Source organism: Salmo salar, chromosome 12, assembly GCF_965601325.2.
Source record: "Salmo salar chromosome 12, fSalSal1, whole genome shotgun sequence".
Classification (NCBI taxonomy): domain Eukaryota; kingdom Metazoa; phylum Chordata; class Actinopteri; order Salmoniformes; family Salmonidae; genus Salmo; species Salmo salar.
In genome coordinates this window covers 67,671,739-67,743,219 of record NC_138302.1, presented here as the reverse complement: position 1 = coordinate 67,743,219, position 71,481 = coordinate 67,671,739, and the positions used below count along the sequence as shown (strand labels likewise).

The 71,481-nt window shown below is 43.2% G+C and overlaps 1 protein-coding gene and 1 long non-coding RNA gene across 2 annotated transcripts; both read right to left on the bottom strand.

Moving 5' to 3' along the window:
• Positions 1–11,727: 11,727 nt before the first annotated feature.
• On the bottom strand, positions 11,728–15,223 carry LOC106565562 (uncharacterized). Its single transcript, XR_014379789.1, has 5 exons — positions 15,076–15,223; positions 13,199–13,320; positions 13,024–13,113; positions 12,319–12,430; positions 11,728–12,207 (listed from the first exon to the last, which is right to left on the bottom strand). It is a non-coding gene; the product is annotated as an uncharacterized LOC106565562 (long non-coding RNA).
• A 25,715-nt stretch (positions 15,224–40,938) lies between these two features.
• On the bottom strand, positions 40,939–47,536 carry LOC106565564 (inositol hexakisphosphate kinase 2). The gene is made up of 3 exons (XM_014132826.3): positions 46,864–47,536; positions 43,081–43,312; positions 40,939–42,932 (listed from the first exon to the last, which is right to left on the bottom strand). Exons 1-3 carry the CDS (start codon positions 47,078–47,080, stop codon positions 41,984–41,986), a joined length of 1,398 nt encoding a protein of 465 aa, XP_013988301.3. The 5' UTR covers positions 47,081–47,536; the 3' UTR covers positions 40,939–41,983.
• Positions 47,537–71,481: the final 23,945 nt, after the last annotated feature.

The window sequence follows — 71,481 nt, the reverse complement described above, 5'->3', positions numbered from 1 at the left end:
ATCACGGCTGGTATGGCAACTGCTCGGCAACCGACCTCAAGGCGCTACAGGGGGTAGTGCGTACAGCCCAGTACATCACTGGGGCCAAGCTTCCTGCCATCCAGGACCTCTATACCAGGCGGTGTCAGAGGAAGGCCCTAAAAATTGTCAGACTTCAGCCACCCTAGTCATAGACTGTTCTCTTTAATACCACATTGCAAGCGGTACCGGAGCGCCAAGTCTAGGTCCATAAGGCTCCCTTAACAGCTTTTAACCCCAAGCCATAGATAATAAACAACAGTTAATCAAATGGCAACCCAGACTATTTGCTTTGACCCCTGCTTTTGTTTTTACACTGCTGCTACTCGCTGTTTATTATCTATGCATAGTCACTTTACCCCTACCTACATGTACATATAACCTCAATTACCACTACTATCTTGTACCCCCGCACATTGACCCGGTACCAGTACCCTCTGTATATAGCCTCATTATTGTTATTTTATTTTGTTAATTTTTTTACTTTAGTTTATTGTGTAAATATTTTCTTAACTCTTATTTTTCTTGAAACTGCATTGTTGGTTAAGGGCTTGTAAGTAAGCATTTCACGGTAAGGTCTACACCTGTTGTATTCAGCGCATGTGACAAGTCAATGTTGATTTGATGTTGCACCGAGCCTAACTGTTGGAAAACCACATCAGTGTCTGACTTTCGGCTGTCGCAGATATATCTCCTCCGGCTTCACTCCTCGACTTTCATCTATAGTCGGTTGTTTCGCCTTACCAGTCAAACGAGACCAATGGCCTGTGTGCAAGAGTATCAAAACCTTAATGTATCATGGGTAAATTGTGACTGACTGACTGACAGATCAACAAATCATAATGAGTAGTTATTTATGATGCAAAGTTCTTTGTAGATCAGTCAGTCAATCGGCAGTCTCCTGCACTGTCCTCTGCAATGTCGAAGAAGCCCAATCACTAGCCGTGTTCGAGAGGATCAAAAACATAATGTATCATGGGTAAATTGTGACTGACTGATCTACAAATAATAATGAATAGTTATTTATGCTGCAAGATCAGTCAGTCGGCAGTTGCCTGCACTATCGGCTGCAATGCCGAACAAGCTCACTGTATTTCAATGAAGCACTCAGTTATGGGGAATTAAACGGTTTTGTTGATTCTAGTGTACTTCAGAAAATGTGTTTTGTCTGGCAACAATCAGCTGGGGGGGTTGCTTTTCTGAGAGCCTCAGAGTAGTCACCAACAGGCAACAGCACCACACTTCCATCTTCATTATTACAGCAGTACATCTTTTTTTTTTCACCTTTATTTAACCAGGTAGGCTAGTTGAGTTCTCATTTACAACTGCGACCTGGCCAAGATAAAGCAAAGCAGTGCTACAAAAACAACAACACAGAGTTACACATGGGATAAACAAACTTACAGTCAATAACACAATAGAAAAATCTGTGAAAATGTAGAAGAGTAGGGAGGTAAGGCAATAAATAGGCCATGGAGGCAAAATAATTACAATTTAGCATTAACACTGTAGTGATAGATGTGCAGATGATGTGCAAGTAGAGATACTGGGGTGCAAAAGGGCAAGAGGATAAGTAACAATATGGGGATGAGGTAGTTGGGTGTACTATTTACAGATTGGCTGTGTACAGGTACAGTGATCGGTAAGCTGCTCTGACAGCTGATGCTTAAAGTTAGTGAGGGAGACATAAGACTTCAGCTTCAGTGATTTTTTGCAATTCGTTCCAGTCATTGGCAGCAGAGAACTGGAAGGAAAGGCGGCCAAAGGAAGTGTTGGCTTTGGGGGTGACCAGTGAAATATACCTGCTGGAGCGCGTGCTATGGGTGGGTGTTGCTATGGTGACCAGTGAGCTGAGATAAGGCGGGGCTTTACCTAGCAAAGACTTATAGATAACCTGGAGCCAGTGGGTTTGGCGACAAATATGTAGTGAGGGGCAGCCAACGAGAGCATACAGGTCGCAGTGGTGGGTAGTATATGGGGCTTTGGTGACAAAACGGATGGCACTGTGATAGACTACATCCAATTTAGTAGAGTGTTGGAGGCTATTTTGTAAATGACATCGCCAAAGTCAAGGATCGGTAGGATAGTCAGTTCTACGAGGGTATGTTTGGTAGCATGAGTGAAGGAGGCTTTGTTGCGAAATAGGAAGCCGATTCTAGATTTAATTTTGGATTGGAGATGCTTAATGTGAGTCTGAAAGGAGAGTTTACAGTCTAACCAGACACCTAGGTATTTGTAGTTGTCCACATATTCTAAGTCAGAACCGTCCAGAGTAGTGATGCTGGACAGTCGGGCAGGCGGGTGCGGGCAGCAATCGGTTGTTAAGCAGTTGGAGGCCTCGGAAGGAGTGTTGTATGGCATTGAAGCTCGTCTGGAGGTTTGTTAGCACAGTGTCCAAAGAATAATCTAACAGATTCTAACCAAGCCATCTTTCAGTGGATAGACCTGGCAGATTCAGGGTCAGTGACAGTGTGTAAATACAGTGGCCTGCTCCCCCCCCAAAAATTACCAAGAAAACACATACAAAATTATTTTTCTTTCATCTCTGTGTTTCATACATTTCCTTCAATTCGCAATAGGCTGAATGTATTTCACCGGAGAAAGCATTCGAACGAAACAGCGCCCCTCTGTCTCAGTATGTGTAGCGTATCAACATTATCTGATGCTGTTTGGTCAGAAAGAGTATGACATTGCTGCCGCCCATAGCATTGAATGCAAGGGAAGCCAGCAAGCATTTGGCTTCCCTTGATAAATAATAATAAAATCATAGCCAATCAGCATTGAGCTACACTGAGTGAGCTCATCTGTGAATGGTCCTGGTGCACCAAAAAAAAGTGTTAAGGGAAGCCAGTTTGGATTTTGCTTCAGACCAATCACATCACAAGCCAAATGTCATTATTGACAGGAGAAATCTCATCTCTTTGTGTTGTTGTCCTCCGGTGGCTAGCTAGTGAGCTAAAATCGTCCATCTCCTAAATTAACCATGGATGGATATAAGGATTTGGACAAGTGATTTTACTTAATTCACCATACTGTCTAATGATTATAACAGTGATTCTGATCCAACCATAAATACATTATATCGTGCCCCTGGACTGAGAGGGTTGAAGTTCAACATGTAGCTAGACATAGTATGCGAATGCTAACTAGCCGGCCTGGCGCATCGTTGCCCATGAAAGGAAGTTAAGCTAGCAAGCAATTTTTTTTTAACCAGGTAGCCTAGGAAAACAAAAACGAAAACCATGTACTGTATGACATAGTCATAGACCGTTTAGGCAACATGAAAGAGGAGAATGGCATTGTCATTTCTCTACAAGTAGGGTGAGTCAACATGTTTTTTCTTCTTGCACGCACGCACGCACGCACACACATCGTGCACACACACACTCAGAAATCAGAACCATCGACAGCCACATCACATTTACCTTACGTTGATTGGACTAAATCGTTTTTGATATTTTTTAGTTGTGGATGTATTAGACTAAGCATAGGTGATAAGATTATGTTAAAATGTTGAAGTTGAAATTGTGCTGGAATTGTGAAGGTGTCACGTCCTGACCATAGAGTGCTCATATTTTCTATGGTAGAGTAGGTCAGGGCGTGACTGTTTTTTAAAATCTAGTTTCTTTTTTCTATTTTGGGTTCTAGTTTCTTTTTTCTATGTTGGGTTTTTTGTATGATTCCCAATTAGAGGCAGCTGGTCATCGTTGTCACTAATTGGGGATCATATTTAAATAGTTGTTTTTCCCACTTGTGTTAGTGCATGTCACGGTTTGTGTTTTGTTTATAGTTTATTGTTTGTCTTGCAAAGTTTCAAATTCAAATAAAATATGTGAAACGAAACTCACGCTGCGCTTTGGTCCGTTCCTACACACAAGCGAGACAGAATCTCCCACCACCAGAGGACCAAGCAGCGTGGCCAGGAGGAATGGACATGGGAGGACATCCTGGATGGCAAAGGATCCTAGACGTGGGAGGAGATCCAGGCCGGATGGGATCGTCTCCCATGGGAACAGTCAGAAGCAGCGAGGGAGGAACGGCGACGAGATCGGGAGTCACGGCAATGACGGAAGCCCGAGAGGCAGCTCCAAAACATTTTTGGAGTGGGGCACACGGGGAGATTGGCGGAGTCAGGGTTTAGACCTGAGTTAACTCCCCGTGCTTACCGTGGGGAGCGTGTGACCAGTCAGGCACCGGGTTATGCTGTGATGCGCACTGTATCTCCAGTGCACATTCATAGCCCGGTGTGCTCTGTGCCTGCGGCCCGCATTTGCCGTGCTAGAGTGGGCATTCAGCCAGGACGGATTGTGCCGGCTCAGGGCTCCTGGTCTCCGGTGTGTCTCTTCGGCCCAGGATATCCTGCGCCAGCTCTACGCAAGGTATCCCCAGTTCGCCAGCACAACCCAGTGCGGCCTGTGCCAGCTCCCCACACTTGCCATGCGACAGGGGGTATTCAGCCAGGACGCGTTGTGCCAGCTTTACACTCCAGACCTCCAGTCCGCCTCCACGGCCCAGGGTATCATGCACCGGCTCTATGCACTATGCCTCCAGTGCGCCTTCACAACCCAGTGCGTCCTGTGCCAGCTCTCCACACTTACCGAGCTAAAGTGGGTATCCAACCAGGACGTGTTGTGCCTGCTCCACGCACCCAGCCTCCAGTGATGATCCATGGTCCGAAGCCTCCAGTGATGATCAATGGCACGAAGCCTCCAGTGATGATCCATGGCCCGGAGCCTGTAGTGATGATCCATGGCACGAAGCCTCCGGTGATGATCCATGGCCCGGAGCCTGTAGTGATGATTCATGGCACGAGGCCTCCAGTGATAATCTATGGCCCAGAGCCTCCAGTGATAATACAACTCTTCTTCCATGGCCTCCAACTGCTCCTAAATACAAGTAAAACTAAATGCATGCTCTTCAACCGATCGCTGCCTGCACCTGCCCGCCTGTCCAGCATCAATACTCTGGACCTTTCTGACTTAGAATATGTGGACAACTACAAATACATAGGTGTCTGGTTAGACTGTAAACTCTCCTTCCAGACTCACATCAAACATCTCCAATCCAAAATTACATCTAGAATTGGCTTCCTATTTCGCAACAAAGCATCCTTCACTCATGCTGCCAAACATACCCTCGTAAAACTGACCATCCTGGCACTCCAGCTCCAGCAGGTATATCTCTCTGGTCATCCCCAAAGCCAATTCCTCCTTTGGCCGTCTCTCCTTCCAGTTCTCTGCTGCCAATGACTAGAACGAACTACAAAAATCTGTGAAACTAGAAACACTTATCTCCCTCACTAGCTTTAAGCACCAGCTGTCAGAGCAGCTCACAGATCACTGCACCTGTACATATCCCATCTATAATTTAGCCCAAACAACTACCTCTTCCCCTATTGTATTTATTTATTTATTTATTTTGCTCCTTTGCACCCCATTATTTCTATTTCTACTTTTCTTCACGGTTTCTTCTACTACAAATCTACCATTCCAGTGTTTTACTTGCTATATTGTATTTACTTTGCCACCATGGCCTTTTTTTTGCCTTTACCTCCCTATCTCACCTCATTTGCTCACATTGTATATAGACTTATTTTTCTACTGTATTATTGACTATGTTTGTTTTACTCCATGTGTAACTCTGTGTTGTTGTATGTAGTCGAACTGCTTTGCTTTATCTTGGCCAGGTCGCAGTTGTAAATGAGAACTTGTTCTCAACTTGCCTACCTGGTTAAATAAAGGTGAAATAAAAAAATAAAAAATAAAATAAAATAATCCATGGCACGAAGCCTCCAGTGATGATCCATGGCCCGGAGCCTGTAGTGATGATCCATGGCACGGAGCCTGCAGCGACGGTCCCCAATCTGGAGCCTGCAGCAATGGTCCGCAGTCTGGAGCCTGCAGCGGCGGTCCGCAGTCCGGAGCCTGCAGCGGCGGTCCCCAGTCCGGAGCCTGCAGCGGCGGTCCGCAGTCCGGAGCCTGCAGCGGCGGTCCGCAGTCCGGAGCCTCTAGTGGTGGTCGGCAGTCCGGAGCCTCTAGTGGTGTTCGGCAGTCCGGAGCCTCCAGTGGCGGGTCGGCAGTCCGGAGCCTGCAGCGGCGGTCCCCAGTCCGGAGCCTGCAGCGGCGGTCCGCAGTCCGGAGCCTGCAGCGGCGGTCTGCAGTCCGGAGCCTCTAGTGGTGGTCGGCAGTCCGGAGCCTCTAGTGGTGTTCGGCAGTCCGGAGCCTCCAGTGGCGGGTCGGCAGTCCGGAGCCACGGTCCAGAGCTTTTGGCGACGACCCCCGAAAGAGAGACGCCTCCAATGTTGGCGGATCCGCAGGATGAGAGGGTTCTTCGTCCTGCACTAGAGCCGCCTCCAATGCTGGTGGATCCGCAGGATGAGAACGTTCTTCGTCCTGCACCAGAGCCGCCACCAACACTAGACACCCCCCCAACCCTCCCTTTTGGTTTCAGGTTTTGCGGCCGGAGTCCGCACCTTTGGGGGGGGGGGGGGTACTGTCACGTCCTGACCATAGAGTGCTCTTATTTTCTATGGTAGAGTAGGTCAGGGCGTGACTGGGAGTTTTTATCTAGTTTATTTTTTCTATGTTGGGTTTTTTGTATGATTCCCAATTAAAGGCAGCTGGCCATCGTTGTCTCTAATTGGGGATCATATTTAAGTAGTTGTTTTTCCCACTTGTGTTTGTGGGAGATTATTTTTGAGTTAGTGCATGTTGCACCTCTGTCGTCACGGTTTGTGTTTTGTTTATAGTTTATTGTTTGTCTTGCAAAGTTTCACATTCAAATAAAAGACGTGGAACGAAACTCACGCTGCGCTTTGGTCCGTTCCTACACACAAGCGTGACAGGAGGCAGCTCCTGTTTTCTTTGCGACTTTCGGTAACTTTCTGTGGTTCTAAATCAATAGTCATTTAGTAGTCCGAAAATGTTGGAAACACTACCTTGCTTGACCATGTTGTAGGTCATGTAACTGTTTGTTACATGCAATATGTTTTGTGGACTTCACCTAACAGATGTTGCTCTCCGGTTTTGTAATGAAACAAATGTCTGGTTGAATTTATTCTGCCACTGTGTCTTCTTATTGTCTTGGCCTGAGGCCTACAGTATATATCACAGTGTCAAGGCATATGAACTAACAGGTTACACATAGGTTGTAATATGGCTTTTTTTGCTGGATTGGCTTCCCCGGTGATTTTACCCACGCACCGCTGCTGTTAAAATGCTTGATGTGTATATTATTATGGGTTATACAGGAGGCAGCTCTGTGATGCCCGGCATTTGGTGCGCCGCAGACCAGGTGGAGATTGTGATGAAACAGAGAAGGCACTGTCTGTCCTGCTGAGTTTTGATGCAATCTTTACAAAGTCAAGTTAGGATCTGTCAGTTATCCCGTGAGAGCTATTGTCCAGAACCCATTATGGTGTTTTAGGTGCCAAGCTTATGGTCATGTTGCAGCAGTGTGTAGGAGGGCACGTTCCTGGATGTGAGAAGTGTGCAGGAGGGCATGAGCAAAAAGGAATGTGTAGTATCTGTGGGAAAAGTTGTGTGTGTTAACTGTACGGTGCTGGAGAGCAGAAGTGTCCGGTGAGAGAAAGGCAGGTCGAGGTTTCCAGGATCAGAGGTGTCTTATGCTGAGGCAGTGAAGAGAGTAGTAGAGGAAGATGAGTCCAGGGCGAGGGATCTTAAGAGGTTCCTTGTCAGTAGACCGAAGTCAATAGAGTGATAGGAATAACATGTGCTTCGATAAGATTGGCTTCTTAGTGTTCATCTCCATGGTTATTAACTGTAATGCAGAAATGGAACAAATCTCAGAAAATAGATGTTGTGGTGGCAGCTGCAGAGGAGTACTTGGGTGTACGAGATTTTCCTGCAGAGGAGTTACAAGATGTGTTGAACGATAGAGTCCTGTCCTCCCAGGCTGCCGGTCTGGTGTAAGATCAGGGCCATGTAGTGGAATACTGGTGAGGTTTTAATGGGTGTAGGGTTAGTTGGTAGGGCAATTTTTCTTCCCTTTTCCCATTTCTTTTTTGTGTCTCAAAGTGTGATGAATTCACACTCCAGAACAGTTGGTGGAAACACAGGGCTAGATAAGATATATAGATTAATAACAAGCCTCACTTTCCAGTACAGTAGGTGGCGCTGTGTGCACCTTTCAGTTGATTGCGATCCACCATTACAAATGTAAAGAATAACAAGAACACTGGGAACAAATGAGTCATAGTGGACGGCACCAGCAAGAAGGTGGCAGGGCCAAGCATGAGCTAGCGAGATCCTTTTGGTGCATTCTAGCATACATCTGCATATTTCCGTTAGAGAACGCCTCCTCTTTAAAATGCATGTGTGCAATAACTCATTTTGCCTTGACACTCCTTTTAAACAATGTGAATTTTTGCTAAACTTTACAAAACTTAGTCCACTCTGTTCATAACAGATTCTTGTTTTGGAACAAAAAACTATTGAGAAAATGTGCAGAATGTCGGCCAAAATCCATCTTGTTCCATCTTCTCCCACAGCCGGCCAGTGGGCTTCCTCTCTCTACCATATTTGGTAGTGAGTGGAAATGCTAAGAGGATGCTTCACATTTATACATCCGGTGAAATATCTGTCTCATTGTTCTATCTGTGACTAATCCATTGTTAGTTAGCTCAATGTTCTTGTTCTATCTGTGACCACAAGCTAGTGAGCTCAGTGCAACAAACACTTAATTGAAGAATCCCAACTGTTGACCAATCACCAACGAAGGAGTGTAGACTTCGGCTACTGAACTTCGGCTTGCCTCAGGGAAAAATGTGTGCAGGAACATCTGAAGAAATCGTATTATTTTTTAAATAAAAAATACAGAAACACCAGTATACATACAAGAAGTATACAAACAGACAATGATAACATATGCTAGGGGGTACAACAAACTACAGATTATACAAAGACCTTAAAAGATACACACATATTGATTGTTTTAACAGCTTTCTTAACAGAAGAATGTAGAATGTACTGTTCGAATTCCTTATAGAAAACACGGAAGAGTTTTTTTTATTCATTCGTGAATTTACATTTCTGAATATTACATTTTCCCATTAGCACAATTAGATTGATGAGGTAAAATTGTTTTTCTTTATCCTTATTATAGTTAAGGAAACTGAGCAGCACATTCTCCCATAAAAAACAAAAGTCATCAAGAATATTAACAATTATAAAACTATGAATATCTTTCCGTCATTTCTTTACATGCCGACAGTGGGGAAAATAAATGCAAAACTGTTTCTGGATTCTCAACACAAAAAGTACAGTTAATGTTAAAGTCTTTTTTGAGTTTCTTCAGGTAATGATTCGCAGGGTAATACTTATGGATCATTCTGAAAGAGACATCTTTAACCTTGGTAACAAGCAGGTATTTGTGTTGTAATAACCAGACTTTTTTCCAGCAGATATTATTGACAAATGTATTCCAGTAAGTTGTGTCATAAGGAATGGACACAATATCCCTTTGAAATAAAGCACGTATAGATCTGTTGTTCTGAGGGAGCACATCCAAAGAAACCTTTGCCGAAGACCAAAACGAGCAACACCGTCACAAAATGTCATCATAATACACTACCGGTCAAAGGTTTTAGAACACCTACTCATTGAAGGGGTTCTCTTTGCTTATTTGAGCTGTTTTGGGTCATTGTCTGTGTTTCTTGGCCCAAGCAAGTCTCTTCTTATTGGTGTCCTTTAGTAGTGGTTTCTTTGCAGCAATTCAACCATGAAGGCCTGATTCACACAGTCTCCTCTGAACAGTTGATGTTGAGATGTGTCTGTTACTTGAACTCTGTGAAGCATTTATCTGGGCTGCAATCTGAGGCTGGTAACTCTAATGAACTTATCCTCTGCAGCAGATGTAACTCTGGGTCTTCCATTCCTGTGGCGGTCCTCATGAGAGCCAGTTTCATCGTAGCGCTTGATGGTTTTTGCGATTGCACTTGAAGCAACTTTCAAAGTTCTTGAAATGTTCCATATTGACTGACCTTCATGTCTTAAAGTAATGATGGACTGTTGTTTCTCTTTGCTTATTTGAGCTGTTCTTGCCATAATATGGACTTGGTCTTTTACCAAATAGGGCTTCTATAGGACGCCTTTACAGGAATCAAATCAATCAAGGACATCAGCAGTCCACATGTTTTCTGTCACCAGCAGGTGTCCCCATCACTCTACAATGCAAAGGGATTGTGCTGTCAAATAGTACTAAATATATCCAGCAGGAGGCAGACTGGGTCTGTAATGTAATATTGTGGATCAAACAGTTGTGAAATAGGAATATGTGAAATGTGGAAATGCGTATGTAGTTGTGAAATGTGGAGTAGGTACAAACACCAAATGACACAAACAGTTGTGTGATGATTTCTTGGAATTACTTATGTTCAAATGTGACAGGATATTTTAGTCATTTATTTTAACGGATTGTAGTTTCCCAATATTAAGATGTATCTGGGTGAGTATGTAGTATTGTGCAATATATTGATATCATGCTACGACTAATTGAACTGAACATTGTATTGACACGCATATTTATTGACCATTGTATTACCATGTATATGTTGGGACATGCCTCACAAGATAAGAAAGGGGCAACACTTTAACTTCTGCAGGCATTTGAACGTAAATGCAAAAATATGCACAAATACATGGCACACCTAGCACTGTCTACTTTAAACAAAAACATTGTTTGTTCAGAGTGGTGACATAATCAGCCAGGTTAGACGTGCATCCATGTTTGAGGACGTCGGGAGATGACCTGGAAACCGGTCACTAGTATGTTTCGGTTTTGCTAGGGCATTGTGGATCGGGATGGGGTAAGCACCTGCCCCTGATTCGCGGGAGCCAGATTTGTAACAGAAATTTTGGTGACCTTATTTGACCTTTTATACTGCTTTTGAGACACAGTTGGATCCCATCTTGGGGCACTACTTGTTGACTAATTAAAACACTAAATAATCACAATACAGTAACTATTGGTCACTCTATTATGTATTATTATTTTAATATGAATTCATTATAGAATTGTGTCAGTTATTAATGATAAACCTTTAAACTGCAGTCTTCCTCCCCTCTCTCCCCATCTCTCCATGTTTCAGCTCCAGATGACAAAACCTGCACACTCCCAGAGGGTTGCAGGGCTGCCGACTTCCTTTTGGTCACACATTTTATTTGGAGAAATATCCAATAAACCAAAGACATTGCTTTATGTGAATGTACTTTATTGCAGACATTTTCCTCAAATAAAATGGAGCGTACATAAAATAAACAAGTTATTACAATGTGTTTACGTGTGTGTGTGTCATTTTTTGTTGTTGTTAGCCAACCATCTGTGGTTCTCTGCTTCATAAAAAGCTGAGGTCTGGAACTCCCTCCAGGTCATCTCTTTCGCCATTCCTTGGCCTTGGTTGCCTGATGACTCATCCTGAATTTTACATACATTCATTGTGGAGAACAAAAGTCAGTTTAGCCTGAGCGATGTGGGTGGGTAGCCAGGGAATGGCCTTGGTATATATAACAATTATTTTGTAAAACAATAAACATATCTGCCTGCCACTCATGGGAACCCTATACATATGTGAGGGCTGTTTCAGCTCGATGACAAAACCTGCACACACTCCCAGAGGGTTGGTTGCAGGTCTGCCAACTTCCTTTAGGTCATTTATTTACTTTAATCAGAGAAATATCCAATAAACCAAACTGTTGCTTTAACTGTGAATGTACTTTATTGCACACAATCCTCAAATAAAATGGAGCATACATTAAAAATAAACAATGTATTTACATTGGGTGTGTGAGTGAGAGTGAGGCATGTTTTTCCACTCAGAAAAAAGCACACAGAATTTCCTCAAACGACAAATTAAGCAATACTCTTACAATATTATCAATCACACTTTGATTATTATCAATCACACTTTGATTGGATAGAGTAAATACATAGCTATTGATAATGGATATGTAGGCGTAGATATCTCCAATCCTAAAATAAAATTATTTATTTATTTACATTGGGGATAATGTGTGTGTGTGTGTGTGTGTGACAGAGAGGGAGAGTGTGTGTGCATGTTGTGTTTTATTTTTCTTTGTCAGCCTCCCATCTCTGCTTCGTCAGTTGTGATAGGCCCGGTGCATGCACTTCTGGGTGAGGCTGTCTGGGGCAGTGGTGGAGTGCATGGCAGATCTGAAAGAGAGATGCACAACGTGACAGTAAGTATACAGTTCAACAACATGTTTGTGTGCACATCTGTTGGTGTGAGTGAGCGCATGTGTATGTAATATAATTCTAAATGACCTATATCCATCTGGGAATCCTCAAAAGATTCTCCCTTCACGGCGAGTGTAGTAGGAACCGGTGCAGCCGGTAAATGAAATACCACAGCAGAGGACTGCTGGGGCTGGCAGATCTAAAAGAGAGGCATCATTTTCTTAACTGACAATAATAATACAACTAAACAGACTGAATGAGTGAAAGGCCTAGATTCAATCAGATCAAGCGTTAACCGGCGATAGCCGACACTCGCATAGCTGATGTTTTGGCGGTGTCTGAGGTGTAACTGAGTAGGATCTGTCAAATCAGTAAGCAGCTGCTGTTGATCACTGGCACGAACCTACACCCGTCCTACTCACGTTACAAGTTCAGAAAGAGAAAGTGCAGGTTAAATAGAAATAATGATGCTCAAATTCTAAATCATTAAACTAAATAATGAGGATTTCTATCAGCCTAAATGAGGTGTAGATTACATCTCAAATTCCAGTGTTCTAACTTGTAAACAGGGCTGCATGACATTTCTGTTAATACGACTCTGTGCTGCCAACGGCAATGTCCACTTTAGGTATAATGCCAGGAGCCGCTTGTGAATTTGACAGCTCTAACACAGTTTACCTCAGACAATGCCAAAACAACTGCTATGAGGATGTCGGCTAAAGAGGATGTGATTGAATAGAGCCCCAAGTGAGGAAGAGTATGCGTGTGTATATACAAGCATGTGATAATTACCTGAATCACCTGTCGTGGCCGGTGTAGCAGGTGCAGGGGCAGACGACTGCAGCTGTGAGAACTGTGGTTGAGCTAGTAGGGGTGTCAGATCTAAAAGAGAGGAACAATTTTCATAAGTGAAAATAATTATACAACAAAACAGAGTGAGTGTGTATAACGTGTGTGTGATAATTACCTGGACCACATCACACTGCTTCAGGCCTACAAGCCTCTGGAAGTTCCAGCGTGCCACCCCAGGCCTGGAACAGCTTTGTGGAAACACGGTTACCTGTCACCCACCGAGCCTGGTTGACAGATCTGAAAGATAGACACTATATTATTTTAACGATAAATCCTTGACTACACACTAACCTAAATTAAGTGTGTGTGTGTATGTGGGGCAACCACGCAGCAGACTTCAATTTCCCAACTGACCATTGTACCTGCCCTCACAATCTGTGGTGTGTGTGTGTGTGATCTGTGTTATTGTGGCTCATAAGTGTGTCAACCTGACCACATCCTTGTAGTAGGACATTCAGTGATTAGCTTAGGAGAAAAAAAACAGTGTACAGTAAAAAGGATATCAAATATTCAGATCTGGATTGACAAGTACGCTAAATCATGTGAAGTTACAAAACCTCTAGGGCTTAGTCTACAACAATTAAATAAAGGCTGCAGGACCTGAGGCCTAGGACCAGGACTTACTGGCCTGATGACTCCTGGCTATCCCTGTCCCTAGTTCACCTGGTCGTGCTGCTGATCCAGTCTGTTTCTATCTGCAGCTATGGAACCCTGACCTGCTCAGGACTCACCGGAAGTGCTACCTTGTCCCAGACCTGCGGTTTGATCCTGTCTCTCTCTACCGGACCTGCTGCCTCCACCTCAAAATGCTCAGCTATGAAGAGCCAACTGGCATTTACTCCTGAGGTACTGAACTAGTTCACCCTCTATAACCACTGTGAATATGAACGTTTAAACGTCTTGAAGAACGATCTGGCCCAAATGGCTGTACTGTTTTATAATCTCCACCAGCACAGCCAGAAGAGGACTGGCCACCCCCCAGAACCTGGTTTCTCTCTAGGTTCTTGCCTTTCTAGGGAGTTTTTCCTATCCACTGTGCTTCTATGTCTGCATTGCTTGCTCTTTGGGGTTTTAGGCTGGGTATCTGTAGAAAGACTTTGTGACTGCTGATGTAAAAGGGGCTTTATAAAATAAATTTGATCTATTGCTTGTATATGCTTCTGTTCATTTCAGTAACTCTAAATCTAAATATGACATTGAGTTAGTTATCTCATTTCCTCAATAGGAAGTTTTTCCTGGTCTTTCCTGCTGGGGACAGGGGGCTTCAGGTTTGGGAATGGAGGGCCTAGAGAATTGGAATTTTAACAATAATTAGTGTCCACATTTATGAATGAAATGAAATGTGGGTTAGCTGTGTATCTTATCTGGTTGAAAATTGTTGATGATATACTGTATATGTCTATTTTCTTTTGAAAATCTGCCACCGAACCACACAATTATATCTAGTGAGAGTGGACACAAGCTTATTTTACCAGGTCAAAAATAACATCATTTTGTCAAGGGAGACCTGGCAAAGACAGAGCTCAAGTAAAAGGCATATCCGTAGCTGCAGCTATGGTATGGATAAAGACAATGTGACACCACCACAGCTGCAGAAATGTGTGATCTCTCTATAATATTATCTAATTTAACCATTTCCAGACCCAACGAATAACAGAACAGTAGGAAGGCTATTGTTGCTGTAGTGTAGCCTACTTTACCCCACCCCATCAACCAACTACTTGCTAGTGACAAGGCTACGTTATCATTTAATACTGTTGTACTGTAGCCTACTGCACCCCATATCAACCAACTTGCCAACTACAAGGCTATATTGTTGTCATTCAGTAACACTGTAAAGGTACTGTTGCCTACACCACATTAACCACCTAGCTAGCTAGTGATACCTTAGTAAGCTAGCTCCAAAGAAACAACCAATTACATCAACAGGCTTTTTAACGAAATATAGCTAGCTAGTGTGATTTCATGTAAAATAACTTTATAGATGATTACAAAGTTCCCGGTCTGCTGTTCTAGGGAACTAGATGGAGGCATCCACAGGATATTAGCTAGCATGTTTACAGTTCCCTATGGGAAATCCGACTCTGTGTTGACAACTAATTTTCAGGGGAAGTTGCTAGAGGCAGGTCGATTTGTTGCTGAAAGTTGCTAAATTACGTTGTGATTTCATTGCGTAATAACGTAAATCTACGACATTACGTAGAATACGCAATAACGTTACTCAAATTGACTAGCCATCTCGGCGAAAAATATGATTTGACGTTTGTTAGTTTAGATCTGTTTGTTTATCACATTTTTTTTTTCTAAAAGTAATATAAACACAACACATTGTATATGATCAGATATTTTTAAACACAACACATTTAATTATTGAACAATTACATGTTATTTATTTTATTTTTTATCTAGTAAATCTACACATTCTGAACAATTATAGTTCTAAGCAGTGTATTATTGGTAGTTAACATGCCTGGCCGCAAAAAGTGCATTGCGAGTAACATCAGCAGCAGACGCTCAGCTCGTGCACAGGCAGCTGCAGTCAGCCAACAATGATTTGCAATTTGCGGAAATTGCTGCTTGCCGGCTGCTGCCTGTGCACGAGCTGAGCGCCTGCTGCTGACGTCACTCACAATGCACTTTTGCAGCCAGGCACGTGGTGTGACTGAGAGTGTGACAGAGAAAATCGTTTTGTGTCATTTAGAGGGAAAATGCGTTCATTTTAGCATTTGAGTCACTTTTCAAAACTTGATAAAAGTTCCAAATACATTTTTAAAAGTAGCCCAATTTGTTGCTAGGTGTGTTTGATTAAAAGGTTGCCAGGGTAGTCTGAAAAGTTGCTAAATCTAGCAACAAATTGCTAAATTGGCATCACTGATCAGACTAGCGTCACAAAACCAACCAGTGGCAAGAAATATATATCATCCGGTTTGGATTCTGAAGTGAGACTGATGCCTGAAGGAATGATTTAATAGATCAATAAATCATCTGTTATATCTGAGCAAATGGCATTGTTCTCCCGAGTGGCGCAGCGGTCTAAAGCACTGCATCTCAGTGCTAGAGGTGTCACCACAGACACCCTGGTTTGAATCCAGGCTGTATCATAACCGGCCGTGATTGGGAGTCCCATAGGGTGGTGCACAATTGGCCCAGCATCGTCCGGGTTTGGCCGATGTAGACTGTCACTGTAAATAAGAATTTGTTCTTAACTGACTTGCCTAGTTATATAAAGGTTAAAAATAATAATATCACTCTTCCTGATAGTGGTGATTAAATAAAATGTTCAATACCAGAATAAAATGTTGGACTACAATAAATATGATTTTTTTACATATACATTTTATCTGTACTGATGGTTTAAAAAAAAATCTCCCTTCATGTCTTCCTGGCAGGGCTGGTTTCTTTGGCTTGTTCTTGTTTGTTGTAAGACAGCCACTGCTTAAACCAGGAAGTGAAAGTGGGGGTTAATATGAGACAGTTGTCAGAGAAACTGAGAGAGGAAGTCAAGGCAAGGCGTTGAGGGGTTGTGGTAGGGACAGGTGCAGTGAAGGTTGGATAGTGTGAGCATGGGGCACTTCACTTCATACACAGATACAAACACAGTCACACAGACATGCTCATATGAAAGCACACATGCTATCACGTTTCAGGAGAAGTCCCAGATGCAGACTGTGTCAAAGTAACAAAAGTTTATTACTAGAACAGGGGGCAGGCAAAACGACAGGTCAAGGGAGGGCAGAGGTCAGTTATCCAGATCAGAGTCCGGAAGGTACAGAACGACAGGCAGTCTCGGGGTCAGGGCAGGCAGAGGTCAATAATCCAGGGTGGTGTGACAAGGTACAGAATGGCAGGCAGGCTCAGGGCAAGCAGAATGGTCAAAACCGGGAAAGCTAGAAAACAGGAACTAGAAAAAGACAGGAGCAAGGAGTAAACCGCTGGTAGGTTTGATGAACAAAACAAACTGGCAACAGACAAACAGAGAACACAGGTATAAATACACTGGGGATAATGGGTGACACCTGGAGGGGGGTGGAGACAAGCACAAACACACACCACAGCACACCATACTGTGTCTTCACTAGAAGAAAGAATCTGTAGAGATATATATATATACTGCTCAAAAAAATAAAGGGAACACTTAAACAACACATCCTAGATCTGAATGAAAGAAATAATCTTATAAAATACTTTTTTCTTTACATAGTTGAATGTGCTGATAACAAAATCACACAAAAATAATCAATGGAAATCCAATTTATCAACCCATGGAGGTCTGGATTTGGAGTCACACTTAGAATTAAAGTGGAAAACCACACTACAGGCTTATCCAACTTTGATGTAATGTCCTTAAAACAAGTCAAAATGAGGCTCAGTAGTGTGTGTCGCCTCCACGTGCCTGTATGACCTCCCTACAACGCCTGGGAATGCTCCTGATGAGGTGGCGGATGGTCTCCTGAGAGATGTCCTCCCAGACCTGTACTAAAGCATCCGCCAACTCCTGGACAGTCTGTGGTGCAACGTGGCGTTGGTGGATGGAGCGAGACATGATGTCCCAGATGTGCTCAATTGGATTCAGGTCTGGGGAACGGGCAGGCCAGTCCATAGCATCAATGCCTTCCTCTTGCAGGAACTGCTGACACACTCCAGCCACATGAGGTCTAGCATTGTCTTGCATTAGGAGGAACCCAGGGCCAACCGCACCAGCATATGGTCTCACAAGGGGTCTGAGGATCTCATCTCGGTACCTAATGGCAGTCAGGCTACCTCTGGCGAGCACATGGAGGGCTGTGCGGCCCCCCAAAGAAATGCCACCCCACACCATGACTGACCCACCGCCAAACCGGTCATGCTGGAGGATGTTGCAGGCAGCAGAACGTTCTCCACGGCGTCTCCAGACTCTGTCACGTCTGTCATGTGCTCAGTGTGAACCTGCTTTCATCTGTGAAGAGCACAGGGCGCCAGTGGCGAATTTGCCAATCTTGGTGTTCTCTGGCAAATGCCAAACGTCCTGCACGGTGTTGGGCTGTAAGCACAACCCCCACCTGTGGACGTCGGGCCCTCATACCACCCTCATGGAGTCTGTTTCTGACCGTTTGAGCAGACACATGCACATTTGTGGCCTGCTGGAGGTCATTTTGCAGGGCACTGGCAGTGCTTCTCCTGCTCCTTGCACAAAGGCGAAGGTAGCGGTCCTGCTGCTGGGTTGTTGCCCTCCTACGGCCTCCTCCACGTCTCCTGATGTACTGGCCTGTCTCCTGGTAGCGCCTCCATGCTCTGGACACTACACTGACAGACACAGCAAACCTTCTTGCCACAGCTCGCATTGATGTGCCATCATGGATGAGCTGCACTACCTGAGCCACTTGTGTGGGTTGTAGACTCCGTCTCATGCTACCACTAGAGTGAAAGCACCGCCAGCATTCAAAAGTGACCAAAACATCAGCCAGGAAGCATAGGAACTGAGAAGTGGTCTGTGGTCCCCACCTGCAGAACCACTCCTTTATTGGGGGTGTCTTGCTAATTGCCTATAATTTCCACCTGTTTTCTATTCCATTTGCACAACAGCATGTGAAATGTATTGTCAATCAGTGTTGCTTCCTAAGTGGACAGTTTGATTTCACAGAAGTGTGATTGACTTGGCGTTACATTGTGTTGTTTAAGTTTTCCCTTTATTTTTTTGAGCAGTGTATATATAATCACAAGACCACCACAACCACAGGACTGAGCAGAGTGAGTCACTCCTCTCTTCTCTACTCTGCTGTCTTATCCTCTTCCTCTTGTTTCCTGTCTGTCTGCTGGCTGGAACACACCAGGAACAATCAAACAGCCCAGGACATGACTCTACTCAGATTACTCTCTCTTTCTTCTTCCCGTCTTTCTATATTTTCCTTTTCTTTCTTTCACCCCCTCCCCCTCACTCTCTGATGGTATCTCTGCCGCTATTCTCCATCTTTCTCTCTTTTCTATTTTTTTCTCTTTCTTTCTCTCCCTGTAATGTAATATCCTCTAATTTTGGGTCAAACATCTTTCTCTCTTATGTATACCAATATCTGTCGACTCATATCCGATGAAATCACGGACACTCTTACTGACAGTTATGGTTGCTTTGCGTGATGTGTTGTTGTCTCTACCTTCTTGCCCTGTGCTGTTGTCTGTGCCCAATAATGTTTGTACCACGATGTTCTGCTGCTGCCATGTTGTGTTGCTACCATGCTGTGTTTTCATGTGTTGCTGCATTCTATGATGTTGTCTTAGATCTCTCTTTATGTAGTGTTGTGGTGTCTCTCTTGTCATGATGTGTTTGTCCTATATACAGTTGAAGTCGCAAGTTTACATACACCTTAGCCAAAAACATTTAAACTCTGTTTTTCACAATTCCTGACATTTAATCCTAGTAAAGAATCCCTGTCTTAGGTCAGTTAGGAGCACCACTTTATTTTAAGAATGTGAAATGTCAGAATAATAGTAGAGAGAATTATTTATTTCAGCTTTTATTTCTTTCATCACATTCCCAGCGGGTCAGAAGTTTACATAAACCCAATAAGTATTTGGTAGAATTGCCTTTAAATTGTTTAACTTGGGTCAACCATTTCGGGTAGCCTTCCACAAGCTTCCCACGATAAGTTGGGTGAATTTTGGACCATTCCTCCTGACAGAGCTGGTGTAACTGAGTCAGGTTTGTAGGCCTCCTTGCTCACACACACCTTTTCAGTTCTGCCCACACATTTTCTATGGGATTGAGGTCAAAGCCTTGTGATGGCCACTCCAATACCTTGACTTTGTTGTCCTTAAGCCATTTTGCCACAACTTTGGAAGTATGCTTGGGGTCATTGTCCATTTGGAAGACCCCTTTGCGACCAAGCTTTAACTTCCTGACTGATGTCTTGAGATTTTGCTTCAATGTATCCACATAATTTCCCCTCCTCATGATGCCATCTATTTTGTGAAGTGTACCAGTCGCTCCTGCAGCAAAGCACCCCTACAAGATGATGCTGCCACCCCTGTGCTTCACGGTTGGGATGGTGTTCTTCGGCTTGCAAGCCTCCCCCTTTTTCCTCCAAACATAACAATGGTCATTATGGCCAAACAGTTCTATTTTTTGTTTCATCAGACCAGTGGACATTTCTCCAAAAAATACCATCTTTGTCCCCATGTGCAGTTGCAAAGCGTGGCCTGGCTTTTTATGGCGGTTTTGGAGCAGTGGCTTCTTCCTTGCTGAACGGCCTTTCAGGTTATGTCGATATAGGACTCGTTTTTCTTGTGGATATAGATACTTTTGTATCTGTTTCTTCCAGCATCTTCACAAGGTCCTCTGCTGTTGTTCTGGGATTGATGTGCACATTTCGCACCAAAGTACGTTCATCTCTAGGAGACAGAACACGTTCCCTTCCTGAGCAGTATGACGGCTGCATGGTCCCATGGTGTTTATACTTGCGTACTATTGTTTGTACAGATGAACGTGGTACCTTCAGGCATTTGGAAATTGCTCTCAAGGATGAACCAGACTTGTGGAGGTCTACAATGTTTTTTCTGAGGTCTTCGCTGATTTATTTTGATTTTCCCATGATGTCAAGCAAAGAGGCACTGAGTTTGAAGGTAGGCCTTGAAATACATCCACAGGAACACCTCCAATTGACTCAAATTATGTCAGTTAGCCTATCAGAAGCTTCTAAAGCCATTATATAATTTTCTGGAATTTTCCAAGCTCTTTAAAGGCACAGTCAACTTAGTGTATGTAAACGTCTGACCCACTGGAATTGTGATACAGTGAATTATAAGTGAAATAGTCTGTCTGTAAACAATTGTTTGAAAAATTACTTGTGTCATGCACAAAGTAGATGTCCTAACCGACTTGCCAAAACTATAGTTTGTTAACAAGAAATTTGCGGAGTGGTTGAAAAACGAGTTTTAATGACTCCAACCTAAGTGTATGTAAACTTATGACTTCAACTTTATATATATTCTTTTTTTTAATCCCAGCCCCCGTCCCCGCAGGAGGCCTTTTGCCTTCTGGTAGGCTGTCATTGTAAATAATAATTTTTGTTCTTAACTGACTTGCCTAGTTAAATATTTTTTTTTACAAAAATGGTGTCTGTTCTTTTCTTGACTTGGGTTATTGCTTTTGCATTCAGACTGACAGAGACTTCTCTGATTGACTGTGTACTGTACAGTATAGGAGGAATGATAGGCCGCTGTAGTTTATTGTGTGTACTGACATCTTCACAAGATTTGCTGCTCTATGATTGGTTGGCCCTGCTTGTAGCCTGCCTGTAGTATTTGGACCCTGCTGTCTGTATCTACTGTAAACAGTATCATACTGTTGATTAATACAGTACGTTACTGATAAAATTACAAAAATGGTTAACAGTGTAGTGAGCATGACTATCTGATAATAGTAGTTATCACAACAAAGACGTGGTCTAACACAACAAAACATTTAAAAGATGTCTTACAACACAGCGCACCTGACAGAAAACAGAAAACCAGAACACAATTTGACAAAACATAACAGAAAATAGCTGCACATTTTACTGGGTGTAAATGACATCACTCAGTGGGATTTTGTCATTGTGTGTCTCATTGACAATTACTCTCACAAATCAATGACATCACCATAGTGTGCGTTGCCACTCACAACCTCAGGCGTTGTGTAATTTGCAAGAAACTACACTTAAATACCTACACCACCCCCCTCTCAAACATTCTCTTACTTACACACACGTAGCTGAGCTGCTAAGGTGTGGGAAAGGAAGCTGGTCTCTGACCTGTAGTGGGCCATGACGCAGACAAGAGGTTCACTTTAGCACTGACTGGAGATACTGTGGGTGTGCCTTTTAAAGACATATTGTCCAGTCGGACAGAGTAGAGAACCACAATATGACTCACTCACAGAGCAGAAAGTCCCTCTCTCCACCATGCAGTTACTGTATGCAGTACAGCAATGGAGAACTCACTCTACTACCTCCAATATCCTCTCTTTGCCTCCACTCATCCGCTCACTCACAAACATGAAACGGTTCATTATTCTCTGAGCACATTGTACCAAATCTATACACAGCATATATAGCTATGCAAAACTCTCTAAACTTTTTGAATTACCCCTTAGCTCAATTGTCCAGAACAGTAGCCCATAACACCACATCGTAACACAATTACTGTAGAGACATTTCTTCTTCATTCCTCAGAAAGGCTCAGGACCTGTGTTCTGACCTGTACTATTGTGGCTCAGGTTAAACTTCATGAGTATCACACCCACTTAACCTGGGAACGTCAGCAGTATCTCTATACCATTTACTGTCTGTGGTGTTATACTGTAGATGCAGCAACAACATAACCCAGCTGCGTTAAACACAGTGCTTCAGTGGTGCTGTCCAGTCCACAGGCTTAATCCAGATTATTCCAGATTACGCACACAGCTCCCCCAACCCCTCCAGTTCTGTCTGTGTTATTTATATAAAGCCACAGATAGTCATACAGTTGGCTACTGCAATAAAGAGTAGTGCATGTGTAACATCACTGATTCAAACAAAACATTTGTTGTGTTATATTCATCTGAGGATTTTGAGCCCTGTCCTCTCCCTTTTTGAGCACTGTCCTATCCTTATTTTGAGCCCTGTCCTTTCCTTCTTTTGAGCCCTGTCCTTTCCTTCTTTTGAGCCATGTCCTATCCTTCTTTTGAGCCATGTCCTATCCTTCTTTTGAGCCATGTCCTATCCTTCTTTTGAGCCCTGTCCTTTCCTTCTTTTGAGCCATGTCCTATCCTTCTTTTGAGCCATGTCCTATCCTTCTTTTGAGCCATGTCCTATCCTTCTTTTGAGCCATGTCCTATCCTTCTTTTGAGCCCTGTCCTTTCCTTCTTTTGAGCCCTGTCCTTTCCTTCTTTTGAGCCATGTCCTATCCTTCTTTTGAGCCATGTCCTATCCTTCTTTTGAGCCATGTCCTATCCTTCTTTTGAGCCATGTCCTATCCTTCTTTTGAGCCCTGTCCTATTCTTCTTTTGATCAGTCTATCCTTCACTCTGTATTAAGACAATTCATACTCTTTTTGGCATTGAATAAGGTTATGAAACAACATTCAGCAAAGAGGAAAGAATGCAACATTGAAACACTACCCTTGAGCTGTGTTTATGTATTTGGTGTGCATGCAATAATATTGTTAGATTGTGGAATAGAACGGTCCATTTAGAGGTGCAGGTCAAATGAAGCCTCTGAAACACACTAGAGCCATGGGTCTGGACCAATGATGAATATAAACCCTGGATTGCTGATCCTATGTAATGGCCAATGAGATGTTTTGAAACCACCAAATTGACATGTTTTAAAAATATATACAATTGTAGTGGGGACAGTAACATTTTGAAAAATTATACTTTGAGTAAAATGTATTTCTATTCTCTGAGTGTACAACACATTAGGAATACTTGCTCTTTCCATGGCATAGACTGACCAGGTGAAAGCTATGATCCCTTTTGATGTCACTTGTTAAATCCACTTCAATCAGTGTAGATGAATGGGAGGAGACAGGTTAAAAACTATTTTTAAGCCTTGAGACAATTGAGATATGGATTGTGTATGTGTGCCATTCAGAGGGTGAATGGGCAAGATAAAAGATTTAAGTACCTTTGAACGGGGTATGATAGTAGGTGCCGGGCGCACCAGTTTGAGTGTGTCAAGAACGGCAAAACTCCTGGGTTTTTAACACTCAATAGTTTCCTGTGTGTATCAAGAATGGTCCACTACCCAAAGGACATCCAGCCAACTTGACACAACTGTGGAAAGCATCAGAGTCAACATAGGTCAGAATGGGCTAAAGGGGGTGTAACTCAATATTAGGAAGGTGTTCCTAATGTTTTATACACTCAGTGTATATATATATATTTATTTTCTGTTTAGCTCACATAATATAATTTAAAGGTATGTGTTAAGGAGTCTGTAACAGAATAAACATGGAGTTTTTTGTTGTTGACATTAATAAATGCATTTCTATATAATGTATAATTCCTATCAGAATCCAGCCAGAGTGAGGATAGCCAACAATTTGAATTTTGAATCACCTGCAACCTGCTTTCAGAAGGACTGCCAGGCAGGGAAGATTGATAATTGAAAATGCCTAAATCATCTAAACTGGAACAACCATCTCAGTAACGGGCGCAATAAGTCCAACTACTAACAGAGTGGATTAGTTTAGAAAAAAATGATGTTATTCAACTTTGTGTAGCATAGAAATTAATGTAGAGGCAAAACAGATATTGAAACAAACAATTCTGAAAATCAATCTGCAATAGAGCATGCTGGGAAATATAATAATGATGGGCGTGGTTTTGAGTGTTTTACTCTACACAGCGTCAAAATTACACAATCACACTCAATTCTGGTTATTAACACCAACACTTGGGATATTTCACACAACTGAGCGTTTATTGGACTATTTATAGCTGAGATAGTGATTTATCTGAGTCAACACTAGAAATGTTACACTTAAAAATGTACACTGGGTAACACTGGCCAATTTGCTGTGTACCATACGATACACTGCTGGTTCACTCAGACTCCCTTCTATTCTCCTACTCTCTACTCAATAAAATCACAGAAAATACTAATTTGAAAGAAATACATAATGGCAAAGATATCGACTATGTCAGTACTATTTATACAATTATTATGGGAATACCAGATACATGTACAAATATTCCCATGTAGGTACAGTTTAAAACATTCTCACACCTATCTTTTTAAACTCATCAAATTAGTGGATTTGGCTATTTCAGCCACACCCATTGCTGACAGTTATATAAAATTGAGCACACAGCCATGCAATCTCCATAGAGATCTCCACCGTCAAAGGATGCCACCTTTCCAACAAGTCAGTTTGTCAAATTTCTGCCCTACTAGAGTTGCTCTGGTCAACTGTAAGTTCTGTTATTGTGAAGTGGAAACATATGGGAGCAACAACGGCTCAGCTGCGAAGTGGTAGACCACACAAGCTCACAGAACAGGATCACCGAGTGCTGAAGCATATAGCACGTAAAAATCGTGCAACTCCATATTAATGCCCATACTTTTGGTCATGTAGTGTATGTAGTACATTTTCACAACTCTTAGTGCAAAACTCTAAACCGGTCACACTTGTAACAGAGCCAATCTTTCAGTCAAAACCTATCATTGCGCTTTCATTTGTACTGTAAAAATCTCTCACCACACAACCATTGATTCAACATATAAGTTTATTGTGAAATGTAATTAAAACTTTTGGTTTAATCACCAAAACACAACATAACGATATCTTTTAAATGTATTTGTTTTAATCACAAGTTAATCTAATAGTAAAATTACATTTCCATAATATCTGTCCGATTTGTAATTAAAGGTGTGATCAATGAAGACATCCTCTACAATCATTCGTGCAACAAAACATATTATTCAGATATAATTGCAACATTGGTGTACCATCTGTAATCATATGTAAGAAATTAAATGAAACAAATTAAATGAATGAAAATCAAACACCACATTTAGCATGCATTAATTTGCATCAAGCCTGTCTTGAGGATTTAGCCAAAAATGGTCATCTACATCACAGTGAATGTCCTCATTGTTCATGCACCGTGAGAAAAAACTTTTGGCATGGTGAATCCAAGCTTGACATGGGTCTTCAATAATGTCGACACATGCCTCATCCATGGCCAGAAAGAGGGTGGCACGCTCATGAAATGGCAATCGTACACCTTCCACCTCTAAGCTGAAAAAAAAATCCTCAATAGTGCTGAAAAAAGGAGAGTATACGGTCACGAAACAGGGATGGGCCCAAAACCATGCCTGAACCACCTCTACATGGTGGAACCTGACTTAGTACCACACAATGACATAGGTGACCTCTTCACCTTGACACCTTGCTCAATTTAATTGCGAAACACAATGAGGTGTACAACGTTGTAGGATCCAAATAATGGCCTACGTCCTATCACACCATCTTCAGAGATAGCTGCGCACATGGAGATGTTTTCCTAAGTTGTCAGGGCACTTGGACGGTCACCCGTTGGCCGATAAGGTTCCACCCACGGTGCCGAGTTTTGGCCAGGTTGAATCCCGCTTCTTCAACAAAGATATACTTGTGATGGTTCACAGCAGCATCAAGCACCAGCACCCTCTAAAAATATATTTTGATTAGTTATTTTTATAATTCCAATATGATATTGTGAATTAGCATTTGTATCAAATAGTAACAGTAATACAGTATACAGTGCTGTATCTGAACATACTCGGCCCGCAGTTGTTTCACTCGTTCATTGTTTCTCTCAAAAGGTAAATGTGTTTCAAAGATACCTGGTGCCTCTTCAAAAGGTGGGCGGTTGTTGGTAGGCTGATGGATGCCACATTGACAAAGGTGTCATTGTTCTCCTCAATGGCGTGCTTTATTTCGGATAGCCGCATGTCATTCCTGGCCCTCACCATTTCCACTCCTGCTGGTCGGTCAGCACACGGCCATGGCCACCACCAAGGGGTCTTCTGTCAATTGTAAGGGTAGAACTGAGTATACTGTCAGTAGATAATACTGTAAGAATACTGTAACATGTTTTGTGAATTTACATGCATTACAACATGTAATTTACTGTAAATATAATGGTAAAGCATAGTGCAGACTTACCAGTTTTCTTGCCGAAATGTTCTCATGATGGAATTGACAGTTGATCTTTTCAGATTGGGGTGAACTAATCTGGCAGCCTCTGCCATGGTAAGGCAGAGGTTTACCACATGGTCAATAACGATGGCCCAAACTTCATTAAACACAACAGTTCCCTGCCATCTGCCTCCCTCTCTCTGTTGTCCACCTCTTTAAACACACATCCATCAAAGCCATACGCATTGGGTAAGTGGCAGTCAAGGGCAGCTACGCTGATTGGGGCTTTAATGAGAAAGTTGTGATTAGTTAAAATGCATGATGTGTGTTGCTACCTAGCAGAGTCTAGTTATGGTACAATTCTACACCCTTAGAAAAAAAGGGTTCCAAAAACGTTCTTTACAGAGTGATAAGGTTCTACCAATAACTGTTTTTATCTGAAAAAACTTTTTTGGGAGATGAGGGTTCTTTGTAAGGCAAAGGGTTCTACCTAGAACATTTTTCATCCTTTTTTCAAAGAAAGGGTTATTTCACAGGGTTTTTTTATCGCTTTGGTACTATTTTCACAAGTATTTGGTAAAATTTTACAACTCTTAGTACAAAACTCAAAACAGATAATCAAAAAGGCAGTTTTTTCACAACTTTAATCACATTTTCAATTGACTTAGTGCAACACATCTAATCACAAAGGAACTTTTCACCAAACCTAATCAGTGTTTCATCTAGAAATTTCTTTCATATAAAGTAATTGATTTTCACAATGCAATGCTCACAATACTTTTCCTATGATTCTCTTCTCATTTGTTTAAATACATTTGACCATCACTTAATCCAACTGCGCTTAATGGTTAATCACTTAACCGTTTGGTAAACCTATAGATTTTAAACTGGTTTGTCTACTATATGTACTATATCTCTCAGCACATATCAGAGCTGCAGGCTAAGGTTAAATCTAGACTTGGTTTCCTCTATCGTAATCGCTCCTCTTTCACCCCAGCTGCCAAACTATCACTGATTCAGATGACCATCCTACCCACGCGATGTGATTCAGAGATCGGCAGGTAAGGGTGCTCTCGAGCAGCTGGATGTCCTTTACCATTCGGCCATCAGATTTTCCACCAATGCTCCTTATAGGACACGTCACTGCACTCTATACTCCTCTGTAAACTGGTCATCTTTGTATACCTGTCACAAGATGTTTGTACCATGTTTCGCGCTGCTACCATGTTGTGTAAGGACCAACACTGGGAGATGAGAAGCAAGTACAGGGAGTGAACATTTCATGGATAATAGACAAGAAACAAACAAGGACAGTGTCTGGACAGGGGAAAAAGTAACGACATTAATGCTGACAGGGGGAACAAACTGAGGAGCAGACAGATATAGAGCGGCAATCAACAAAGTAAAGGAGTCTAGGTGAGTCCAATGAGCGCTGATGCATGTAATGATGGTGACAGGTGTGCGTAATGAAGGGCAGAGAGGGGAAGTGGGAGCAGGTGTGACAGTACCCCCCCTCTAGGGGCACCACCCGGCATCCCACCTGGACGAGCCTGACGGGCCGGCTGAGGCATGGCGTTGGACTAGCCGGCTGAGGCATAGAAGCCCGACAATCCGGCTGAGGCGTGAAATCCCGACGATCCTGCTCAGGCGTGGGAGCCTGATGAGCCGGCTAAGACGTAGGAGCCTGACAAGCCGGCTGAGGTATGACGTGGGATGGGAGCCTGCCGAGCCAACCGAGGCAAGGAAACCTCTCGAGCCAGCTAAGGCGTGGAAGCCCGACGAGCCAGCTGAGACACCCCCAGTTCCATTGGCGGTGGCACCAGGACCTGACGTCACCACCAAAAACAAAAAACAAGAACTCCCTGATGCTTCAAATAGTGGTGTCAGCATTCTGTAAGGACTGACACTGGGAGATGAGAAGCAAGTACAGGGAGTGAACATTTAATGGATAATAGACAAGGAACAAATAAGGACAGCGTCTGGACAGGGCAAAACGTAACGACGTCAATGCTGACACAGGGAACAAACTGAGGAGCAGACAGATATAAAGGGGCAATCAACAAAGTAAAGGAGTCCAGGTGAGTCCAATGAGCACTGATGAGTGTATTGATGGCGACAGGTGTGTGTAAAGAAGGGCAGTCTGGTGCCCTCGAGCGCCAGAGAGGGGAAGCGGGAGCAGGTGTGACATGTTGTGATGCTGCCATGTTGTGTTGCTACCATGTTGTTGTCATGTGGTGTTGCTACCATGCTGTGTTGTCGTGTTGCTGCCATGCTATGTTGTTGTCTTAGGTCTCTCTTTATGAAGTGTTCTGGTGTCTCTCTTGTCGTGGAGGCGTTTGGTAGGCCTTCATTATAAATAAGAATTTGTTCTTAACTGAGTTGCCTAGTTAAATAAAGGTGAAATAAAAAAATTAATAAAATATGGGGGATTTGGCTAAAGCTGCTGGTGTAAGCGATGTACAGTATCCTTATTTAACGTGGTGTTTGCTTTAAATGATCAACTACAACTAACCGTGACTGTATTTATTTGTAAGGGGCTAATGAAATACACAATGGGACATGGACTGTCTGTCTGTGTGTTGAATGCCAGAGAATTGGGTAAATTGTAGGTGACAGGATCGAAGGTCCTGTAGATTCGTGTCTGGGCTGATGTCCGTTCACCTCAGGCCACCTTTTATCGTCTATCATCATTACCATTCAGACTTGTACCATCAGCATTGTGTTTTGTTTGTGTGATTGTGTTCAAGTCAGGGGAACCAGGCCCTGCCACCCACTGGGGAGCCAGCCCTGCCAGGCCCACTCAATCACAGCAAAAGCAAATAAAATACATTATTATTACAAAAATACTTTGAACTAACACGGAATAGACGTTGAATTGATGTCTGTGCCCAGTGGATGTGCTGTGCTCGTTGTAAACTATGAATGTACTTTTGAACGAGCTGTAGAAACAGGACTTTCAGAAAAGTGACCTTAAGCACTGGCAAGACGTGACACACAGAGTACAAAGGCCATACACACGTGAAAAAACAGCACATCACAGAAAAAGCACCACGTACTGCGCAGGTCTGCCTGCATCAGGATTGTTGATGTCATCAGTGCGAACCATAGAGGTACCTATAGCTGAGAGACAACCAAAGGTGTTGTGTTGGAGATTGTAAGACAGGAGCACTGTGCTGTATCTGAACAGGTGCTTACATTACTTTAGAATGGGTCCAATGGGCTCTGGAGATCAGCTGAGATCTGGCCGGCTACGATCATTCTGCGTGAATGGGAGTGTTCTTTACAGCTCAAGAACACCTGTTCTTGAGCTGTAAACACTGTCCTCTGCCCCTATTGCCCCTGGCCCAATTCAATATTAGGGCACTTTTGTCTTATGACTTTGCCTCTTTGCTGCAGTCATAGATTTAGAAGGGAATAGCTGACCTGACAGGCGTTATATATATTTTTTTAAATTATACAAAAAAGAAAAACGTGTATCATCACATACACCTGACCTTCAAAACCCCACCATGATACATAAAACAACCAAATAGACCGCTGATTGATTCATAAACAGTGTCGTGTGAAGGTTAGTAAGATTACCCTCCAATTATTGATAGACAATACCAGAGATCAGGGCTGAATTTATATTTTATTTTGAGTATATTGATGCATTTGTCATTGTGTTTTGCTAATGAGTTACTTATCAAGGACAATGCTAAAGTAATATTTCACCTGAACGAAGTAACCTGTGGCGGTTGTGAAAATATGCGATGACCCAATTTATTTCTTCAGATTGCAACATTTACTTGTTTATTTGTTTGTTCATATGAACAAAGGATTTATTGTGAAATAAGAGAGAGAGAGAGAGAGAGAGAGAGAGAGAGAGAGAGAGAGAGAGAGAGAGAGAGAGAGAGAGAGAGAGAGAGAGAGGAGAGAGAGAGAGAGAGAGAGAGAGAGATGAAAATGAATGAATGCACTTGACCCTTCTGGCAGTAGCTGTGGTTGATGCTTGCATAAGACTGAAGGTCGGACATAAGCGCTGACTGCAGTTTTCCCTGTTCTGCAGCACTCAGAGTGAAGGGTCAAAGGTTGAAGGGTGATCTGATAGGGATGTACACGATGAGTTCTGTTCTACAGGTCAGGAACACAGTATCTCATTTCGATAGGTACACAATGATCTCTGTTCTGCTGGTACGGAACACAGTATCTCCTTTAGAGAACTGAGGTAGCCCAAAAATAACTTTAGAACACCTACGGTATAACACAATATATCCACTGAAAACACACCATCACACCTTATATTATAATATTTTCATTCTTTATCTTTCTCATACACACATACACATTTTACACAATCTAACATTCACATAATTCACAATAAAAAGCCAATACATGTACTGTATTCACTTTGAACCCTTAACAGGGCCCATGCCCACCTCTCTGACCTCTCTGACAAGCCCTTTGTTCACGAGCTCTTTGATTTCTTCCTACTTCCTGAAAGAAAGTGTTCACATTTACCTGGTGCCTTTTGAAAGAAAGTGTTCACACACACACCCTTTTATATGGTGACCAATTGTGGTTACCACTATGTGGAATCAATTAGCAATCATGTATCATACATGTCATTTAGATGTTTACACTTTACAAACACACATTTCATTTCTGTATTTTTTTTGTTGTACCTTTATTTAACCAGGTAGGCTAATTGACAACAAGTTCTCATTTGCAACTGCGACCTGGCCAAGATAAAGCATAGCAGTTCAACATATACAACAACACAGAGTTACACATGGAATAAACAAAACATACAGTCATTAATACAGTAGAAAAAAAAGAAAACAAAAGCCTATATACAGTGAGTGCAAATGAGGTAAGATAAGGGAGTTAAGGCAATAAATAGGCCATGGTGGCGAAGTAATTACAAAATAGCAATTAAACACTGGAATGGTAGATATGCAGAAGATGAATGTGCAAGTAGAGATACTGGAGTGCAAAGGATTAAGATAAATAAATAAATACAGTATGGGGATGAGGTAGTTGGATGGGCTGTTTACAGATTGGCTATGTACAGGTGCAGTGATCTGTGAGCTGCTCTGACAGCTGGTGCTTAAAGCTAGTGAGGGAGATATGAGTCTCCAGCTTCACTGATTTTTGCAGCTCGTTCCAGTCATTGGCAGCAGAGAACTGGAAGGAAAGGCGGCCAAAGGATGAATTGGCTTTGGGGATGACCAGAGAGATATACCTGCTGGAGCTGGAGTGCCAGGATGGTCAGTTTTACGAGGGTATGTTTGGCAGCATGAGTGAAGGATGCTTTGTTGCGAAATAGGAAGCCGATTCTAGATTTAATTTTGGATTGGAGATGTTTGATGTGAGTCTGGAAGGAGAGTTTACAGTCTAACCAGACACCTAGGTATTTGTAGTTATCCACATATTCTAAGTCAGATGGGCGGGCAGGTGCAGGCAGTAATCGGTTGAAGAGCATGCATTTAGTTCTACTTGCATTTAAGAGCAGTTGGAGGCCACGGAAGGAGAGTTGTATGGCATTGAAGCTCGTCTGGAGGTTAGTTAACACAGTGTCCAACGAAGGGCCAGAAGTATATACAGAATGGTGTCGTCTGCGTAGAGGTGGATCAGAGAATCACCAGCAGCAAGAGCGACATCCTCGATGTATACAGAGAAAAGAGTCGGCCCGAGAATTGAACCCTGTGGCACCCCCATAGAGACTGGCAGAGGTTCGGACAACAGGCCCTCCGATTTGACACACTGAACTCTATCAGAGAAGTAGTTGGTAAACCAGGCGAGGCAATCATTTGAGAAACCAAAGCTGTTGAGTCTGCCAATAAGAATGTGGTGATTGACAGAGTCGAAAGCCTTGGCCAGGTCGATGAAAACGGCTGCACAGTAATGTCTCTTATCGATGGCGGTTATGATATCATTTAGGACCTTGACCGTGGCTGAGGTGCACCCATGACCAGCTCTGAAACCAGATTGCATAGCGGAGAAGATACGGTGGGATTCGAAATGTTCAGTAATCTGTTTGTTAATTTGGCTTTCGAAGACCTTGGAAAGGCAGGGTAGGATAGATATAGGTCTGTAGCAGTTTGGGTCTAGAGTGTCTCCCCCTTTGAAGAGGGGGATGACCGCGGCAGCTTTCCAATCTTTGGGAATCTCAGACGATACGAAAGAAAGGTTGAACAGGCTAGTGATAACGGTTGCAACAATTTTGGCAGAAAATTTTAGAAAGAGAGGGTCCAGATTGTCTAGCCCGGCTGATTTGTAGGGGTCCGGATTTTGCAGCTCTTTCAGAACATCAGCTATCTGGATTTGGGTGAAGGAGAAATCGGGGAGGCTTGGGCGAGTTGCTGTGGGGAGTGCAGGGCAGTTGACCAAGGTAGGGGTAGCCAGGTGGAAAGCATGGCAAGCTGTAGAAAAATGTTTATTGAAATTCTTAATTATAGTGGATTTATCGGTGGTGACAGTGTTTCCTAGCCTCAGTGCAGTGGGCAGCTGGGAGGAGGTGCTCTTATTCTCCATGGACTTTACAGTGTCCCAGAACATTGGTGCCAGTAGGTCTTAGTAGGCAGCATTATTAATGTTATCAGTACCCTACATTATGAAAGGCCTAATACAATGACTATCCTCATTAGAGCCTGATAAAGCTCTTAAACCCTAATGAACTGCAGGTGAGATTGTGACAAGTCAAAGTTTCTGGCCAATCAGGACAGTATAATATAGTAGTTAGACAGAGGCAGTTTAACGGGGTCAGCCCAACTGTGAGGCAAAGTGTTGCTCTTGTAGTACGATCAAGGCAAGAGCAAGACCCTCATCTGTATAGAAAAGCTTTGAGAAAATAATACCCAAGAGAAGAATGGCATGAGATTTGAACAGATTTGTGTGTACTTGTCACGTCCTGACCAATATAAGTTGTTATTTTCTATGGTAGAGTGGTCAGGGCGTGACAGGGGGTGTTTTTGTGTTTATTCTATGTTTTCTCTTTCTATGTTGTAGTTCTAGTTTGTCTATTTCTAGGTTGGGGTTTATTGGGTTGACCTTCAATTGGAGGCAGCTGGTCCTCGTTGCCTCTAATTGGAGGTGATATTTAGTAGGGGTGTTTCTGCATGATGTTTGTGGGTGATTATATTTTGTGAGTGTGTATGGTCCTCCTGTGTCACAGCCGAGGCAGTACTGGAATTGAAGTTCTGCAGCAACTGAAGTGAAATCTCAGCTCTTTTCTGTTCTTTCCTAAAAATGCTAAACTGTTTGGTTAACTGGAACACGCCAACCCCTCCATGCCTACTGGTGCTGTTGCCATGGAGACTTGTCACTGTTACAGAACTGATTCAGTTACTATGGCAACCTGAAAATCCCCCAAAATGTGGAAAGTGGAGCACATAACACACACTCGCACATACACACACACACACCGCTCTAATCCACATATCGTCAGTGTTCATTTTGGCACTCTTTTTTAAAATTTTGTCTAGTCTTAGTCATTTTTACTAAAATATCGTTAAGTCTTAGTCACATTTTTGTAATTTGAGTAATGATTTAATCTAGTCATTGTCAAAAAGATGAAAACACTAGGACATTTTAGTCAACTAAATGCCCTTCAATTTTTGTCAAATCACATTTGTATTGCCTCATTAACCTATAGTAAACATAGTCGGAAGTTTACATACTGTCACGAGCGGAATGAACAGTTTAAGGAGTGAGTCAAACGCAGGAGACTGAGGTCCGTTGGAACAATCTTAATTTAATAAATCCACGGGTAAGTTTCACATACGGCTGGGAGCATAACAGTCAGAAAAATGGACAAAAAAGAAGCTCCGTTCAAAAGGCAGACGGGGCGCAGCCCGGCAACCCTAATGCCTAGATAATAAAAGTAACACCACACGTAACAACGAACAATCCCGCACAAAATCCTAGCTAAACACAGACAGACTAAATAACCCCCCCACTAATGACAAAACACAAAACAGGTGCAAACAAAAACCAGACATAACTAATAGACACTGAAACACAGATCGGTGGCAGCTAGTAGGCCGGTGACGACGACCGCCGAGCGCCGCTCGACCGAGGAGAGGCGCCCCCTTCTGTGGATGTTGTGACACATACCCCTTAGCCAAACACATTTAAACTCAGTTTTTCACAATTCCTGACATTTAATCCTAGTAAAAAGTCCCTGTCTTAGGTCAGTTAGGATCACCACTTTATTTTAACAATGTGAAATGTCAGAATAATAGTAGAGAGAATGATTTATTTCAGCTTTTATTTCTTTCATCACATTCCCAGTGGGTCAGAAGATTACATACACTCAATTAGTATTTGGTAGCATTGCCTTTAAATTGTTTAACTTCCACAAGCTTCCCACAATAAGTTGAATAAGTTGAATTTTGGCCCATTCCTCCTGACAGAGCTGGTGTAAGTAACTGAGTCAGGTTTGTAGGCCTCCTTGTTCGCACACGCTTTTTCAATTCTGCCCACAACTTTTCTACAGGATTGAGGTCAGGGCTTTGTGATGGCCACTCCAATACTTCGACTTCGTTGTCCTTAAGCCATTTTGCTACAACTTTGGAAGTATGCTTGGGGTCATTGTCCATTTGGAAGACCCATTTGCGACCAAGCTTTAACTTCCTGACTGATATCTTGAGATGTTGCTTCAATATCTCCACATAATTTTCCCTCCTCATGATGCCAACTATTTTGTGAAGTGCACCAGTCCCTCCTGCAGCAAAGCATCACCACAACATGATGCTGCCACCCCCATGCTTCACGGTTGGGATGGTGTTCTTCGGCTTGCAAGCTTCCACCTTTTTCCTCCAAACATAATGATGGTCATTATGGGCAAACAGGTCTATTTTTGCTTCATCAGACCAGAGGACATTTCTCCAAAAAGTATGATCTTTGTCCCCATATGCAGTTGCTAACCATAGTCTGGCTTTTTTATGGCGGTTTTGGAGCAGTGGTTTCTTCCTTGCTGAGCGGCCTTTCAGGTTATGTTGATATAGGACTCGTTTTACTGTGGATATACAGTATATCACAAAAGTGAGTACACCCCTCACATTTTTGTAAATATTTGAGTATATCTTTTCATGTGACAACACTGAAGAAATGACACTTTGCTACAATGTAAAGTACTGAGTGTACAGCTTGTATAACAGTGTAAATTTGCTGTCCCCTCAAAATAACACAGCACACAGCCATTAATGTCTAAACCGCTGGCAACAAAAGTGAGTACACCCCTAAGTGAAAATATCCAAATTGGGCCCAAAGTGTCAACATTTTGTGTGGCCACCATCATTTTCCAGCACTGCCTTAACCCTCTTGGGCATGGAGTTCACCAGAGCTTCACAGGTTGCCACTGGAGTCCTCTTCCACTCCTCCATGACGACATCACGGAGCTGGTGGATGTTAGAGACCTTGCACTCCTCCACCTTCCGTTTGAGGATGCCCCACAGATGCTCAATAGGGTTTAGGTCTGGAGACATGCTTGGCCAATCCATCACCTTTACCCTCAGCTTCTTTAGCAAGGCAGTGGTCGTCATGGAGGTGTGTTTGGAGTCGTTATCATGTTGGAATACTGCCCTGCGGCCCAGTCTCCGAAGGTAGGGGATCATACTCTGCTTCAGTATGTCACAGTACATGTTGGCATTCATGGTTCCCTCAATGAACTGTAGCTCCCCAGTGCCGGCAGCACTCATGCAGCCCCAGACCATGACACTCCCACCACCATGCTTGACTGTAGGCAAGACACACTTGTCTTTGTACTTCTCACCTGGTTGCCGCCACACACGCTTGACACCATCTGAACCAAATAGGTTTATCTTGGTCTCATCAGACCCCAGGACATGGTTCCAGTAATCCATGTCCTTAGTCTGCTTGTCTTCAGCAAACTGTTGGCGGGCTTTCTTGTGCATCATCTTTAGAAGAGGCTTCCTTCTGGGACGACAGCCATGCAGACCAATTTGATGCAGTGTGTGGCTTATGGTCTGAGCACAGACAGGCTGACCCCCCCACCCCTTCAACCTCTGCAGCAATGCTGGCTGCACTCATACGTCTATTTCCCAAAGACAACCTCTGGATATGACGCTGAGCACGTGCACTCAACTTCTTTGATCGACCATGGCGAGGCCTGTTCTGAGTGGAACCTGTCCTGTTAAACCGCTGTATGGTCTTGGCCACCGTGCTGCAGCTCAGTTTCAGGGTCTTGGCAATCTTCTTATAGCCCAGGCCATCTTTATGTAGAGCAACAATTTTTTTTTTCAGATCCTCAGAGAGTTATTGTGGGAAGCCTGTGGAAGGCTCCCCAAAACGTTTGACCCAAGTTAAACAATTTAAAGGCAATGCTACCAAATACTAATTGTGTGTATGTAAACTTCTGACCCACTGGGAATGTGATGAAAGAAATAAAAGCTGAAATAAATCATTCTCTCTACTATTATTCTGACATTTCACATTGTTAAAATAAAGTGGTGATCCTAACTGACCTAAGACAGGGAATTTTTACTAGGATTAAATGTCAGGAATTGTGAAAAACTGAGTTTAAATGTGTTTGGCTAAGGGGTATGTAAAAGTTCCGACTTCAACTGTAGGCTACTGGTAATGTTACCAGGGCCACGTTCAGTTAAAAAAACGTTCTCGAACTTTGCAGATAGAAATTTCATGAATAGAGCCGATGTTATTCCTTATTCAACATGTAAGAGGCATGTTTATTCTAAATAGCATATTTCTATCTGAGCGTTCCAAAATGCTGTGTCCTGCTGAATGCGCCCCCAGGTTGTTAGCTATAGCTAGCTGATGAGGAAACATGACTGAACAAGATGTAGCCTAAACAAATGGTTAATGGCCTGGTCCGCAAGTTGCCTAGTTTTATAACAGCCCACCATATGCTTTATGAATGTAAAATGCGGCCCCCCCATGCACAAAGAAAGAAAGAAACGTAGCGCCAGTATTACGGGTCATGTCTTTTTACTATAGAATCAAGCTGATTTATCTGACAAAAAGAGGGAGACTTGGCTATGTTGGCTACAGAACATGTATATGAAATGCAGTGGGAAAAGCGTAAGGGTTGTATGAGATTACATATTCAGACAGGCTACAGAAAAGTAGGCTATTCAAGGGAGAGATAAACATAGCGAGACTGTTGTTTTATTATTAAAGTCAATGCTGCTATTGTTTTTCATTTTGTAAAGCAGCATGTGTTTTTTAACCAGGCAAATGGTAGCTAACTAGAAAGCTGGTGGTGAGATAGGTGAAGCAAGAGTCACATGTACAATGTGCATAAGCGGAGTTGGAGCCAGAGCGCAGCCTGTCTGCTGCTCTGCCCACTCTGATTGATTGCTCCACAGCAGCTTACCAGCTGATGTAGGCTGTGTTTGCCTGGTGTGACTTCCCACTGCTGAACACATTTTTTCTCTTCTCATTTTAGTCAACTGAAATAAATAATCATGTTTGTTTAGTTATAGTTTTTTTTCTGGGTCTATTTAGACAGTGATAGTCTCTACAATTGCCTTTAAGAATAGATGTTTGATTAATATTTTTTTGTTAACAAAATGAACCCTCCATCACATCAGTCATTCATCAAAGCCAGAGCTCATGTGACGAACAGGGATTGCAGATTTATTGACTATGTTTAGATTTGTGCAAAACAGATTATCATTCCTCATGCTGTTGTATATGAATATTTATCATAGTTTTTAATACCTCCCTGTCCATCTCTATTTCCTCTCTCTCCATATGTTCCCTTGATGAAGCACAGTGTCCTCAGATCACAGTTGCAGAGCTTTGGATAAAAGCGCCTGCTAAATAGCACATATTATTATTATATTATCAAATGCACCCACCCACACAGTCACTCACACAGTCACCCACACTTATACACACATACCCCTCCACCCCCAAACATAGTACAAAAGTACACACCAAATCCCAGTCAGTAAGAGAAAGAAAGCCACAGAGAGATTCTGAAGAGGCTTATGAAAGGGCCTATAATTACAGAGCACCATAATGAGTAGCTTGGAACAAGGATTTACAAAAGGACTGCATGAGGAACAGAGGCAGAGCAGTGAAGGGCTTCAAACTGCAAGCCTGGGCGACTGATAAGAGATTAACTATGGTCAAGTTCAGTTTTATTTTCGACCTTGATAACGATAACGAATTACACAATTTTCCTAGAAAAGACTAGTGGCAGGGTATATGCACAAGAGTGTGAAATTGACCACAGATGAAATAGCTGATCCCTGCCTTTCTTATGATGATAAATCAGTTCATAGCTGATGTTGGTGTTGGTCCAACTTCTGGTAGGGGGATGAGTTGTCAGTTTTCCACCTGGTAATGAAGATGAATTAATGACATTTCCAGTAATTAGAGGATTTCCTTGTTGAGGCATTGACTCGGCAGTTCTAGCTGACGTCAGTTATTGGGCCTACAGCAAGATGGATTGTTATTGAAACTGTCCTTGAACGCAATGCGACTTTACTACTCTAAGTTGTGACGTAAGAGGCAGGGCTAACAATTTGTCCTGCTGGAAATCTGCTGTACAATTATGGATGTGTTTATGATTCATTTTGTGGCTTCCCCCTTACGATCCTTGACTTTGAGTCTTACTGTAAGCAGATATGAGTGCAAGGCTTGGTACAGTACACAGTAGAGGCCCTAGCATCAGTGTATCATGGGTGAATGAATGGATGGCACACACACAGTGTCTGTGTATGTGGGTCGTCTGACTGCAGGCCCTGATTGAGTGAGTCACTCAGCTCATACCGGTTGGGACCGGATCGTGGTGGACATAGGGGTGGGCAGGAGTCTGCGTGACTTTCCCCCAGGCGCCGTGTGCCCTTCATGAGGCATAATCAAGCTGCCCTCCACAGACTAGGCCTCCATCAACCCAGTAAACATCAAGCCCACAAGTCATACTCCACAGACGTCATCGGCCTATCTAGACCTCAGCATTCTCTCTCTCAACCTCCATGTGTCACATTAATTAGATCTTCAACATGGACCTCGATCTGGTCCTTGATGATGGATCAAATCTACTGTCTCTCTCAGCCGCCATCATTCAACTTCACTACATCCACTCTCCCTCTAAAGACATCTGGATAAGAGCGTCTGCTAAATGACAAAAACGTAATGTAAAATGAGCCCATCAGTCTATAATAATCGAAGTACAAATCATATCTGGTGTCCCTAAACCGACACTCCACTTTTACAACCCGTCACTGCTCAGTTTACAGCTCCACTACTGATAAAGGCCATTAAGCCTCTTTATATATCCTGTTACTTTGCCCCTTCAACTATCTCACACATGGTTCTATAAGCAGCAGGTGAGCCATGCCTGTAGTGTGAAGCAGCATTCCTCACATACTTTCCACATTATCAAGCTGTGGTATTACCCTACCCAGTTCAGCATTTTCCAATCCTGGTAAGCCGATTTGGATGTGGAACAAAGCACCTGCTGCCACTCGGAAACAATGGCTTCCAATACGAGGGTCAGAGGGTACATGTAAACCCAAAAGGTTACTTAGGGAGATTGCCATGGCAACAACTTGCATCAGCCAACATCACACCACTCCCTGGTTCTACCAGCCTACTGCTTTCCACAATGCCAAATGTTTTCCGCTCTTGTAGTTTTCCTGGATTGCGAAGAATAATCTGAGGGAGCCCTAATGCGAGGATCATAAACGTGCAACAACAGGCGTGGCAGTCACAGACGTCTCAGCCGGACTGAAAACAAAGAAAAACACCTCAACTGCATAATAGGATAAACTCTCAAAGTGTGACGCATGTAATGAAAAGTGTCCTTATTTTTCCTTTGTGCACTCATAGACCCCAAGACTAATCCATTGATAGGCAAAGGGACATTCTCTAAATTAGATCATCAAAACTCCATTTAGTGAATTGTTTTAATTGAGTTGTGAACTGCCATTGCCCTTGGCTGTGAAAGAGCTGTAACTGGGTGGACAGGGTGAAGGGGTGACATCAGATTCAGTCCTCTTCATTCTCTCCATGAACCACACCTGTGTAGAAGAAGTGACTCATTTTCCCACAGGATGGCTTATTTAAACTGACTTCCTTCCTGCAAGTGTGGTGTGCCATGGTGACACAAGAGTATTTCAGTGGTCAATTTAACAGCCCTGTCATTTCTATTTACTGTCTTTCCTCTCACAACCCCCCCCCCCCCCCCCCCCCTTATTTTATAACACCCCGTGCCCCTCCCATCCCTTTCCTAGAAGTATTATGCGCTCAATGACAGAAAAGTGCTTTTCCACAAAGAAATGTCTTTATTTTACTTTCAACATACAACATACTGTTGACACAGGTATACAAGAGAGGTATCTTGCAAAAAACTATATTCACTAATGTCATCAGAACAGAACATTTAGAACAGTAATATGGAATGTAGTAATTATTTTCCATTTTGTTTCTCATTTTTTTGTTTTGTTTATTTCAATAAATAAAGATTCTATATACACTTTCTCTATATAGTATTTATTGTCCTAATCAATATATTCTCTTCTTCAGTCACCATTTCAGAAACAACAAACAAAGAAAGTTACAAAGTAATGATGTTATCCCCTTATTACCCCCTACTTTAAATGTCTATGATTTAGGGTCTAAACAGTACGGGGGGGGGTATGGTGGAAATGTGAAATGTCAGCCATTGGAGAGCGAGGAGAACACTCGTTACAAAGCTGCCAGCCCCGTTCAGTCTATACAGAAGCAACCCCCACTCGTGTGTGCTGTGCTGTTGGGGGAACATCAGTCCAAACTCCATCCACAAACACCTCATGTCACCTTACAGTTTAATAAGCACCAAGTCTGACTCCTAGAACTACACTTAAGCTTTACGGCTCTCTCTCAGAGAGACCATACAGTAAAGAAAACAGTCTATAACAGAGGAGCAGAGAGGTGGAAACGAGAGGAAAAGAGGACAGGACGATACAGGAGTCCCTGAGCCTGTTAATAGACCAGAGCCTCAGCCACAATCTCTCCCACCATATAGAAAAGAAAGAAAAGAAGAAAGAGAGAAAGAACAGTCACAGAGACAAGGTGCAAACGAGTGCACAAGTGGTCCTGTCCCGTGTTGGTTCAGGGGGAGGGTGGGGAGTGCAGAACCGACTCCAGCGTGGCCTCTCCCCCGGGTCAGAAGCTCCCTGGTTGTCCCCTACAGTAGTTGGGGTCAGACCCCCGGCCGTGTGGTGGCCACTAGGTCCAGGCCATTGGCGGAGGAGGGTAAAGCAGGGTTACAGCTCAGTGCTGTTATTCCCAGGTTAGGTTTGAGTTTCCCAGAGTGGAGGCTCAGTCTTTAGTCGGCGCTGTGCTCCTCCAGCTGGGAGATGATGGTGATGAGGTTTTGCAGGCCGAAGATGTAGCCGCTGTCCTGACCCTCATGCACAACACTGTCTTCCCCGTAATGGCGACACGTCGTATGAGCAAAGTCTATCATCCTCACATCCACTGCTGGGCTGCTGGCCTCCCCTGCTGCACCACGGGACGAGCGACCAACGCTACCGTTACTGCTACCGTTACTGCTACCGTTACTGCTACCGTTACTGCTACCGCCAGCACTGCTGCCAGCTGCCGAGCCACGGGTGAACCCAAACGCCCCCTCTTCCTCTTCCTCATCTGAGGGCTCGTCCTCATCACCCTCTTCTCCTCCGCGGTGGCGTCGAGTGGGGGCGCGAGGGCGGGGGGGCTCCCCATCATAGATGATGAGGAGGGAGGAGGAGTAGAAGCGGTAGGACTCGCAGGACTCCAGGGTTTCCTGCATCTCCCGGAGCTTCCGCAGCACCGGGGAGAGCAGCTCGTGCCGGAGACGCTGTCCATCGTGGAAGAACTGGAAAAGGGCTTCTTTGAAGCCCGGCAGGCTCAACTTCCTCCCGTGGTACTTGTTCATGAACATCAGCTGGCCTGAGTCTGACTGGTACACCTGCATGCCACAAAGCCGGACACCGATGGAGGCGGAAGTGCTCTGTTGACATTTGCGGATCTGGTTGGCCTTCTTCTCCTCTGATGCGTCGTCACCATGCTGCCGCGTGCCCATCTTCAGGTCCAGCACGCACGGCACCGCGTGACGCCACGTCAGGTTCTCCAACAGGATGAATTTGTATTGGTTGCGGTGTTTGGAGTTCTCCTTCATCCTCTGGAGGTGCTGCTGGTGGCATTTCAGACTCCAGGGGTTGTGTTTGATCTGCTTCCGATCTAGGCTGTAGCGGAGTACCTCAGCCTGCTGCTGCACCTCCGCACCGTTATAACTACACACACAGAGAGGAAAGAGAGGTTAGATATCTGCCAATCACCATACAGTACATATTTGCTGTATAGAATCTATGAATCTATGATGGTGTTTGGATATATTTGTATATACAGTATGTGTACCGATGTAACAGTGAATGTGCTCACATTTTGCTCTTGTTCTCTTTAGTGCTCTGTCTGGCCCGGTCTTTGCTGTAGTTGTCATTATCCAGCAGTAGGGACGATGATTTCTTGTTGCCCCACTTGATCATCTTACTCTTAGGCTCGCAGTCAGCTGAGGGGTCCTTGTTTTCCATGTTCTCTGGTTCATTGTGGAGGGGGTAAGCGATGAGACACAGGTTGCCCTCTTCATCTTCCTCAAAGCTGACTGACACCACACCTGAGAGAGGGAGAGATGGAGGGAAGCGGGAAAGAGAATGATAGGAAGGCGGTTAGTACCCGGCATTGGATTCTTTATTTTATAATGCTATGATGAAGCCAAAACCTCCCAGTAACTGGTTAGTCATAGGCAGTTCTTACCAACTGGGTCCTGCTTCCAGCCAAATACACTCTGTAAAGAGAAAGACAAACAAACAAACACAAACACAGGCTTTCCTATTGAGGGAGCAGAGAGAGAGAGCGGGTAGGGGGCAAGGTGGCAGCAGAGAGAGAGAGCAGGTAGGGGGCAAGTAGGCAGCAGAGAGAGAGAGCGGGTAGGGGGCAAGGTGGCAGCAGAGAGAGAGAGCAGGTAGGGGGGCAAGTAGGCAGCAGAGAGAGAGAGCAGGTAGGGGGCAAGTAGGCAGCAGAGAGAGAGAGTGGGTAGGGGGCAAGGTGGCAGCAGAGAGAGAGAGCAGGTAGGGGGCAAGTAGGCAGCAGAGAGAGAGAGCAGGTAGGGGGCAAGTAGGCAGCAGAGAGAGAGAGCAGGTAGGGGGGCAAGTAGGCAGCAGAGAGAGAGAGCAGGTAGGGGGCAAGTAGGCAGCAGAGAGAGAGAGCAGGTAGGGGGGCAAGTAGACAGCAGAGAGAGAGAGCAGGTAGGGGGCAAGTAGGCAGCAGAGAGAGAGAGCAGGTAGGGGGCAAGTAGGCAGCAGAGAGAGAGAGCAGGTAGGGGGCAAGTAGGCAGCAGAGAGAGAGAGCAGGTAGGGGGGCAAGTAGGCAGCAGAGAGAGAGAGTGGGTAGGGGGGCAAGTAGGCAGCAGAGAGAGAGAGCGGGTAGGGGGCAAGTAGGCAGTAGCAACAACAATGTATGTGTTTCCAAGTACTTCAAATGTGTACGTGAGAATGATCCCAAGAAGCAAAGAGATACACAAACACCACAGGAGGCTCGAATGTATGACACTCAGTCCAACCTTTATTGAGAAACTACCAAACCCACCCAGAATCACACATTAACTGATACACATAGTGTTACAATGTTTCAAGGCAACCCAAAAGAAACGACAGCAAAGATACACTGTATAAACTCAAAAACAAACACGATAACACATCTGAATTCTATTTCATAAAGATACAACAGTTGCATCAAGTCGGGCATTTTGCGTGCACCGCGTCTCTGTTTTAAGAGTCCATTCAGGTCTGACTTGCCTTTTTATACAGTCCATTTCAAGGCAATAATCCAAAACACACTAACAAGTTAAAAAGGGAAGGGATGGACAGGGTGGTGGGGAGGAGGGTGGTGGGATGGACAGGGTGGTGGGAAGGAGGGTGGTGGGATGGACAGGGTGGTGGGAAGGAGGGTGGTGGGATGGACAGGGTGGTGGGAAGGAGGGTGGTGGGATGGACAGGGTGGTGGGAAGGAGGGTGGTGGGATGGTCAGGGTGGTGGGAAGGAGGGTGGTGGGATGGACAGGGTGGTGGGAAGGAGGGTGGTGGGATGGACAGGGTGGTGGGAAGGAGGGTGGTGGGATGGACAGGGTGGTGGGAAGGAGGGTGGTGGGATGGACAGGGTGGTGGGAAGGAGGGTGGTGGGATGGACAGGGTGGTGGGGAGGAGGGTGGTGGGATGGACAGGGTGGTGGGGAGGAGGGTGGTGGGATGGACAGGGTGGTGGGTAGGAGGGGGGTGGGTCTCCTGAACACTTTCATAGAAAACTGTACACACTGTTACTTATTCCTGGGATCATTTTATGATGCGTTCCCAAACATGCACACACCCCTACCCCACTCTACCTAATAAACCCCTGTAGAAGGGCCTGTGTATTGCAACCCTCTCTGCAGGCTGGGGGAAGGGGGCAGTGGGTGTCAAGACAGGAAGAGTAAACATCACAGCTGCAGGGGCTGACCGATAAACTAGAGAGAGGGAGGGATTGGGAGATGGAGAAAGATAGGGAGGAGGATGGATATTCAGCATCCCATTGAATATAAACATGACAATAAGACTGACAACAAAAGGAAATCCCAGCCTTTCTGAAATACAAACAAAAACATCCCTGGTTTACACTGGAGGAAAGGTTCTCTGAAGCATCAAGACAGATCCTTCATTAGGGCCTGTGTGTATGAGGTGATAACGGGTGTGTTGGCCAGTGACATGGAGGACAATGGGACCCAGTGCTTATCTCTCCTCTGCAGCTCCCGCCTTGAGTGATGTCATGCACAGGGATGTCACTACCCTGCAGCAGTTAACCCTCTACTGGCCAGGCCTGTTTCAACTGTCAGAGCTGCACTGTCAGCGGGGCATGTGAGGATGAGTGTTTAAGTGCCTGCGACTCATGTGCTTTGTGAGTACGCGAGTGTGTGAACGTGACTGTATATGGGCCAACATACGTTTGTAAGAGTGTGAGAGCGTGTAAAAAGTGTTTTGAGCAGAAGTGAGTGTGTTTGTTATGGAATATTCTCAGTGTCACCAGACGTCTGTGCTCTTCTTTCTACAGCTTCATCTCCCATCCAAGTCACACTGGGGTTTTTATAGTTCCATGACGCATTGCTGCGGAGTCAGATACCACGCTAGTGCCTCAACTCTGTTACATAACCAGGGTAGGAGGGACTTGATAGAAAGTGTGTGTGATGTGCGTGTGTAGGCCTATCTGTGAGTGCAAGTGTCAGGGGGCACCGTATGTAGCATCATGGTCAATGAAAAACAACACAGAGTGAGATATTCCACCCAAGGTGTGTGAGAGTGTTTGTGTGTGTATTCGTTAACCATACATTTCTTTATTGAACCTTTATTTAACTATCCATGACAGGCTGATGTCCAGTCAGACACCGCTATATCTCCCACTAAGCATTCCGTCTCTGATGATCAGCCCCATTATTATTGAGTATGCAGGGAACTGGATCCTTCCTCCGGAAACTTTAGCCCTCTTCGGAGATGCGGGCAGGCGCAGGGCTACTGGGCTTTTATCCCTACTGTCAGGAGAGGGCCTGGGGCCGACTATGGTCTGAGCAGACAAGATAGTGATGCTGTTGGTCCTCTGTGATATTTCAAAGATGATAGAATCCAATGGAGCAGAATATAAGACACATTAAATCCTGTTTGTGTGACTGACACCCAACCAAGGACACCTTTGCGTGTTTGTGTGGGAGGGTTGTGTCTGTCTAATGCAGAATGCCTGGGTCACACCTATCCATCAGGGGAGAAAGATCCTGTCATACACACCCCCACCACCATTTCATAACCTGACACTGCAGAACCCTGATGTATCATGCAGTCCCCAACCCCCCACCATGAATCGAATCCCTTTGTGCTGCTGTGGTACTGCTGTGGTACTGCCATCACCTTCTGTAATCCTAAATGCAGCTAATGTTACAAAACACTCCAGCTGACCATATCAGTGGAGATAACCAGGGAGAGAAAGAGAGAGAGATGAAGAGGTGGAGGTAGAGAAAGATAGAGAGAGAAGATGGGAGATGGGGAGAGAAATACGGGGCAGTAGCAGTGGCGCACACAGCATAATGGATGTTATTCAGATGATAGTAGCGTTATCTTGTAGGTTTAGGTTGGATCAGGGAATAAGCTTACCTCTGTACTGGGGGGTGAACTTCCTCATTTCGGGGGGCAGGCTCTTGTAGAACTGGTGTTCTCGGGGGATGAGGGGCTTGCAGATGGTCTGGTCGCCGAAACGCAGCACACAAGAGTGGCCCCCCACCTGGTGCACAAAGGGCTCAAGCATCACCCCTTTCCCGGGATAGGGGAGCTTCCCATCTGCCTGCATAAGGGCTTCTAGAGCAGGACTCATCCTCACTCCGCATCGGACAGCTAAACTGGAGGGGCCCACGATGAGGCTGCTCGGGCTACCTATCTTCTGGCTGTACCGCTCTTTTTCGCTGGGGGGCGTTAGTGGACACCTGCTAGGACAGCAGAGACCACAGCAGGAAAAAGAAAGGGTGCAGCAGGAAGGAGAAGAGAAAAAAGGTTTCGTTCCCCGTGCTATCCTGGTCCAAAAGCAGAGTAGTATAGTCCAGGTTTGGGTTAAGGTAATCTCCCTGTGTACGTAGTGCTAGTAAATTGTTATTTTCGACAGGCTGAAGGTTGTGTGTGAGAGCGAGTGTAGGTTGTTCCTGACTCTGTCTGTCGCCGATACTGAACTGAGGTCTGTACTGAGCTCAGAGCAAGAAAAATATAAAAACAGGTCGGCCCCGCCTCATACCCGCTTCAGCCTATCAGAGCTCAGCAGCTGTTGTTGGGTGGGAACTAAGCACTGAGAACAGGAACAAGCAAACAAAGGAAGGAGAGCACTGCAGAGAGAGAGAGAGAGAGAGAGAGAGAGAGAGAGAGAGAGAGAGAGAGAGAGAGAGAGGAGAGAGAGAGAGAGAGAGAGAGGAGAGAGGGAGAGAGAGAGAGAGAGAGAGAGAGAGAGAGAGAGAGAGAGATGAAAATGAATGACCATAGAAAACAGACAGGCAGATACAAAAACACATCAAATTCTACTTAGCATTCCGATGCCACAGCAGGAGAGAATTTGAATCTGGGAGAGAGAGACCCACGTGAAAAAAATGCTTTTGCAGATTTTAATGTAGTATTTACTGTAGTGTTTTTTGTTGACTGTAGTATTTACTGAAGGGGGAGTTTCTCCTTGAGGAAACCTACTGGAGAAATACCAAAAGATTTTCTGTAGATAGCAAGGACTTGGTTCTGAACGGTGGTGTAAAGTACTTAAGTAAAAATACTTTGAAGTCTTACTTAAGTAGTTTTTTGGGGTATCTGTACTTTACTACTTATATACACTGCTCAAAAAAATAAAGGGAACACTTAAACAACAAGATGTAACTCCAAGTCAATCACACTTCTGTGAAATCAAACTGTCCACTTAGGAAGCAACACTGTTTGACAATAAATTTCACATGCTGTTGTGCAAATGGAATAGACAACAGGTGGAAATTATAGGCAATTAGCAAGACACCCCCAATAAAGGAGTGGTTCTGCAGGTGGGGACCACAGACCACTTCTCAGTTCCTATGCTTCCTGGCTGATGTTTTGGTCACTTTTGAATGCTGGCGGTGCTTTCACTCTAGTGGTAGCATGAGACGGAGTCTACAACCCACACAAATGGCTCAGGTAGTGCAGCTCATCCAGGATGGCACATCAATGCGAGCTGTGGCAAGAAGGTTTGCTGTGTCTGTCAGCGTAGTGTCCAGAGCATGGAGGCGCTACCAGGAGACAGGCCAGTACATCAGGAGACGTGGAGGAGGCCGTAGGAGGGCAACAACCCAGCAGCAGGACCGTTACCTCCGCCTTTGTGCAACGAGGAGCAGGAGAAGCACTGCCAGAGCCCTGCAAAATGACCTCCAGCAGGCCACAAATGTGCATGTGTCTGCTCAAACGGTCAGAAACAGACTCCATGAGGGTGTTATGAGGGCCCGATGTCCACAGGTGGGGGTTGTGCTTACAGCCCAACACCGTGCAGGACGTTTGGCATTTGCCAGAGAACACCAAGATTGGCAAATTCGCCACTGGTGCCCTGTGCTCTTCACAGATGAAAGCAGGTTTACACTGAGCACGTGACAGACGTGACAGAGTCTGGAGATGCCGTGGAGAACGTTCTGCTGCCTGCAACATCCTCCAGCATGACCGGTTTGGCGGTGGGTCAGTCATGGTGTGGGGTGGCATTTCTTTGGGGGGCCGCACAGCCCTCCATGTGCTCGCCAGAGGTAGCCTGACTGCCATTAGGTACCGAGATGAGATCCTCAGACCCCTTGTGAGACCATATGCTGGTGCGGTTGGCCCTGGGTTCCTCCTAATGCAAGACAATGCTAGACCTCATGTGGCTGGAGTGTGTCAGCAGTTCCTGCAAGAGGAAGGCATTGATGCTATGGACTGGCCCGCCCGTTCCCCAGACCTGAATCCAATTGAGCACATCTGGGACATCATGTCTCGCTCCATCCACCAACGCCACGTTGCACCACAGACTGTCCAGGAGTTGGCGGATGCTTTAGTCCAGGTCTGGGAGGAGATCCCTCAGGAGACCATCCGCCACCTCATCAGGAGCATGCCCAGGCGTTGTAGGGAGGTCATACAGGCACGTGGAGGCCACACACACTACTGAGCCTCATTTTTACTTGTTTTAAGGACATTACATCAAAGTTGGATCAGCCTGTAGTGTGGTTTTTCACTTTAATTTTGAGTGTGACTCCAAATCCAGACCTCCATGGGTTGATAAATTGGATTTCCATTGATTATTTTTGTGTGATTTTGTTGTCAGCACATTCAACTATGTAAAGAAAAAAGTATTTTATAAGATTATTTCTTTCATTCAGATCTAGGATGTGTTGTTTAAGTGTTCCCTTTATTTTTTTGGAGCAGTATATTTGACAACTTTTACTTGACTACATTCCTGAAGAAAAGAATGTACTTTTTACTCCATACATTTTCCCCGACACCCAAAAGTACTAGTTACAATGCAAATTAAATACTGTAGTATTTATTATAGTTTAAAAATTGTATTGTTATTGCAGACAGCAATGTTTTTGCTGACATTTCTGTAGTATTTACTAAAGTATTCTACAGTATACAAAAAATCTATACTAAGTACTACACATGATCAAGGGATAGTACAGTGTGTAGTACAGTATTGTACAGTATACTACAGTTTACCACATAACTCTATAGTAAGTTGTAGTATTCTATAGTAAACTGTAGTTTTTTTATGTGGGGAGGAACACAGAGAGGGAAAGTGAAATAGATTTTCTAAGCAGTTTGCCATCCATTTAACCTGTTTGCCTTGTTATTCTTATCAGCTGATAAAGAGCAGAGAGAGATAGTTGTAGAGGGAAAGAGAAACTGGCAGAAGGAAGGAGACAGAAACTGATAGTGAAGAGAAGGGCTCTGCATGGTTGTCTTTCCTCAAATTGGGCTTGAAGAGCGCTAGTCTGAATATGAAACAACAAGAATGGTTCCCCCTTTCACCAAAAACCATTGCAGACAGACAGTAGACAGAGCAAAAAACCCAGACAAACACACGGACAAACAAATGGTGCAGCAGCCACAAATAGCAGGTGACAATGCCCTGTTGGGTGAGGTTTATGACCCCCCCATAAATATCTTTCCACCTTTCCTCTCCACTCTACAGAATGGACTCTTGGAAAGCCCTGTGTTACCGCAGGGAAAGTATGGTAACATCAAAAGGTTGGGGAATGGAACAATATTGCCCTTTCTCAACCAGTTGAAAGTATCCGTTGGTACTTAAAGATATGATGTCAGATCAGTTGTTGTCTGGGACATTATATCTGATGATAGGACGACTTACATTGTATCTTGGAAAATCTACACATTCTAGTTATCAGATTCACATGGAATTGTTGTGCAATTTAAATGTTTAAATATGAAACTATTTGTGAGAAGATGAAATGTGATTTTAGCTTCTAAATGTGAGAATTGTCTTCATAAGTAAACTTACGCTCATTCAGTGGCCAACCCGAAGTGAACAGGTTGGAGAGGGATGAAACACACCCTTCTCTTCCCCAGTACAAAAGCCCCGGTGACCCAATTCACGCTGGACTAAGCAAACCCCGGCGTGAGCTGTGGTTGTGAATGGTTGAACGACTACACTATCTAACGAAATTTACATGAGACCAGATCACGTGGAGGTGACGATCACCACGCTGGAATGGTGAATTTTGACTAGACCAGCCAGAATACAGCACAAGCTGATTATGGCAACTTGGTATGAACTTTGAACTATTATTCACTAAAGTAGAAGTGATCCATCCTAAACTTTGCGTTATCAGTTGCAATTGTAAACATATGTGGCCTAGGAAAGGACAGACTATCTCCTAAGAATGACAGGGTACTTTAACATATCCACTACAACACTATGACCAAAAAGATTCTTTAAAGGACAATGGCGATCTCTGCTGGATAAACCAGTCTTCCATCTTCGACCCATCTATCGAAGCGCAGCTCAGAGTAAATATATATCTTGCATTTTCCTTTTCCGAAATGGGCTGTTATTAGAATGGATAAGATTCTGTATTTATGGTAGCATAGCTTCTCAAGATCCGATAGAGACCCAATCCCTTTGTCCCCTTTGTCCCTCAGTCTTCCCGCTCTTTCATTCAAACCCAACCCCCTTCCTTTGTGTAACCAGACGTCATATCGGGTTAGCCCACTAGTCACCCACGTGGGTACCGGCTTCTCTAAACCAATGAGGAGGGGAGAGGCAGGACTTGCAGCGCGATCTGCGTCAGAAATAGAACTGACTTCTATTTTAGCCCTTGGCAACGCAGACGTTCGTTGGCGCGCGTGAGCTGTGTGGGTACAATAATTTAATAATATAGATTTCTAAATTTATTTTGCAGCGCTCGTACACGCGACACGAGTGGTGTAGTCAGCCTAACTTAGACATTTTGAGACATGGAACGATGCAGAGCAGCAGTTTCAAAATTTGATGTTTGGAGAAATGGAACGATACACCACTGGGCGATTGAGGTCCATATCAGGGGATATCTTTACATGACACATTTTTGATTTTTGTGGATATGCACCATATCCTGAGAAATTCAGAATCCAGATGTATTTTACACATATATGATATTGGGATTACTCCGGATATGGACTATGAGACATCCTATTTTCTCTCTTTAGGTTGACAAATACTGACTGTATATCACATATCTGTGTTTTCTCAGCACATTCAATATATTAAGCTATATTGATACCAGATATGCTTATCTTGGCTGAGATCAATATACGGATCTTGATATGCTTTTTGATATGCTGAAAATAAGGATGATATCTGATGCATTTCTTAGTTTTCAGCACATGCTCAATAATTTGAAAATGTTTATTTTATGCACAAATCATTTATGGATTCCCTCCTGATATCATACATGGTATGGTGTGATATTGACTCATTAGATATTCTGAGATAGGCCTATGTGGACATCTTATTTTCTCTATATGATGATAAATAGTGACAGTAGGCTTACATAGTATATTTTCTCTGCACATACAATGCATATGCTCTTGACTGAGGTCCATATCAGGATCTTGATATGCGAAATAAGGACAATTTCTGATGTTTATTTGAGTTGACATGCTCAATAATTTGATAAATATTAAATCATATCATTTTTTTAGACACTAGCTCTAATGTTTTATTCCCTCTGCATAAAGGTGTGCGCAAAACGCAAGCTAAAAGCACTGTAACTGGTAGCCTAGCAACAAGAATCAGATATTTTTTTATTTGGGCACCACAAATGAGTGTGTAAACGGTGTGGTAGAACTGACAACTGGAGAAACAAAGAAGTGAGAAGCTGTTCAGAAAATACCTAAAAGAAGTTAACGCTAGAGTGAGTAGCTAACTTGAGATGTTTTATTTATCTTAATAACTAGAATCAAGAATGTTATCCAATTTGGCCAAGCAGACAGTAGGGCTAGCTAGCTAGCTAGCTATCTAGGCTTGATATGGGGTAAAAGCTTACTGGTAGCCTAGCTAGCTAACAAATAATGAAATTGCCTTCCCTTCAGGGAAAAACATTTTTACTTTTTAAGGTGACAGCTAATGTTTAAAAAAATGTGCGTGTATTTTGTATTACTGGTTAGGTAGGCTAGGCTAGGTAGGTAACTAACTTAGAAAGCTAACTAGCTACTTGGCTAGCTAACTTTCTCAAGTTTTTCTAACCTGGCCTCCTGGAAACAACTAAAGAGTTCAGGGCAGACTGGGATCTCCAACGCCAGGCTAGACCACTGATTGGCTGACCAGGTCAGCTGACTCTTTTCCGTGGCAACCTGGAACATAATACATAGGTGTGAAGTGACCTTCTGCAGCAGGACTCAGGCTGAGGTTGGTGGTTGGTAGCCTACCTCAGCTGTAAGAAGTCACAAAGTTTGTCTCTAAGTTCCAGGGCCAGAGAGAAGGTTTGAGAGAGGGTTCTGAGAAGTACTTATGGGCAACTGTAAGGTTTTTCTACAGCTGCCCCAAAATGTATGTTGTACATTTTGCCTCAGTGAAACCATCTTGCGAGGGACAGTGAAGGATAAGGTGCTCACAGTGTCTCTGAGGCTGGGCTGTCCAGCAGCAGTCGGTGTCCAGGCTGGTGGAGGAGGCCATTCCAACAAGTCAGGCCAGGCATCCTCGGCCGTAACAGGGCGAGAGTACTGGTTAGGTGGAGGCTCTCCCACGGGGGGCTGGATGTTCACCCAGGTCCGGAGCCTGAGGCAGGCTCAGACCTGATTCAGGCGGTGGACCAAGGACTGGAACTGGATCGGATGGTGTCGCAGGGGCAGGACTGGTCATCAGACCCAGTTATGGTTGTGGGTCTAGCAGTAATGTGTCCTAAGGGGCCGGTGAAGGCGATGGACCAAGGACTGATGCTGGGTCAGCTGATGAGACATTGACCCCATGGTTTCCTGGTAGGCTCTCCTCGTGCAGGTTTGTGTCCAAACAAAGGCATGGGCCTGAAAGCCGACTACTCCTATGTGCAGCGTGACCTAAAACTACTATTTTGTTGTTGTTCTCTCCCCAGGGTTTACTAACTTCACTGACCCTGAAGAAGGATCAGTTCATGTGTTTTTGTGCCTCGGATTGTACGCAGAGTCTCATGTGTGCACTTGTGTAGGATAGACTATTGCGCAACACCTAACTCTATTCCTATTAATTATTCTGCATATATTGACAACAAATTATATAGCCTAGTGGGCTTATACACAATATGATTTGGTAATGAAATAACATGACAAATACATTTTGTTTTACATGTTTCACAGGCAATTTTTAACAACACAAGGGGCTTGAAGAAGCCTACTTGAACTTGAATTTGGAGCTCTGGAATAGGCCTACCTATTTGGTGCTTGAAAAGTTATCGTAATTGTTTTAATTAAGTTCTCCTGTTCCCTTCTAATTTATCTGCGATTTCTTTTTCGATCCGTTTTTGTGAGAGATATGGACAATGTGGCCACTTTTGTTTGTTTCCTACAGCTTCAATTAAAGGGTGTTGCAATTCTGTTGCTGTAAAACCACGTGTGGTTATTATGGGGGTAAGCGGTTATCTAATGTTGGCTTCAACTTGGCTTTCCATACGAATCCTTCCATTAAAAAAGGAACCTGATTTTTGGTCACTTTCTCATTATAAAAACAGCGATGGTGAGATTCAAATGGTGATATTAATGCTACCACTGTTCATGGATTTATTATGTGTCCCTGTGTCGGCCACATAGGCTACAGAAAAATCGCCGTGCATTTATCCAATTTATTTAGTCAGGCAAGTCCACATTATTCTCACACATTTTAGAATGTAATAATAATTATATAAATTATACAATTGTATAACATTGAGGTCCTTGAAAATTACAATTAGGTACTTGAAAAAGTCCCTGAAAGTCCTTGAATTAGACTTGCCAATGTCTGTATGAACCCTGCTTAAAGGATGTATAGTCCTAGACCTATGTTGTTGTATAGCTGGAGTTATGGGCCAATTTGCATATATTCACTTTTATTCCTCTAAGTACACGTGGAACTACATGAAAATACTTTTGATTTTTGTTTCAAACCATTTAAAAAAATGTATCCCAATGTCACACATTGGCCCCATTACTTAATAAAGAAAGACCCATATTATACAGTATACTGTCCACAGCAGCACGTGTATGGGAGTGAAAGGTGAGAGCAGACATAACCCATGCCTTATTACCACTAGCGATCCTACACACACGAAAACGTCACTGCACAGCTATTTCCAGGTCTCTCCAGAGATGTTCGATCGGGTTCAAGTCCGGGCTCTAGCTGGGCCACTCAAGGACATTCAGAGACTTGTCCCGAAGCCATTCCTGCTTTGTCTTGGCTGTGTGCTTAGGATTGTTGTTCTGTTGGAAAGTGAACCTTCACTTCAGTCTGAGGTCCTGAGCGCTCTGGAGCAGGTTTTCATCAAGGATCTCTCTGTACTTTGCTCTGTTCATCTTTTCCTCAGTCCTGACTAGTCTCCCAGTCCCTGCTGCTGAAAAACATTCCCACAGCATGATGCTGCCACCACCATGCTTCACCGTAGGGATGGTGCTAGGTTTCCTCCAGATGTGAATCTTGGCATTCAGGCTAAATAGTTGGTTTCATCAGGACAGAGAACCTTGTTTCTCATGGTCTGAGAGTCTTTAGGTGCCTTTCAGCAAACTCCAAACGGGCTGTCCTGTGCCATTTACTGAGGAGTGGGTTCAGTCTGGCCACTCTACCATAAAGGCCTGATTAGTGGAGTGCTGTAGAGATAGTTGTCCTTTTGGAAAGTTCTCCCATCTCCAGGAACTCTATCGGGTTCTTGGTCACCCTCCTCACCAAGGCCCTTCTCCACCGATTGCTCAGTTTGGCCGGGCGGCCAGTTCTAGGAAGAGTCTTGGTGGTTCCAAACTTCTTACATTTAAGAATGATGGAGGCCACTGTGTTCCAGGGGACCTTCAATACTGCAGAATTTTTTTGGTACCCTTCCCCAGATCTTTGCCTCGACACAATCCTATGTCGGAGCTCTACGGACAATTCCTGGTTTCTGCTCTGACATGCACTGTTAACTGTGGGACCTTACATAGAAAGATGTGTGCCTTTCCAAATCATGTCCAATCAATTGAATTTACCACAGGTGGACTCCAATCAAGTTGTATATACATCTTAAGGATTATCAATGGAAACAGGATGCACCTGAGCTCAATTTTGAGTCTCATAGCAAAGGGTCTGAATACTTATGTAAATAATGTATTTCTGTTTTAAATGTAATACATTTAAAAACAAATCTTAAAACCTGTTTTCACTTTGTCATTATGGGGTATTGTGTGTAGATTGATGATACTTTTTAAAATGTATTTAATCGATTTTAGAATAAGGCTGTAATGTAACAAAATGTGGAATATGTGAAGGGGTCTGAATACTTTCTGAAGGCACTGTAAGTCAAGCATACAATGTAATACATTACAAAACAATACAATGCACTTCAAAAGTGTTTGCTTTTGAAATGTGTTTTATGTGTGATGCACAAACGCTTAGGTGTTTATATTTTAGTAGTGGTATTTGAACGAATTGCAAAAATCACTGAAGTTGGAGACTTATATCTCCCTCACTAATTTTAAGCGTCAGCAGTCAGAGCAACTTACCGATCGCTGCAGCTGTACACAGCCCATCTGTAAATAGCCCATCCAACTTGTTCACTTCATTTGCACACACTGTATACAGATATTTCTATTGTGTTATTGACTGTACGTTTGTTTATCCAATGTGTAACTCTGTGTTGTTGTTTTTGTCACACTGCTTTGCTTTATCTTGGCCAGGTCGCAGTTGTAAATGAGAACTTGTTCTCAACTGGCCTACCTGGTTAAATAAAATAAAATAAATAAATGTGTGTGTGGGACAGGTTTGTCCAAGTTTCTGAGCCCTTGGATCACTGTCTTCGTTCTGTCATGTTACATCTCCATGGGTGTGGACTATTTCAGTGACCAGAGCTCTGGTCAAAAGTAGTGCACTAGGCCTATATAGGGAATGGAGAGACTTTGGGACACACCCTCAGTCTATCATCCTTTTAATTCCCCATGTCTCTCTGCCTTTAATCTAATATTGTGCACGTATGCATGACCACACAAATACAAATTCAGGTCCCAATAGTTTATATATAACCCCCCCAGGGCCCCCTGTCCACTTGACACAATGTCACACACCTAGGCACTGCCAAGCCCCCGTCAACCACACACATGATGATTACGCAATACAACCTGCATCCTTATTGACGAACCCCCAAGCTGGGATGTCGGGCAGGGGGGCTCAGTGTGTTTGATTACACAAGGTCATACAATCAGGACCCCAGCTCTAGGGTGAGTGGAGGGGTTCGGACTCTGAGTTGGACCCCTTCCATACAGTACTACGCATACACACACTTCCCCCCACACACATAAACATACACACAACCCACTCTACACGTAAACATAGTTACACAAATACACACCTCGAGCTCTGTGCCCCGCCTGCCTGCTCCACATAGCAGCTGGCCATGAGGTATTCACATGCCTCTCAGTTACAGGGGGTCAGAGAGCAAAAAGAGGGGGGGGGGGGGGTCTGTCTGTCTGGGAGGGGCTGACCGTATATATCATCCTAAAAGGGGATGTTCCTTCCCTAATTCATCACTGCCCTTTATATCACCGCTTCTCCATATCACTGTATTGAGTAAATCTGCCTGGATCGCTATCCTTCTTGCATCTTCACCTGTTGCATCTCATCTACCGGTGTCTCCTTCTCATCTTCTTACATCCTCCAAATCAGCTGTATTCAATCTCAGTAGGTTCTCCTGTAGAGCCCAGAACAATGAAGAGTCTGTGTGGGGAGAGCGCTCACAGCCTACACACAGTTCAACTAGCTCCCAGCACCTCCACTACTTAGCCCTCACACAGAGATACAGAGACACAGATGCATAGGAACTCACATGCTGCCCACATGCGTCGCAAACAATGAAAAACAGACACACACATTCTCTACACAAACAGCTAAAAACAGATGGAACTATAATAAGGTACCACACTCAGAGTCCACATTCACACCACACACACGTGCACACACACACGCACGCACACACACCTTACAAAAAAACATGTCAAATTTTCATATTTTCACATTTACAGTTCACATATTAACACCACATTTTCACATGTATTACATTTACAGTTCACATGTGAGGAGAATAATATGTTTTCACCTCGTGAATTTCGGTTTGTGGTCGGATATATTGTTTCACATATGAAAATCTCAAAACATGTATATGTTAAAATCACATTTTCCATTTCACATGTTAAAAAAACTCCACGTGAAAATCTGAATTTCACATGGGAAAACTGCAATCTGTTTTACTTCATTTTTACCAGCATGTCACTTGTGCGACTAGAGGCGACAAAACTGTACTTCACACACACAAATTCATGCAAGGCTCTCCCTCGCCTTCCCTTTGGCAAATCTGACCATAATTATATCCTACCGATTCCTGCTTATACAGTGAGGGAAAAAAGTATTTGATTCCCTGCTGATTTTGTACGTTTGCCCACTGACAAAGAAATGATCAGTCTATAATTTGAATGGTTGGTTTATTTGAACAGTGAGAGACAGAATAACAACAAAAAAATCCAGAAAAACGTATGTCAAAAATGTTATAAATTAATTTGCATTTTAATGAGGGAAATAAGTATTTGACCCCCTCTCAATCAGAAAGATTTCTGGCTCCCAGGTGTCTTTTATACAGGTAACGAGCTGAGATTAGGAGCGCACTCTTAAAGGGAGTGCTCCTAATCTCAGTTTGTTACCTGTATAAAAGACACCTGTCCACAGAAGCAATCAATCAATCAGATTCCAAACTCTCCACCATGGCCAAGACCAAAGAGCTCTCCAAGGATATCAGGGACAAGATTGTAGACCTACACAAGGCTGGAATGGGCTACAAGACCATCGCCAAGCAGCTTGGTGAGAAGGTGACAACAGTTGGTGCGATTATTCGCAAATGGAAGATGGCATTGAGGAGTTTACCGCATCAGTCACCGGCTTCATTAATAAGTGCATCGACGACGTCGTCCCCACAGTGGCCGTTTGTACATATCCCAACAAGAAGCCATGGATTACAGGCAACATCTGCAGCTAAAGGCTAGAGCTTCTGCTTTCAAGGAGCTGAACACTAATCTGGACGCTTATAAGAATCCTGCTATGACCTCCAATGAACCATCAAGCAGGCAAAGCGTCAATACAGGACTAAGATCGAATCCTACTACGCCAGTTCTGACCCGCGTCGGATTTATCAGGGGTTGCAAACTATCATGGATTACAAAGGGAAACCCAGCCGCAAGCTGCCCAGTGACACAATCCTACCAGACAAGCTAAATGAGAGCACCAGCTCTTCTGGATGACTGTGTGATCTTGCTCTCAGTATCCAATGTGAGTAAGACCTTTAAACAGGTTAACATTCACAAGGCCGTAAGGCCGGACGCAATACCTATAACGCGTACTCAGAGCTGGCAAGTGTCTTCACTGACATTTTCAACCTCTCTCTGAACCTGTCTGTAATGCCTACAGCTGTAGTCGGAAGTTTTCATACATTTAGGTTGGAGTCATTAAAACTTGTTTTTCAACCACTCCACAAATTTCTTGTAAACAAACTATAGTTTTGGCAAGTCAGTTAGGACATCTACTTTATGCATAACACAAGTAATTTTTCCAACAATTGTTTACAGACAAATTATTTCACTTATAATTCACTGTATCACAATTCCAGTGGGTCAGAAGTTTACATACACAAAGATGAAGCTTTAGAAGCTTCTAATAGGCTAATTGGCATCATTTGAGTCAATTGGAGGTTTACCTGTGGATGTATTTCAAGGCCTACCTTCAAACTCAGTGCCTCTTTGCTTGACAACATGGGAAAATCAAACTAAATCAGCCAAGACCTCAGATTTTTTTTTTAGACCTCCACAAGTCTGCTTCATCCTTGGGAGCAATTGCCAAACTCCTGAAAGTACCATGTTCATCTGTACAAACAATAGTACGCAAGTATAAACACTGTGGGACCACGCAACCGTCATACTGCTCAGGAAGGAGACGCGTTCTGTCTCCTAGAGATGAATATACTTTGGTGGTACAAAAGTATCTATATCCACAGGTAAACGAGTTCTATATCGACATAACCTGAAAGGCCGCTCAGCACGGAAGAAGCCACTGCTCCAAAACCGCCATAAAAAAGCCATACTACGGTTTGCAACTGCACATGGGGAAAAAGATCGTACTTTTTGGAGAAATGTCCTCTGGTCTGATGAAACAAAAATTGAACTGTTTGGCAAAAATGACCATCGTCATGTTTGGAGGAAAAAGGGAGACGCTTGCAAGCCGAAGACCACCATCCTAACCGTGAAGCACGTGGGTGGCAGCATCTTGTTGTGGGGGTGCTTTGCTGCAGGAGGGACTGGTGCATGTCACAAAATAGATGGCATCATGAGGAAGGAAAATTATGTGGATATATTGAAGCAACATCTCAAGATATCAGTCAGGAAGTGTCACGTCCTGACCGTAGTAAGAGGTTATTTTCTATGGTAGAGTAGGTCAGGTCGTGACAGGGGGTGTTTTGCGTTGTTCTATGTTTTCTATTTCTATGTTTAAGTTCTAAGTTTTACATTTCTATGTTGTTGTTTTTTGGGTTGATCTCCAATTGGAGGCAGCTGGTCCTCGTTGTCTCTGGTTGGAGATCATATTTAAGTAGGGGTTTTTCTTCCTGTTTTTTTGTGGGTAGTTGTTTTCTGTTTCGTGAATGTAACCTGACAGAACTGTTGGCTGTCGTTTTGTTTCTTTTGTCAAAGTGTTTGTTTTCATTAAAATACAATTATGAGCACTCAACACGCTGCACCTTGGTCCCCTCTATACGACGCCCGTTACAGGAAGTTAAAGCTTGGGCGCAAATGGGTCTTCCAAATAGACAATGACACCAAGCATACTTGTGGAAGGCTACCCGAAACGTTTGACCCAAGTTAAACAATTTAAAGGCAATGCTACCAAATACTAATTAAGTGTATGTAAACTTCTGACCCACTGGGAATGTGATGAAAGAAATAAAAGCTGAAATAAATAATTCTCTCTACTGTTATTCTGACATTTCACATTCTCAAAATAAAGTGGTGGTCCTAACTGACCTAAGACAGGGAATTTTTACTAGGATTAAATATCAGGAATTGTGAAAAACTGAGTTTAAATGTATTTGGCTAAGGTGTATGTAAACTTCCGACTTCAACTGTACATGTTTCAAGCAGACCATCATAGTCCCTGTGCCCAAGAACGCCAAGGTAACCTGTCTAAATGAATATTGCCCTGTAGCACTCACAACTGTAGCCATGAAATTCGTTGAAAGGCTGGTCGTGGCTCACATCAACACCATCATCCCAGATACCCTGGACCCACTCCAATTCGCTTACCGCCCCAACAGATCCACAGAGAACATAATCTCTGTTGCACTCCACACTGCCTTCTCCTACCTGGACAAGAGGAACACTGTTCACTGACTACAGCTCAGCGTTCACACCATCATTATGTTTGCTGAAGACACGATGGTGGTAGGCCTGATCACCGACGACGATGAGACAGTCTATAGGGAGGAGGTCAGTGACCTGACAGTGTGGTGCCAGGACAACAACCTCTCCCTCAACATCATCAAGACAAAGGAGCTGATCGTGGACTACAGGAAACAGAGGGCCGAGCACGGCCACTTCGACAGGGCCATAGTGGTGCACGTCAAGAGCTTCAAGTTCCTCGGTGTCCACATCATTAAGGAATTAACATGATCCGCACACACCAACACAGTTGTGAAGAAAGCACGACAATGCCTCTTCCCCCTCTGGATGCTGAAAAGATTTGTCATGGTACCTCAGATCCTCAAAAGGTTATACCATTGACAGTATCTTGACTGGCTGCATCACCACGTGGTATGGCATCTGCTTGGCATCCGACTGCAAGCGCTACCTATATGTACATATCTACCTCAATTACCTCGTAACCCTGAATATCGTCTCAGTACTGGTACCCTGTGTGTAGCCAAGTTATTGTTACTCATTGTGTATTTATTCCTCATGTTATTTTTCTATTATTTTTTTCATTTTTTTCTCTCTGCATACTTACGGGCCGTAAGTAAGCATTTTACTGTTAGTCTACACCTGTTGTTTACGAAGCATGTAACTGATTCAAATCATAATAAAATTGTATCTATCACAATCAAAAAAATCTCAATCGCAGGTTCATATGTAAGAAAACTCCATATGTAAATATCTAATTAGCAGTTTCATATGTGAAAAACTCTCACGTGATTGTTTTTCACATGTGAACTTGCAATTCCACATGGAAAATCTAATTTTCAGTTTCACAAGTAAGAAAACTTCCCATATACCCCAATGTTTGTTAACAAAGTACATCTAATCAAACACTGTATAGCCTAAAAACATGGTTACAAATATAATTTGGATATCATAAATGGTCAGTCCTTGAATCCATAGCGTACTTTATAGATTTGAGAGTGGTTGCATTTCTCCAGCCCCATCTCTTAGATTTTTACTGAAACTGTGGCGGGGAAGACACTTTGTTAATGTTTCAATTAAGGATAGCTGCTTTAAACACGTTTAGTAATAGTGTTATTATATGGTGCAATACTCTAGTGAGTAAGTTACTTTTGTGCCATTAATATCAAGTAAAACATCTGAAGTTGAGTACTAAATTGTTAAGACTACAAACAAGAATGATATTGAAATTAAAACATAAACCCAAAAGTATTGATAGCAAAACAAAATATTGCAAGGAAATAATTGTTCCATGCGAGAACAAATGAATTGTAGATGGATGCAAAAATTGTTTTTTTTCAGTGATTTTTTTCTTTTTCTTTTTATGATAATGCAATTAAATAAAATGCCTCCCTCTTTCCTGCAATTTTCCTGTCTTTGGTTGTTACCCTGGCCTTTGCGTTTGCTGCCTTTTTTCCAGTTGCAAGTTTCAACATATTCATTTGAGCAACATAACACCTTGCATCCCACTGCTGATTTGCCTTTGAAGCTAAGAAGGGGTGGTCCTGGTCAGCCCTGGATGGGAAACCAAACGTAGCTGGAAGTGATGCAAAATAAGTGTGAGGTAAAAATAAGTCACGTGGGGGGCAAAACATTTACGAGGGAAAAACCCATGTGAAAAATGTACATGTGAAACATCACACGTGTCTAAAAACCACATGTGAAAAAAATAGAATATTTCAAACAGGGATGATCCCAAAGTGTCTCCCCACGCTCATTGCTATGCAAATCCTCTGGTGGACTACATACCTTGTGGTAAATGAACTGGACCTTCTGTTCCTTCTTTCACTCTGAGCCCAGTCGGAACCACTCTGTATCTCTTTTATCTCCTCTTTAACTCTGCGTGTGGTCTGCAAGAAAGGACAGAACACTCAACACATTAGCTCTGTGGTTAATGTGGTGTGACATGAATTTTTGTACCCTGTCAAACAAACGTTTCACCTACTAAATTACATTATTTACAGTGTGATTGTTTTTGTGGTTTTAATAAACAGCATTGAGAAGAATGCAACACTTTTTTTCTTAATTTGTACTGCATGCTTTAGAAGCTGGATGGGTGTAGGGGAGAGGAGGGGGAGAGCCTTGGAGAGAGAAGGAAAGAGAAAAACAAACTTTTTCTAACCTGAAAGCTTCTTCTCTGTCTTTCCTCTCTAAGAAACTTGAGCTCTATCTCTGGTATTTTTCCCAAGGGGTTGTCTCCAGACCTGGGGCTCAAAGACTGAGCTTGTGTGAGACGGCACAGGCTCTGATCTACAAAGATAGCCTACACAGATTTATACAGAGGAGAGACATAAAGCAAACACTTGCCGGTCACCCAGCCGACAGTTTATAAGGGTCAAATCTAGTTATCAAGCTTTGAAATCGAACATTGCATATGTGACTATTGATGTGTTCTATGTATTACCTATATGCATTCCATACGCATAGGCCTACATATGGTAGAAAGTCCTAGCAGGTCTAGCCACCATATTTCTATGCGCTGTAGCTCTCTCAAGCAGCCCTCTGCACATTAATGAGCTCCATATGACCCAGAGTGCCAGAGTGAGAGAGTTATGAAAACAGTAAACCTCCTACAAGGCACGTGTATTACAGGATGTCACATGGAGCTCAAACACAGGGCTACTGCTGACAAAAACCAAAGACCCTACAGTATTGCAAAACTTTCAAAGTTGAAAAGCACTACCAGGTACACACACACACGCACACACGCACGCACGCACACACACACACACACACACAGACGCACACACACACACACAACCCACAGAACCGGTCCAAAGAAAACAAGGGAGAGAAAGAAAAACACTAGACAGAGAGACATTAGGGAGTTCTATCAGCTCACATGGAAATACTCAACTGCAGTACTTGAAGGCTGAGGCTGCATTAACACATTGTAAACACAGCCAGGGCCAGGACATACAGTGCCTTCAGAAAGTATACACATTTTCCACATTTGATTGTGTTTCAGCATGAATTTAAAATGGAGTAAATAGAGATTTTGTGTCACTGATCTTCACAGAATACCAGGAGTAAAAATGTGCTTAACAAGTCACATAATAAGTTGCATGGACTCACTCAGTGTGCAATAATAGTGTTTAACATGATTTTTAAATGACTTGCCCATCTCTGTACCCCACACACACACGTATCTGTAAGGTCCTTCAGTTGAGCAGTGAATTTAAAGCACAGATTCAACCACAAAGACCAGAGAGGTTTTCCAATGGTTCGCAAAGAAGGGCACCTATTGATAGAATGTTTTAAACAAACAGACATTGAATATCCATTTGAGCATTGTGCAGTTATTACTTACACTTTGGATGGTGTATCAATACACCAAGTTACTAAAAGATACAGGCGTCCTTCCTAAGTCAGTTGTCGAAGAGGAAGGAAACCGCTCAGGGATTTTACCATGAGGCCAATGGTGATTTTTAAACAGTTACAGAGTTTATAAGCATTAAACTTTCAAATAGCTTTTTGTTGACTGTTGCTGGGTGCCATCGTCCTCTATCAGCAACGGCCTGTACCCTACCTGCACTAAGCTCTCTTCTGGCCCCTTATACTAAGTCTGAATTTGTCCTGCTAAGTGACCTAAACTGGGACATGCTTAAACCACCTGACCAAGTCCTAAAGCAATGCGACTCCCTAAATCTTTCTCAGATTATTACCAATCCCACAAGGTATGACTCCAAACACCCAGAAAAGGCTACTCTCCTCGATGTTATCCTCACAAATAATCCTGATAGGTATCAGTCTGGTGTTTTCTGTAATGACCTTAGTGATCACTGTTTTACAGCCTGTGATCGTAATGGCTGCTCAGTGAAACGACCTGTCCTGATTTGTCATAGACAGTTGCTAAAAAACTTTAATGAGCAAGCCTTCCTTCATGAACTGGCCTCTGTTAAATGGTATAGAATCAGCTTGATCCCCTCTGTCAAAGACGCTTGGACCTTCTTTTTTTATATTTTCAGTGGTATTGTTAACAAACACACCCCCATAAAGACAATGAGAATTAAAAACAGGTTTAGCCCCTGGTTCGACCGTGATCTTGCAGAGTTACTCCACCTCACTAGCTCCCGTTCAGGCAAATGAGAAATAAGTGCACTCAGGCTATGCGGAAGGCCAAAGTTAGTTACTTTAAGGAGCAGTTCTCTCTCTGTGGCGTTCTGGGAAACGGTTAAAGACCTGGAGAATTAACCCTCCTCCTCACAGCTGCCCATGTCCCTTCATTTTGATGATGTGGTTGTTACTGACAAGAAGCACATGGCTGAGCTCTTTAATCACCACTTCATTGAGTCAGGATTCCTATTTGACTCAGCCATGCCTCCTTGCCCGTCCAACATTTCCTCATCTCCCACCCCTTCTAATGCGACTATCTCCGATGCTTCTCCCTCTTTTTCCCCTGCCCCACTACAAAGTTTCTCCCTGCAGGCAGTCACTGAGTCCAAGGTGCTAAAGGAGCTCCTTAAACTTGACCCCAAAAAACCATATGGGTCAGATGTTTTAGACCCTCGCTTCTTTAAGGTTGCTGCTCTTTGAAGAAATGAACATTTTGTCCTGAATACAAATCATTATGTTTGGGGCAAATCCAAAAACACATCACTGAGTACCACTCTTCATATTTCAAAGCATGGTGGTGGCTGAATCATGTGATGGGTATGCTTGTCATCGGCAAGGAATATGGAGTTTTTTGGGATAGACCTCAGCACAGGCAAAATCCTATAGGAAAACTTGGTTCAGTCTGCTTTCCAACATACACTGGGAGACAAATTCACCTTTCAGCAGGACAATAACCTATAACACAAAGCCAAATATACACCAGAGTTGCTTACCACGTTGAGTGTGAGTTATAGTTTTGACTTAAATCGGCTTGAAAATCTACGGCAAGACTTAAAAATGGCTGTCGAGCAATGATCAACAACCAACTTGACAGAGAATAATGGGCAGATATTGTAGAATGCAGGTGTGCACGCTCTTAAATACTTTTATTTTTAAATTTAACTAGACAAGTCAGTTAAGAACAAATTCTTATTGACAATGACAGCCTAAACCGGCCAAACCTTGACAACGCTGGGCCAATTGTGCGCCTCCCTATGAGACTGCCTTAGACCGCTGTGCCAGTCAGGAGCCCCAGAAAGACTCACAGCTACAATCACAGCTAAATGTGATTCTAATATGCATTGACCCAGTGAGTTGAATACTTATCTAATCAAGATATATTAGCCTTTTATCCCCCCCACACAATTTTTCTTCCACTTTGACAGAGTATTTTATATAGATAGTTGGCAAAAAAATGTACAATTAAATCAATTTTAATCTCACTTTGTAACACAACAAAATGTGGAAAAGTCAAGGAGTGTGAATACTTTCTGAAGGCACTGTATACACTACATGACCAAAAGTAGGTGGGCACCTGCTCATCGAACATCTCATTCCAAAATCATGGGCATTAATATGGAGTTTGTCCCCCCTTTGTTGCTATAAGAGCCTCCACTCTTCTGGAAAGACTTTCCACTAGATATTGGAACATTGCTGGGGGGACTTGCTTCCATTCAGCCACAAGAGCATTAGTGAGGTTGAGCACTGATGTTGGCTGATTAGGCCTGACTCGCAGTCTGCATTCCAATTCATCCCAAAGGTGTTCGATGGGGTTGAGGTCAGGGCTCTGTGCAGGCCAGTCAAGTTCTTCTACACTGATCTCAACAAACCATTTCTGTATGGACCTCATTGTTTCCACAAAGTTGGAAGCACAGAATAATCTAGAATGTCATTGTAGGCTGTAGCGTTAAGATTTCCCTTCACTGGAAATAAGGGGTCTAGCCTGAACCATGAAAAACAGCCCCAGACCATTATTCCTCCTCCACCAAACTTTACAGTTGGCACTATGCATTGGGGCAGGTAGTGTTCTCCTGGCATCCACCAAACCCAGATTTGTCTGTCGGACTGCCAGATGGTGAAGCGTGATTCATCACTCCAGGGTCAAATGGCGACAAGCTTTACACCCCTACAGCCGACACTTGGCATTGCGCATAGTAATTTTAAGCTTGTGTACGGCAGCTCGGCCATGAAAACCCATTTCATGAAGCTCCCGATGAGCCGTTCTTGTGCTGACGTTGCTCCCAGAGGGAGTTTGGAACTCGGTAGTGAGTGTTGCAACCGACAGACAATTCTTACTTCATGCAGGGCAGAAATTTGACTAACTGACTTGTTGGAAAGGTGGCAACCTATGACGGTGCCACGTTGAAAGTTACTAAACTCTTCAGTAAGGCCATTCTACTGCCACTGTTTGACTATGGTGATTGCATGGCTGTGTGCTAAATTTTATATACCTGTCATAAACAGGTGTGGCTGAAATAGCCGAATCCACTCATTTTTGTGCATATAGTGTATAGCACTGTCAATATCACAGCCCTAGGAAAACCTTACCCTAGAAAGATCACATGTTAGCATGGTGTGTGTGTGTGACTACCATACACTGTTTTGATGTGTTAAGTTGTTGGACTGGATTCACTTCTGAAAAGTGCAAGCTAAGTCCTGTTTGGTTGCAAAGGTCATGAGCACAGAGTGTCCTGATTCTGTCCTGTGGCCACACTCATTCTGAATGACTTTCTCTCTTTCCCTCTCACAGACACACACACTCTTCTGTTCTGCCTCCAGGAAAATGGAGTAAACATAGTCTGTTAGCCACAGTCAACGGCAGAAATCCTCCCTGTGGTTGGCTGGAGAGAAGCATACGAAGTATGTTGTTGTGTTATCTGTTATTCCAGTTCCCTTGCATATCTCTCTGTGTGTGTTCTCCTGAATTTAGCAATGCTCCAATAAAGCCAATCATCCAATACACCCCATGACATTGCATGAGTTAGTCCATTCACATAGAGTACACTTAATCAGGGATTGCATGCAGCTATACAAACACACACAAACACTCACCTACATAGTCTACAGCTGCTCGCATTGCCACCAAAACCCACTACACCATTTCCACAAAAACATACTCCCTCACACATTCAATTCCTCAATGGTACTGGCTAGAGTTGAAAATGAAGCAAAGCAGTGTGGGAGGGTATTACCTTAGAGTAGCCTAGTAGATTGATTTATTAAGCCATTTAGTAGGACAAATGGGACATTCTGAAGTAACGGAGTAGGAGTCTGAAGCAAACCTGTTAGATGACTGAAGGGAATTATTTAGAAGTGTGTGGGGGTATAAGAGCAGTAGATTGACTAATTGAGTCAATAATTCGACAAATTCTGAAGTAACAGAGTAGGACAGAGGGGAGTATGAATGGGAGTATGTGTGTTAACAGTTGGACTGTTATTAACAAATCAGTGCAGTGTGTCGTGACGTGACTATCATTAATGTGATGACGGTTATTTTATCAAATCAATTAACTATGTTTAATTATTACGTGATTAAATTAATCATGTAACAATTAACTCATTAGCAATCTTGGGGCACCATGGAAAAAGTTTGTTATATGAGATGCCATTTCCCAAATTAAGAATATATCAGAATATATCGTTATCATACCAGTCATCCATTAATAATTAATTAATAATTATTAATAATTAATAATCTCATTTCAGTCTCATTCTGAATGTCATTGACTTCAAATCTGCACAAACGCTAGTCTAAATGATGATTTAGCGATACACAAATTGGCTTAATTATTTATTTACTAACTAAATAATCACACAGAAAAACAAACACACACACACAGACTTTTTCTACTGTATTATTGACTGTATGTTTGTTTATTCCATGTGTAACTCTGTGTTGTTTTATGTGTCGAACTGCTTTGCTTTATCTTGGCCAGGTCGCAGTTGCAAATGAGAAATTGTTCTCTACTACCCTACCTGGTTAAATAAAGGTGAAATAAAAGAAAAAAATAAACACACGGTATACGTTGAATTGATTACTAACATAATGCAATGAAAAGTCCATAGTGGACTAACCTGATATGATGCCTTCTTACACAATGAAAGGGAGGGGCAAGATAAAGAGAGCAGGAGAGATAAAGAGGGAACTCATTGTACACACATGTGGAAAATACGCTTATTGTAAATATGGATATTTAGCACCCTAACAATCGCTCATTCGGATTTAGAAATGCAACACATATTTATGCTTGTCTGTCTTTGTCGTCTCTCTGTTGAAAACGCCTGGTCCGTCTATGGGGAGTCAGTTCGACAGAAGTCTCTGGTTAGGTAAGTCTCTGGTTGTCCACCAGAGCTCACAATATCCTCAGTTGTAGTAGGCTTCTTTGTCTATGAGTGTTCGTTAGACTAGACACATCAGAAATATACCAATGGTCGTTTGCTGATATCTTCCTGGTGTCTTTGGTCAAAGTTCTAGACTACTTTACATTACCCAGCTGTAGACTGAGAATGTTTGGCATAGTCTTCACCTTCACTCGTCGAGAGTTTGAGGGTCTTACCATTTGTAACGTATTCAGGTTGCGCTGCACATATTCTGGTCTGGTAGAGTCTAACCATTCGTCTTGGAGGGCGGTTCCATTACATTGCCACAATGTCTGTGCTCACGTGGGCATGGTTACAGACTTGGCAAAAAGTTTCTATGAAAAGTAATTATCTCATTTGGAAGGCAAAAATCACTTTTCATCTTCTCACAAATAGTTTCATATTTAATCATATAAGTTTTACAACATTTAGATGTAAATCTGATAACTGGGACGTATTCATTTGTAGAGTTACAGCTATTTAGTTATACTGTCCTTAATGATATCACAAAACAATACACTTTTGACAGAATTTATTGTTTGGATCCCCACCAACCATTTCCCACATTCTTTATGTTGGAAAAATTGTTTCATTATCCACTTTTGGATATTGGAGTTTTGGCAGCAGATTCTCTCTCTTCTCCATACTGCAGGTCCAGAGAGAGAAAGTTTACGACCGGTTGTTAAAGTCATAGAACCGGCCCCACTCCCCCTCGGACTACATCGTATTTAGTTTTGGCTAAATCCAGTTGGTCCTGTAGAAAATAATTTTGCTAAAGAGTTTGTGCTCGTTCATCGTCATAAGTTTTTGCAATTACTTTTAATTGTTCCGTTTTGAAACGCAGTTCCTCGGCTAGCAGAATGTTTTAATTTTCTGCTTTTGTCATTAGTTGCTTGGTTCTCTCCACCTATCCATTTATAATCAGCCATTTCTTGCACATGCTTCTGCTGAGCACTGCGGTACTGGATCGATGCCAACCTCTGATGGCGATACATCAGTGCTAAACTGGAGAGAACCTTTACAAGGCCTGCACCCGATGGTTGATTTTGGAGAGCGTTTGTATCGCTGCTGAGGTCAGTGATCAATCCTTTTATCGGTGAGGGTTCACTAATTAACGGGGGACTTGGAATCACCCCCTCTGATGGCTTGCACATTATACATACATATATATATATATATATATATATATCTTTTTTTTCTTCTTTAAAAGTTTGGGTTTTGAGACGCTGGAAGCTGCAAAAATGATTTAAACCTATTTAAAGACGTTAATGAACCATCAATACTGGATCAGTAATGTGGGAGTTGAATGTGAATGAATTTGCAAAAGCTAATTTAAATGATTTATCAATGTTAATGATCAATTCTACCTGTATAGGCTATCTGGGAAATACACTTGAATTAACCTGAAAGCATTGCTGCATCTAGGTTAATGTGAAAAAGTTTAAAATGTCTCATAAATTAAATGTGACACCGATATCCAATCAGTTGAGATTGGTTGGATATCCTAAGTGTAACCCCTTGTTTACAAATGCGAGTGTATGGTTGCTGTCACATGAAATAAATACTGGTGATTCTTTACAACCAGGGGTCACTTATTCCTGAGGGCTGAAACCACATGGGATTCTCGCGAAGTCGGGACTTCCGTCAATACTGGATTAGTACTTTGGGAGATGGCCTCAATGAGCTTGCAAAAGCAAATTTAATTAACTAATCAATTGTAATGATAAATCAAACCTGTATAGGCTATTTGTGTCACGTCCTGGCCAGTATAAGGGTTAATTGGTATTGTAGTTTGGTCAGGACGTGGCAGAGGGTATTTGTTTTATGTGGTTCAGGGTGGTGTTTTGGAAATAGGGCGTTTGATTTAGTATTTCCGGG

Coding starts and splice junctions, on each gene's coding strand:
- LOC106565564 (XM_014132826.3), bottom strand. CDS start 47,080: ATGAGTCCTGCTCTAGAAGCCCTTATGCAGGCAGATGGGAAGCTCCCC. Junction 43,313..46,863: donor GTTCACCCCCCAGTACAGAG/GTAAGCTTATTC, acceptor TCCCTCTCTCAG/GTGTGGTGTCAGTCAGCTTT. Junction 42,933..43,080: donor AAAGAGAACAAGAGCAAAAT/GTGAGCACATTC, acceptor CTGTGTGTGTAG/TTATAACGGTGCGGAGGTGC.